General features: G+C 33.8%; 7 protein-coding genes across 12 annotated transcripts; 3 read left to right on the forward strand and 4 right to left on the reverse strand.

The window, feature by feature from the left end:
* Window positions 1-117: 117 nt before the first annotated feature.
* Window positions 118-1697, reverse strand: LOC104889970 (extensin-2). Its single transcript, XM_057394183.1, has 2 exons — window positions 1218-1697; window positions 118-1121 (listed from the first exon to the last, which is right to left on the reverse strand). The coding sequence occupies exons 1-2, from the start codon at window positions 1627-1629 to the stop codon at window positions 118-120; spliced, it is 1416 nt and encodes a 471-aa protein (XP_057250166.1). The 5' UTR covers window positions 1630-1697.
* Window positions 1698-15916: 14219 nt separating this feature from the next.
* Window positions 15917-23757, forward strand: LOC109134757 (mechanosensitive ion channel protein 10). 2 transcript variants are annotated; one of them, XM_019248838.3, is made up of 5 exons: window positions 15917-18562; window positions 19331-19457; window positions 19723-20016; window positions 21535-21737; window positions 23430-23757. In XM_019248838.3, exons 1-5 carry the CDS (start codon window positions 16818-16820, stop codon window positions 23656-23658), a joined length of 2598 nt encoding a protein of 865 aa, XP_019104383.2. In that variant the 5' UTR covers window positions 15917-16817; the 3' UTR covers window positions 23659-23757. The 2 variants fall into 2 exon arrangements, with proteins under 2 accessions (XP_019104383.2, XP_019104382.2); XM_019248837.3 differs by having other exon boundaries at window positions 15918-18562; window positions 19325-19457; window positions 23430-23756.
* Window positions 23758-28103: 4346 nt separating this feature from the next.
* On the forward strand, window positions 28104-35236 carry LOC130591228 (mechanosensitive ion channel protein 4-like). The gene is made up of 5 exons (XM_057394184.1): window positions 28104-29832; window positions 30948-31119; window positions 33305-33598; window positions 33959-34161; window positions 34942-35236. The coding sequence occupies exons 1-5, from the start codon at window positions 28316-28318 to the stop codon at window positions 35234-35236; spliced, it is 2481 nt and encodes an 826-aa protein (XP_057250167.1). The 5' UTR covers window positions 28104-28315.
* Window positions 35237-42213: 6977 nt separating this feature from the next.
* On the forward strand, window positions 42214-48042 carry LOC104889969 (mechanosensitive ion channel protein 4). 2 transcript variants are annotated; one of them, XM_010675319.4, is made up of 5 exons: window positions 42214-43886; window positions 43980-44139; window positions 45417-45710; window positions 46478-46680; window positions 47473-48042. In XM_010675319.4, the coding sequence occupies exons 1-5, from the start codon at window positions 42250-42252 to the stop codon at window positions 47741-47743; spliced, it is 2565 nt and encodes an 854-aa protein (XP_010673621.3). In that variant the 5' UTR covers window positions 42214-42249; the 3' UTR covers window positions 47744-48042. The 2 variants fall into 2 exon arrangements, with proteins under 2 accessions (XP_010673621.3, XP_048499775.1); XM_048643818.2 differs by lacking the exon at window positions 45417-45710.
* A 924-nt stretch (window positions 48043-48966) lies between these two features.
* LOC104889968 (E3 ubiquitin-protein ligase BIG BROTHER) lies at window positions 48967-54893 on the reverse strand. Of its 3 annotated transcripts, none has more exons than XM_010675315.4 (9): window positions 54646-54893; window positions 53914-54018; window positions 53644-53791; window positions 53045-53270; window positions 51989-52023; window positions 51630-51674; window positions 50214-50341; window positions 49673-49781; window positions 48967-49283 (listed from the first exon to the last, which is right to left on the reverse strand). In XM_010675315.4, exons 3-9 carry the CDS (start codon window positions 53779-53781, stop codon window positions 49227-49229), a joined length of 738 nt encoding a protein of 245 aa, XP_010673617.1. In that variant the 5' UTR covers window positions 53782-53791; window positions 53914-54018; window positions 54646-54893; the 3' UTR covers window positions 48967-49226. The 3 variants fall into 3 exon arrangements, with proteins under 3 accessions (XP_010673617.1, XP_010673618.1, XP_010673619.1); XM_010675316.4 differs by having other exon boundaries at window positions 54568-54893; XM_010675317.4 differs by lacking the exon at window positions 54646-54893 and adding an exon at window positions 54453-54521.
* A 3215-nt stretch (window positions 54894-58108) lies between these two features.
* LOC104889967 (pentatricopeptide repeat-containing protein At2g22410, mitochondrial) lies at window positions 58109-65450 on the reverse strand. Of its 2 annotated transcripts, XM_057394562.1 has the most exons (5): window positions 63009-65450; window positions 62708-62886; window positions 62342-62589; window positions 62073-62227; window positions 58109-58433 (listed from the first exon to the last, which is right to left on the reverse strand). In XM_057394562.1, the coding sequence occupies exon 1, from the start codon at window positions 65306-65308 to the stop codon at window positions 63269-63271; it is 2040 nt and encodes a 679-aa protein (XP_057250545.1). In that variant the 5' UTR covers window positions 65309-65450; the 3' UTR covers window positions 58109-58433; window positions 62073-62227; window positions 62342-62589; window positions 62708-62886; window positions 63009-63268. The 2 variants fall into 2 exon arrangements, with proteins under 2 accessions (XP_057250545.1, XP_010673614.2); XM_010675312.4 differs by lacking the exon at window positions 58109-58433 and having other exon boundaries at window positions 61890-62227.
* Window positions 65451-67257: 1807 nt separating this feature from the next.
* Window positions 67258-70467, reverse strand: LOC104889966 (ADP,ATP carrier protein, mitochondrial). The gene is made up of 4 exons (XM_010675311.3): window positions 70308-70467; window positions 68692-69212; window positions 68229-68603; window positions 67258-67891 (listed from the first exon to the last, which is right to left on the reverse strand). Exons 2-4 carry the CDS (start codon window positions 69193-69195, stop codon window positions 67595-67597), a joined length of 1176 nt encoding a protein of 391 aa, XP_010673613.1. The 5' UTR covers window positions 69196-69212; window positions 70308-70467; the 3' UTR covers window positions 67258-67594.
* Window positions 70468-71213: the final 746 nt, after the last annotated feature.

Below are 71213 nucleotides of genomic sequence, written 5' to 3' on the forward strand. Positions count from 1 at the left end.
TACAATCAATCATTAAGAAAAAGAAGGCCAATATCGCATCAATGACTTATTCTTGCGGCAACTTGATTCAATATTGTTCTAATGTATACTAACTTGAACACTTTTGCTCATTCAGTACTAATAGTATGGAGGTGGCGGAGAGCTGTAGTAGTATGGAGTGGGTGGTTTATGCACTGGAGGAGGCGGTGATTTGTAAACGTATGTCGGTGGAGGAGACTTCATTGGAGGTGGGGGGGACTTGTAAACGTATGGAGGAGATGAAGTGCATTGGGGGAGGGGGAGACTTGTAGTGGTACACTGGTGGAGGTGGCGAATGCGCGGGTGGTGGTGGAGATTTATAGTAGTATGGAGGTGGTGGTGAGTGTACCGGTGGTGGGGGAGATTGTAATAGTAAGGCGGCGGTGATGGGGATTTCTTTGGAGGGGGAGGTGACTTGTAGTGGTAAATAGGTGGAGGAGGTGATTTTACTGGTGGAGGAGGAGACTTGTAGTAGTATGGTGGAGGAGACTTCTTTGGAGGTGGTGGAGATGAATAGAGATATGGAGGTGGAGGTGACTTCATTGGAGGTGGTGGAGGTGACTTCACTGGAGGTGGTGGAGATTTGTAGACGTAGGGAGGAGGAGGAGACGGTGATGGTGGTGGTGGTGACTTGTAGTAATATGGAGGTGGTGGATGCTTGGGTGGTGGTGGAGATTTATAGACGTAAGGAGGTGGTGGAGAAGGTGATGGTGGGGGTGGTGACTTGTAGTAGTATGGAGGAGGAGGTGGTGAATGCATTGGTGGTGGTGGAGATTTATAGACGTAAGGAGGTGGTGGTGAAGGCGATGGGGGAGGTGGTGACTTGTAGTAATATGGTGGAGGTGGTGAATGCATAGGTGGTGGTGGAGATTTATAGACATAAGGAGGTGGTGGTGAAGGTGATGGTGGAGGTGGTGACTTGTAGTAATATGGAGGTGGTGGGGAAGGCGATGGTGGAGGTGGTGACTTGTAGTAATATGGAGGAGGTGGTGAATGCACAGGTGGTGGTGGAGATTTATAAACATAGGGAGGAGGTGGTGAATGAACAGGTGGTGGTGGAGATTTATAGACATAAGGAGGTGGTGGTGAAGGCGATGGTGGGGGTGGTGACTTGTAGTAATATGGGGGAGGTGGTGAATGCATGGGCGGTGGTGGTGATTTATAGACGTAAGGAGGTTGTGGTGAAGGCGATGGAGGAGGTGGTGACTTGTAGTAATATGGCGGAGGTGGTGAATGCATGGGTGGTGGTGGTGATTTATAGACGTAGGGAGGTGGGGGTGAAGGCGATGGTGGGGGTGGTGACTTGTAATAATACGGAGGATGTGGTGAATGAACGGGTGGTGGTGGAGATTTATAGACGTAAGGAGGTGGTTGTGGTGAAGGTGATGGTGGGGGTGGAGATTTGTAATAGTAAACCGGAGATGGTGGTGGCGGAGACTTGACATGGCCATGGTGTTTGTAAGGGTGGCCTTGGTGGCCGTGATGAGGCGGCGGAGGGGAAACATACATGTAAGGATCCGTTGCTAGAGCGCTAGTGAAAAATAGGCATAACATTAAGGTGTAACCCTTCCCCAGCCAAGGCAAATGCCTTGGCCCTCCATTGTTTCCCATCTTTTGGGTGGTTGTTTGTGGGAATAATCAAGTTCCTTGGTAGGATAAGTGGCAATGATATTCCTTTATATAGGAAAGCAATAAAAGAGTAGCTAACGAAGTAACAATGATACATAGTAGAAAACAGCCTGGATAAAGGGCATATATCATTAATTCCAATTTTTTTCAATCTTAGAATTGTCAACAACACAACTTTGATTGGTGGAGTTCAATATTCTTAGCTGATGCTGGGTCCTAGAGTAAATTATCAGGATAAGTTAGGACTTGGGAGTTGGTAACAGGACCTTGGGATGCTTGTCTTAATATTAAAAGAAAAAAAAAATTAGAATTATACAATCACTACTACATGATACTCCAACATGATTTATAACTGGAACAATTGACAGAAATAATCCCAATTATGATCGTTCCATTCAAATAATTTCAACTTTGGGTTATTTTGAAAATTATTTGGAGTATCTTTCCAAAATAATCCAAACTTTCAATTTTCTCCCCTTCAATGATCCCTTTTAGTCTATTATATATAGAATAATTAAAAGTTTGGATTATTTTGAGAAAAATACTCCCAATAGTTTGGATTATTCTATAATAACCCATTATTGGAATTATTTTGAGCGAAACGGTGATATTCTGGATTATTCTTGTAAATTATAATAGAACACTGAAAAGTTGACTAACTTTTAACGAGTAATAAGATAATTAAAAAGCATCAGACTTGTGAGATATATCAATAATGCATATTTTCTAATATATATTTTTCACGATTTTAATTAACATTTACTATAAATATTAATGGTCAAAGATTGATGTTAAAAACAATGCAAAGAGAAAGTTCAAGAAAAATATAGTTCAAGTAATATATAATATAATATATATATTTTTTAAAAAAATGTATCGGTATTATAATTTATTACAGTAATTGTTCCGAAATTTCTTTTTCGACATTTTTTATATAGATGAGCATTTATTCGACTACTATGTGATAGTTTTAACTAAACCAATTAATTGAATCTAACTAAAAATAATTACTACTAATAGTTACTCCCTATATGAGGAAGTTTTCCATATTTGGAATGTGATGGCAGTTCATCTACTCTTCAATATGTTATATGATGCTTACGAGTTACAATCAGTCAATATATGCATGGACATAGGACAATAGGATCGGTATTAACTGTATAATTACTTTGACCCTTCACATCTTAATATCTTATTGCACATGCATTAAAGCTAAGTAATTATTTGTTTTAGTTAATAAAGACAAACATATAATTCGAGTTTAAATAATTTTCTAAGAGGAACCGATATATAGCATGTGTCCCACTTCATTAAGTCTATCGCTTAATAATTTACATGGCGGCTTCGTTCATTCATGAAATGAGGCCTTCAACTATTAATAGATTCTTGTTACCTGCCCTAATTCTACATCATTCTACATTTGTATTGCTAATATTTCACCCGTGTTTTTAATATATGCAATATTTAATTTGACAATTTTGTTACTTAATATGATGTCTTTAGTTATAATTATTTAATATTATATAAAAAAGTAACATAATTGAAAAGATATGGTAAGATTGCAATAACAATTAAAAAATAACTTCAATATTTACAAAGTAGTAATTGGATATGGTAAAAGTCGGTATCTAAGTAGTATAGAAAGTCAATATGATGTATTTATCATGACTATTATATGAAACATAGAAATTATATAGAAAGCTTAAATATTTCTTGACTAATCCATGAAATTGCATAAATGTGACCAGTGAATGCATGCTACTCATTGTGTAACACTTGGTATGCGTGAAAATAACGCCATGCACATATGTTTGACATAAGTTTTTTTTACCACAAATATCTCCTAATTATAATATGACAAATAATTTTTTTAAAAACGATTACTAGGTTTGTCTTAAAGATTAATTTTATGATATTATTTTCTTATAATTTCTATCAATTGAGTGCAATTAATGGTTAAAATCCGTCTTCATATACCTTATAAGGCCTTATGAAAAAGTAGAGAGTGTATGAAAAGTAACAAAAGACACAGTGATCATCATCTTCTAATTATAAGATAAAATTGACAATACACAAGAATATGCAAATTATATTAGGAACAAAAGACACAGTGTTTATTTATATTCAGATTGTCAAAGTGCTCTAAAGTGTCTATAGGAACAAGATAGAGCAGTGTGGACTTGTTCTCTAACTCCATCAATGTGCGCAAGGATCTAGACCAATGTTTTCAGGAGTTGAAACTCGTGTTTATCAAGCGATCGAGGAATGAGTGGGCAAACTAGCTAGCCAAGAAGGAGAGGAACGATGGAATGAGTCTTGATGTAAGTCATGTAACCCTTAGCCTTAGTTATATCAAGAACTTACCCTTGATGGTTGTAAGGCAAAGTGCCACTAACAATGATTCTTAGCATCCAAACTGTTTTTATCTTTCTTTCTTAATGCAAAGCCTATTTACCAAAAAAAAAACTTAACTATGATAGGCATTATTTCTTCAAAAGAAAAAGAAAAGAAAACTATGATAGGCATATAATTTAATAAAGTACTTTTACTGTACTAGCTAGGTACTAAAGACTTTCGATTTATATGATTAGCCATAGATAATCAATAAATTAACTACATGCAACAAAGTACTAATCACGTTCTCTGGTCAACCTATGCTTGATATTAATACTATGGAAGTCAAAAGATAGACTGTCGAGTGCCGATACATTCAACAGCACGCAGGTCGCGGTGTAACGAGTCAGCAAGAGTCAACAAATTCACCTTAGCTTCTTAAGATTTAAGGTTATGTTTAATTCACCTGAAATCTTCTGATCTGAATTGATCTGATCTGATCTGAACTTATTTTTTTTGATCTGATCTAGTATGATTTACAAGATCTTATCTTTTATAAAATATATTATTACTATTATATTATTAGTTGGTAATTCATTATTATGCAATACATTATAAAATCTTATTTATAGTATTACTATTATTATCATTTTATTTCTATTACAACTTTTACACAACTTTTATTAATAATAATAATTATTATTATTATCATTATTATAAGAACAACAACAATAATTATAATCATAATAATAATGATTATTACTAAAAATAATTATATAACCCAAGTCATTAATTTATAAGAGCACTTATACAATATTTCACACTTTTCCTTAAAAAAAATGTTTCACACTTGAGAAGTCGGCAGACTCAACTCTTTTTTTTCCATATATAATAAAATAAGATATAAAAATAACTATGACTTGTGCAAGAAATAAATAAATAGCGTGCAACTTCAAATAGCTAGAGAGATTTGGAATTCGGTAGGAAGAGGTATTGTGAAAATAAATTTATAATTTGTATCTCGCACTTAGCTTATTTTGAAATGTAATAAGAACTTAGTAGTTTCGTTGTCATGAATTTGAGCTATCATATTTTATATATTTCTTATTTTTGCGTCAATTTATGTTCTTAACACGTGGCTTTTAATTTTTTATTATTTAATAACAACAAAATAACTTAAAACAATGATAACAATGACATTTATAATGATAACAACAAGATTAATAATTATGAATTTAAGCATGATATGATTTGATTTGATTTGATCTGAACTTATTTTTTCTGATCTGATCTGATTTGATCTGAAATAATTAAAAATAAGGTGAACTGAACATAGCCTAAGCCAAATAAATACTCTGTACTTCACAACAATTTTAACAAGAAGAAGAAGGTGATAAATCTATAGAAATATAGTAACACTACTACAAAAATGGCCAAAGAGACTACCTATAGGAGACCGGTTGAGGTTACTAACCCATTTCTTAAAAATAGGAAACCATTTATTATCTAAAACCAGTCTCTTAAGTTTAACTATTTGACTAATTAAAAAGTTGTTGTGAAATAAGAGACTGCTTCCAAGTAAAACCGGTTTCCTTGAAATATTTTAATTTTTTAATTCTATTTTTTTTAACATAATACACTATGATACGTATATATTCTTCTTGTTGTGATATAGGAGACTACTTCTAACTAGAACTGGTTTCCTTAAAATATTTTAATTTTTAAATTTAATATATTTCAACCTAATACTAGTATTGTTGTGTAATATATGTTCTATATATAATACTATTTACTTTTAAATATATTTTTCCTTTTTGAAACAACAAATACAAAAAAAAAAACCACCACTCCTAGTATTATGTATATAGTGCATCGTGGTTTACAGCAAGGGATGGAAGTTTAGAATACACCTCTCTCAGTCCCTCTATACTTCAAGCCACGCACCATCACTAAAACCACCCACTCCCATCACTAAAACCACCACTCCTCGTAATCCCGCCATACGTGGTTCCGCTCTCCTTGCCGCCAGTATTTCCTGAAGGTTCGTGTTCCTTTTGTTACTCATCAAACCCTAAAAATTGGGGTTTTGGGATATAGGTGGCCAACATCACTGTACGCTGGTTAGCCACCGCCCGCCGGTAATACCTTAAGTCGGCAATTCACCACTGGTAATCTTCAAATTTGACTCCTTAATTGAATTTTCAGTTTTGAGTTTTTATAAATTTGAGTTTTAGCATTAGGATTTCCTAAAATCTCTTGAATATCTAGGATGATGTTAATTTTCGAAATGTTGTTATAATCATGAAATCTTGAGCATACTAGTTATGCATGTGAAAGGGTTTATGAGTTTAGGAGAAAATTTTAAATCATTGGACAGAATTTATAATTATAATTTTCAAACTGCAATTCAGGAATGGACGGATGAACAGGTGTACTTAACATGGATGAGGATTGAATTCATTGTACATGCTTTAACTTATGTACTTTTCATATGTTACGTTCATGAAGCTTTTGTTTTGGTTTTGAACTTGAATGAGTGTTTTGATTTGTGAAACTGTAAACAATTTTGATGTGAATACACTAGTATTGTACATGCTAGTAACTTTTCATCTTTTTTTTTTTCATGAAGCTTCTGTTTTTGTTTAGAACTTGAATGAGATTTTTCAATGGTGAACTGAATTGTACTTGGTGTGATTGCACAGTAGTACATAGTGACAAATGAAGGCACACATAATCAATATTGTTGTTTCAGGGGGCAACAGGAACTATGACTCTATGAGTATTGATTTGGTGATCCAGCACAACTGCACACATATTACCCAGCACAACGTTGCAAGCGGTATGTTACTCGACAATTGTGTTTGTATTTAGAACAAGATTACTCCTCAATAAATAACATGTGATTCAAATTTAAAATCATTATCTACATATTGGAATTTGTCTACACATATGACAAATTTAAAGCCGGATGTCTGACTGGTGGTGCAATTTCAACAAAAGGTTGGACATCTGAATATTTTCATGTCTTCCATGCTTGTTGCCAAAGAGTCAAGTTCCACAACAACAAAACCAAGCAAAACTAGTTTTACTATTTGCTAAACCAAGTAAAACCCACCCCATTGTAGATGCTCTTAGTTACTGCATAACTGATGAACTCATAATAAAGATCAAAGGTTACCTTACAAGTTGGACACCTTTAAAATTTCTACAGGAGTATTAACTCTTCAGAAATCCAAAGAATAACTCGGTTGTGCTAGATTCCAATTACTTTACATTTTTTCTAGTTTAATCCTTGAGAAATTGGACTGCTATGATTTGTGATGACGTAATAGCTAGGTGATAAAATTGAAGCAATCTAAGTCACTCATAAGTGATAAGCTTGAATGAATCATGGTTATCACCATCCTATTTCTCAATGTTTTTATTCCTTTGACGACGCATTTGAAATGCATGTTATGTGACATTATAGTGTATGCTATAATCTTGTTTTGCTACTTACTTAGGCAAAATATTATTATTATTTATATTGGATTGAGCAGATAGAAAGTAGAAACATGCTGTAATAGGTCATTTTATGAATAAAGGTTGCTTTAAGACATGATTAGTTTCATAGTAATATACTAATACAAGGAGAATAATCTCAAACATGTTAAATGCTACTACTAGGAAATCAAATTAGCCATGAGCATTCTGTATTTGAGTTCGAGTTATCGAGTAGCTAATTCTAAAAAGGGTAATTAATTTTAGATTGAGTTATGATTAGTTGAGTAAAAGTGTTGATTTAAAGTTATGATTATTCCGCTTACTGGATTAACTTTGTGTCTAATCTTGACTACTATACACTGATTATTAGTAACTCAGTCATTAGTTATTAAAAAATAATTTATGCCTACTTCCTTAGACATATGAGATGAATTATGCTTTATATTGTTTAGAATATGTTAAAATGTACGTGTATAATAAGGTGAACTAGTTTAGAATATCTTTAGTGAACTTTGTAGTGGACTAGTTCTAAATATCTTTAGTGAACTTTTATCTTTATTGAATTGGTGATCACTGATCCATAATGTGTTTGAAGCACATCAGACGTGAGGTAGAATTGTTAGACTACATTCCATAATGAATTAGGAGCTAGCCTTACATGATATGAGTTAGGAGCTAGCCTATTGATATGAAATATGTGAGTCAAATCATTATCTAATTTGCTCTTGAAACTTATAAAATACATATTTATAATAATTCTAATTATAATTATCTGAAATTATTTTGCAGTGATTTCTAAGGATTCCTAACACTTATTCCCAAGAGATGATTGACGAGCTAAGAGATATGTGGGGAATTATTTAAACAATCAAACACAAGACGATGGAGATTGAAGACGACGATCAAGTTTGAATTGTACATGTTATTTGATGATTTTAGAATTTTAGTTTTAGTAGCTAGCATTAGATTATAGAAACTTTATTTTAAGACATTATTAGAAGTAATTGATGCTTTTTTGAATGAAATTGGTTTTGTATATGAATTAAATGTAGTAAATATTTTTTTGACATGATGAATAAAACAAGCAAGAATTTATGTTTAATAATATTATTGTGGCTATTTATAAATTGCTATACAAATCTGTCAAAAGAAAATTTTAAAAATAATGTTTTTATTTTAATAAAATCGTATATACAAGGAGCCGCAAATACAGGATAATGTATGTATATTGTAGCATTTTATTTTTCAAAAACGTATAATAAACCTAAGAAACCGGTTGTGGTCAATAAATGGTTTCAAAGGGCAAGGTAAGGAGACTGGTTTTTAACGTTGAATGGTCTCCTAACCTCTTTACATATTATATATATACTTATCTAAGAGACTGGTTTTACTTGTCAACTGGTCTCCTAAATAAACAAAGAAACCAGGCATTATAACCGGTCTCTTAACCTAGGACACATGTGAGATGGAGATGTGTTATAATCCGGTTTCATAGGCCATTTTCAACCGGTTTCCTAGGCCTTTTTTGTAGTAGTGTAAAAGGCGTGTGAAAGAAAGCTTATGTGCCATATGATATTCTCCTCAAATTTCTAATGCAATTGTTTAATGTCTATGTGTATTCCCCATTTATAAAATAATGTGTAAGTGCAAGGTATCGAACACGTGACCTTATAAATGAAAATTAAGAGTTTAACCATCAATACATTATGACTTTGTTGTCTAATGTTTCAAATAAAATATGATAAAATCTTGTAATAATTATAATTAACTAAAAAGACTTAAACAAGTATATACATCTCTATCACTTTTATTATGTAGGTTAATTAGCTAATTATAATAAGTTTAGTAAAATGGTATAAGTACTTAATAATGAATATACAAGCTTCCATAAGATCGTGATAGAACTAGTATAATGTTCAATGGCTTTAGGACAATGTTTAATTCGCTATATATAATTATCTTTTTCAATTCGTAATTTGTCCAAAATGGATCAAAAATTAAGCGAAAATTGACTATAATTCGCTTTTTTCGGATTGCAATTTGCAGGGAGATTAGGAAATTATGTTATGTTGCTTTGGGAAGCACTAGTATCAAGTAAGATATGATGCTAAAATACAATAGTCCTTCATAACACATTTTTTTCAGATAGGTCAAGTACACCATAAAATTTAAATTCATCTAAAATGTCCGTCATAAATTTTCAAATCAAGAAACTAACAACTCAACTTGAACTTAAATCACAATCTTTAATATTACATAAATACAGTACATAACACAAATATACCTATTAACCTAACAATTTCTTTAATATCTACACATATTAACAATTTTTAATTATTCATAAGAGCGGTAAAAAGTCTAAATCCTTGACACATACTAACCTCCATTTAAAAAAAAAAATAAGTGACATGTTTCTTCCTTTTATGTAAGAACTTTTTGGAAGAAATGTGTCACTTATTGAAAAACAGAAAAAATATATAATAGTGACATAACTTACCTTCAAATATCCTCAAATAGTCTCCCCGAACTCTTATCTTCACATCTATTCAAATTAAAACTACTCTCTCTAACAAGCTACAATTATCATGCAAAATATTAAGATATGATGCTAATATAAATTTGAAAATATAATAGATTACTATCACCTTTCATCATATAATAACTATATATAGCTAGGGGTGTTCATCAAAAAACCGAAACCGAAACATCGTACCGAAATATGAAAAAAACCGGTTAAAATGGGTGGTAATCGTAACGATAAAAAAAAAATTTAACGCTATAATACTGAACCAATAAAATTAGCGGTTAAACGGTACAGTTACAATTATGATTTTTGAGTGAATGGTTAACCGAAATATATCTTTTTCTCTATATAATTATTGTGCAACATTATTTTCAAACAATTATATAAATTCTAATATTTGTTACTAAGTTACAATAATAATTAGAGAAAGTATGTGATTATTTGGAAACTCTAGTACTAATATAAACACTATATTCATATATTCGTTGCTAGCCACATGGCTTCTTTCCAATGACCTTCCAATGCCCTAGGAGGCATCTTGTGGCGTTCGGATGTCGGACCCTGAGGAAGTCCGAAAGCGTGTATTATAACCTTCAATTTTGGTTGTTTTTGGGACATTTTTGGACTTCTCCGGACCTAGTCATATTCTCTCCCGAAACGTTCCTACGAAGGTCGACATGACTTGTAACGTTGCGCGGGTGATTGACACCATTTGTATTGCCTCGGAAAGCCTCTAAACATCCCATTTGTTCATTTCTTGTGAAACCTAAAATTGTCTCGAAATTAACTTAAAGGCATCCATATGTTCGTTCCAAGCCACATGACTCTTTTCTAATGACCTCCCATGGCCCTAGGAGGCAACACGTGGCGTTTGGAGCTCAGGCCCCGGAAAAGTCCGAAAGCGTGTATTATAACCTTCAATTTCGGCTGTTTTTGGGACATTTTTGGACTTTTCTGGGCCTGGTCATATTTTATCCCAAAACGTTTCTAGGATGGGCAACGTGACTTGTAACGTTACGCGGGTGCTTGGCACCATTTATGTTGCCTCGAAAAGCCTTTAAACATCCCATTTGTTGATTTCTCGTGAAACCTAAAATTGCCTCAAAATGAACGTAATGCATCTATATATTCGTTTTAAGTCACATGACTCTTTTCCAATGACCTTCCATGGCCCTAAGAGACATCCCGTGGCGTTTGGAGCTCTGGCCCCGGGAAAGTCTGAAAGCGTGTATTATAATCTTCAATTTTAGCTATTTTTTCGACATTTTTTGACTTTTACGGGCCTGGTCATATTTTCTCTCGAAATGTTCCTAGGATGGCCGACATGACTTGTAACGTTGCACGGGTGCTTGGCACCATTTGTATTGCCTCGAAAAGCCTCTAAACACCCCATTTGTTCATTTCTCGTGAAACCTAAAATTGCCTCGAAATGAACGTAAAGACATCCATATATGTGTTCCAAGCCATATGACTCTTTTCTAATGACCTCCCACGGCCATAGGAGGCAACCCGTGGCATTCGGAGCTCGGGCCCCGGGAAAGTCCGAAATCGTGTATTATAACCTTCAATTTTGACTGTTTTTCGACATTTTTGGACTTCTCCGGGCCTGGTTATATTTTCTCTCGAAACATTCATATGAGTAACGATTTGACTTGTAACGTTGCGGCGGGTGCTTGGCACCATTGATATTGTCTCAAAAAGCCTCTAAACACCCCATTTCTTTATTTCTCGTGAAACCTAAAATTGATTCGAAATGAACGTAAAGACATCCATTATATATTCGTTCCAAGACACATGACTCCTTTTCAATTACCTCCCATTCCCCTAGGATGCATCCCGTGGCGTTCGGAGCTCGGCCCCTGAGAATGTCCAAAAGCGTGTATTATAACCTTCAATTTTGGTTGTTTTTGCGACAATTTTTGACTTCTTTTATTTACACATTTTTATATATAATAATCATTATAGAACTATACTAAAGATAATAACCAATTTTTTTTACTTTTTCAGTGACGGTAGTGAACAGTTAAAAATCGATCAGCTTCACTTTAAAAAGATAATAACATCTACAAAAGAATCTTAATAATTTACATCACAACCAAAATAATTTTAGATAAAAAAATTGATCATTCATATATATCTCTATTATATAAGCCAAGGGGGGAGCTATGGTGTCCACTCTTGAAAATACTTATATACCCTTAATCTCACAAAAAAATAATAAAGAAAATATTTTTTAAATTCTTTCCTCATTACACATATGGATAATCAAGAAACTTTTACATTACCGCCAAAAAGAATACATAAAAATATGTAAAAGAAATTTCACCTATCATAATTAAGCTTTTCTTTAGAGTGGTCTACAACAGCCATAAATGACTAAATCAATTTTCAAACAATTATATAAAAAAAATTCACAGAGATTCTTACTACCTAAACTTTCAGTTGCAATAAGGATTTCAAATAACATGCATTAACAATCCATAAAAAAATTAAGAATCTTAATTAGAGAATATTCATTTTTTTAAAATTTTTTGGGGATTACAATTAGTTGGGATAATAAATAAATAAAGATAAACATTATCAGATAATATAAATTTATAACTTATTATTTTTATTGAAGCACTACTCACCATAGGGTGTCTAAAAACCTTTATTATCCAGTGAAATTAAATTGCACTACTACTCATAAAATATGCCTATAAAATATATGTATTTTTAAATAAATAAATAACATAATCTAGATTATTGTTTAAAAGGATAGTTGTTAAATATTCTACCAAATACAATTAAGATAACGTATCCTACATCGACTTATTCCTTTCTGGAAAATATTACTCTTTACACTAGAAATGCAAATTTAAAAAATCATAATGCTCATCAATATTCACCATAGATATTACACTATTAAGTTAGTTTTTAACACTTTCTGACGTTACTATTAATATTAATATATTATCGTACGTATCACGTGCATATATTGCTAGTTTTTACAATGAGAAGACCTTTCAAACTTGAAAGTTAAGACGATTCCCATACAATAGTAGTTTTGTTTCTTGCTGAATAAACTAAGCTACTTGTCTTCATATGAATCATATCCTACAAATATTTGTTTTGTATTATTTGTTTTACTCTAGGTTCGACCGAGTGTTCCTTCTTAGCTTATGCGTGGGGCAAGAAATCTGGATTACAATTTACAACATGGTTCCTGACAGGCTGACACCAGGAAATCGGAGGCACCTTCGAACATAGTACAAAAGAAAATTGAGGTAAGCCAATAGATCAAGATACGTTGAAGGACAAGTAAGTCAACATAATTTTTTTGTCATTGAACATCTTGCCTGTTAAGAGACTTTTATTTTTTAACGTAACTAACTAATATTAATGGTGCCATGTCCGAGTATAAACGATTAGCATTCAATGTTCTCAACTTTGAACTCATGTGCCTCTTTTAATATCAAACAAGGCTTAGTCAATTAGATAATTAACTAAATGTCAATTAGAAAAACTGACGGGCCTCACTTCCATTGAAATGACAAAAATGTCACACATACTCGTATTTCAAAATTTAGATATTTAGCCTTTCTCATATGATAATGACGAGTCCAAATCTCTTGCCTCACTTTGTTGAACCATTATTTAATTTGAATCACACATTGTTATTGGTTTACCTCATCAGATTCAAACTGACTTTCGTATTAGAAAAACAGAAATAATGCGAGTTATAATATTGTCATCAACCAATAAATTTGAGCGGCAATTTCTAAAGTAAATAATATTCTTGTGAATTTATTTCATCACCAAATACTTTATCTCTATTCTTCTTACCTTAAATCCACCTATATATTTAAGAAATTTTAGGTTGTAGATAATTTAATTTTAATACTAATAATCGTGTTAGATAAGCTAAATTTGGGACAATATGAATTATTCAAGTTCAATTCATAATTATATAATTTAAATAACTTCAGAACAACAAATTCAAGATCAAGGTCAATTATTATATTAAATACATATAACTTAAGTCATGCTAATAAGTTCAAATAAGTTGAACAAACTTGAAATTTTAAAATTTGATTCCTAAAGGGGATATGTAACTACTCACTATAAAACTATGTAGCTAGCCACAACATAGATCCATCCATGAATGCATTATCGAAGTCAATAATAGGGGCTTTAATCATGTCATAAACTTTCCATGCTACGCTTAGGTGTGTGATCGACTATTGTTTTGTCTTTGCATAAAATCCCCGCATATAATTTTCTAGTTTTCTGTTTCATATACTACTTTTGTCGTTTTTAGTTGCTATATTTTAACTGTGTGCATTATTCACATGATAACTTTAACTGTTTTTTAGTTTATATTCTTGCTGGAGCCTGGAGGAGAGTTTGACCACATACAAGATTGGTACGTAGGGTTTCACCCTAAAACTAAGTCATTCTATCTACTATCTAGTTATTCAATGTGAGACAAAATATTACTGACATGTGAACTATACTTTTAACAGAAAAGTAACCATATGTTTCTTCTAGGAAAATGAAAAGGATTCTTATTCGCTTCTCCCCAAACAAAAGTAAAGAAAATTAAAAGCTTAAATTATGTGAATATATGCTTGAAAATTACTTTTAGTATGAAGGGAACTTATGGAAGTATGGAACTATACAGGAAAAAGCATATCTTTATTGAACAAGTTGCATTGTCTATATGCGGTCCTACAATGTTACAAAGATTCCTTCTTAAATTCAATTACTTGGTTGAAATTTACAACTCATGGGAGATGAGCCATGAGAATAGCATTCGATAGAAATTTAGGCACGAACAAAACTACATTTACATTTATTACAATAATTGATTACATTAATTCGCAAGATTATACATATATGTGGGAGCTCATGTTTCTTACTTTTACTTGCTTTTGTGAGAATTCGTGTTTCTCACTTTTACTTGCTTTTTTAAGAATTCATTTTTCTTATAACATATGTGTATACCCTTAGTTATACATAACTTTGGTAGAATACTTATGTTTCTACGCCCTTAAACACAAGAACTTGGTACAGATTTATATTCATCTAATCTATATTTCTAATATTATGGTTACATACTCAATCCTAGAGTTTTTTATATTCATTTAATATTTATTTTTGATATATATAATATGTCTAGATTTTTCTAAAGCATACTTCCTCAGTTTCTTTTTACTTGTAATGGTTTGACTTTTACACTGTTTACCAACACTACCTAGTTTATATTTGGTGATTTATAGTTAAGGAAAAACATATTTATGCGTGATCTTGTTAGATTCGTCAAAAATATTAATGGTTGAAGTTATGCATTGACAAACATAAAAGTTAAACGGTTACAAGTAATAAGAAACAACGAGAGTATATTCTAGATATTTTACAAGATATCTATAGACTACCTCTAAGATACATTAGAAATCTAGATTTTTCTATGTTAATATTCAATCACATTTAACTCCAAATGTACCTACTTCTAGTTAGCCCCAAGGCCCAATCTAAATAAAATAGGAGACTTGAGTTTACTAACAAATGCGTAGAATATAGACATCTACCCATAAATATAAATGAATGTGAATATACTTCAGGACTATTATTAACACATACAAACGATTATTCCACTTTATGAAGATAAAGGTCCTGTTTGGCAAATAGAGTTTAGCTGTTAGAGTTTAGAGTTTGTGTTCAGCAGATTTGACTGCAAAGGTTATTGCCATTTGTTTGTGTAAAATAACATTTATAGAAATTTTAATACATATGTGTATATTATTAGAGGCATAAAAGTCATTAAACATATTTCTACCTAATCCTCTAAAGAAAAACCTCCTAATATGAGCTTTTTCATTTTGAGAGTTTTCATTCCAAAACTCTCTTTTACCAAACATCTTTTTTAGAGCTTTTGACTAGTCAAAACTCTAAAAGTGGTCCAAACCTCTCTTTTTGCTCCAAAATTCTAATTGCCAAACACCCCAAAGACTTTGACGAAAGTTATTTGTTGCATAGATTTGTATTTGGAACTCGGAAGGGCACGAATAAATGAACGGGAATCACAATTAGGACTTTTCTTTAATCTCTGAAGAAAACCAAGGATCTATAATTGCACGTAGAAATCTAATTCTGAAAAACATCAATTATTAGGCTGAACTTAACTTATCTATATTAAGACGATAAATAGTTGAGAGCATAAGAAAAAAATAGCTCAAAAGAACATGTATTAGAGTTGTGATCGAGTGCGAGTGGAAACATATATCTAGTGATTCAAAAATAATAAAAATAAATATATGCGACAAGAAAAATAAAATAAAAGAACACATGATTTAACGCACGCTTTTTATAATTCTAGGTGACTATTATATAAATGTCCACCCACGACGTATATCTGTGTGTTATTTGCAAAATTGGCCCTTACTGTAATTTGGGCCACCAAACACAACAATATCCAACCAACAAACTAAAAGAAAGCAAATATATGTCTCCCTTGCAAACCACAACATACCATGGCATAGAAGATCTAGTCACAAGATGACCGTGAAATCTTCTGACTTCACTTCTAAAAGAAACTTTTATTAAACCAAAAGTTCCATTAGCAAAAAAAAAAAAGATGTAGCTATACTGTGAATCATTTATATAAAGCTGGAAAAAACGGGTGTTAGCTAGATATATATGTGTGTGGATAGTATCATTATGAGATTACATTTGCTACATCATAACATCAAGTCATTGTTTAAAACTCAACAAAATCATAATCAACTTATTACTCTTAAGGAAAAAAAATACTTGAGGTAGTTGTATTTAGTCGAAAAAAACACAGGAGATGGAAGATGATTCAAGTTTACTAGATGAATCTACTCCTAATTCTTCCTACTTGCACGAGATTACGCCCGTTGTTAGTCCAACAATTGTGGTTCAAGCACAGCAACAACTTGATATCTCTGTCGAAATGTCAACAGTAAGTAACGAAGATGATTCAGAAATACCTCTATCATCCTGTATGAAATGGTATCTTTTAAAAGTTCTTGTGATTTGTGGTCTATCTTATGCTATAGGATCATCAAATCGTTTAATTCCGAATGTTTATAACTTAGTAGCAATACCATGGACTATGACAGTTCTTATATTGACTGGAGTTATAAACAAGCACTATGAAGATGTAACTCGCAATCTACTTGTGTTACTGCTTCCAATTTGTGTTACATTTGTTGTTATTGTGGTAGGAACGCTTGTTTTTCCAATAGCAGTTATATTGTTACCTTGGCTTGTGGTGTCTTTTTCAATTGCGCGATTACTCCAATTCATTAGGTATGGTGATGAGTATGACAATGTCACTGCACTTAAGCTGTGTATCCGCGCTTGGATATACCAGCTTTACCTCTTCTCCATCGCCCCTGCTCTAGCACTTTTGCTTACAGTCGCTTGGTATGCTCCAAACTTAAGGTTACAATTTTATAAAGTGGAAGGAATGCTGCTAACAGATTGGCAGCATATATGCAGTGCAATGAGTGGCATGTTTATATGCAGCATTCTTTTCTTAATTGTAGCCTTATACTTTATACCACGACTACAATTGGATCATTCAGAGAGTGGCATCAATATTCCAGAAGCAGTACTTGAAATAGCCGACTGTCTAAATGTGTTCTTCTGGCTGAAACTTGTTACAGTTAACACAATCGCGCCTCATGTCTTAAAACACCACAGGTCCTTGGAACTCGAAACATGGAAATGGTTCCAAGTCTCGATTTTCATGGTCATTATATACAATGTCATTACATTATCTACACATATCATCGTCTGGTTGTTACAGAAGTTAGTCTGTCGTTATAAACTTGTTCCAAAGACTACAACAGAGAAAAATTCACAGCAAAATAATACAGTACTCAAAATTCTGTTGCGCAGGAGATATATAGTGTATTGGGGAAATGGCATGAAACATAACATCACCTTTGTATTAACCTCATTGTTCTTTCTACTAGCTTGGGTGTTGGTTTTTAGGCCCCAACTCGATGAAACACCTAAGGCTAGAAAAATCTATGAATTCGGAACCTGGACTTCTCTCAGTTTTTTAGTTTGCGCGTTTCTCTGGTTGATAAAAACTTGTGTTATATTGTTTCAAGAGGCTAGTTCAATCTACATTCGATTACAATCAAACATCTTACAAGGAGGAAAACAGTTGTACTTCCTTGGCATGATTAGTCGCCATAGTTTCGATATCTTCAATCTTATGTATCATGATGATATGCCAAATATAGTTGATGAGAATGGGATGACAAAACATTTTGTTTCAGTACTTCGACATTTGCTTAATTTGAGTTTGGCAGTAAATCTGAACACACATTACCATACTAAATCTGATGTTGAAGATGAATGGGAAAATGAGAAGAGATTGTCTAAAGTAAAGAAGGAAAGAGCCAAGGAATACTTGTTAATGGTGCAAGATGATCCAAATCCAACAATTTATGCTATACAACAAGTAGCTCTTTACTTTGTGATAGCTAAAGATAAATTGTCGGAGGAGAAATACTCGTCTATCATCCTCCAAAAGCTCCAGAGCTACAATAATAGGTACGACCACGAGATCACCAACTTTTATAAGTCTCTCTAAGGGCTCATTCTTTATCGTAATATTGTGACCTTTCACATTTTTTAATTTGAAAAAGAAACTAATATCCGAAATATGTAAAGAACATAAAATATGGTCCGTTAGATATCATTCTCAGTCTCTAATTTTTAGCTTTAACACTTTATAAGTCATATGACCTATATATATGTTGTAAAATAAATTAAACCGTAAAATTATTACACTTATATTAGTAATGTTTATTTTGAAAATTAACACCCAAAAATTCGAAACTACTGAAAAGGAAATTGAAAATAGATAATGAATGTATTGTTAGTATAATCATACTATCTTCCAGACTAGATGATGGTTTAACAGTTACTTATAATATTGAAGTTCTATATTTTTGCCACGTAGACAAGTGATTTTTCATTTTTCTCAATACAAAATAACGAATAGCCCGAATCTTAAATCTTGTGTCCCATTATATATGTATACTTGTGCATGTGTCACTCTTTTTATTTGTTATTATTATTATAATCCACCACTATATAATTGTATTTTAAAAACACTTTGTAGTAAATTCTAATCAACCAATAGAATAGCATGACACACAAATGGTACACAACGTGTGTAGAACGGAAGATTTATACACCAAGTAGCCAAAATACTTAATTAGCTTTGAACTTAACATTATCTTTTATTGAATGGATGGATTATTATCTTGTCCATTTGATTACAAATTTACAACAATCAATTATGTTTAGAAGCAGGGGCTTTGAAGAGATGGTGAAGAAACTAATAGGACAGGAAAACTGGAATGATTTTCAGCATCAACTTGATGAAAATATGCCTCCTTCAGAAGCAATATCATTTGAAGCACGACTTAAAGCATGGATGGTACATACTACATACTTGCATTGATCAATCTCATTGCCTTTATTTTTGTGCTTTACTTGATAAGGGGTTTAATAATAATCGTCGTTAGGAGAGTTTGATCCATATACAAGCTCAAATGAGGTTCCATACTAAAACTAATTGACAATAGTAATAACTCTTTTAGCTTATAATATGGTACTTTTTCTCCTCTTTCTCCAATGTCGGACAACTCACATGTTCGCAACAAATAAGGGGTTTTTTAACAGATACATTGTTCAATGACCAGGAAATGGCACACAACAATTGTTTGTTCGTCGCAAATACATTAAGTAGTGCCAAAGAAGTTGTGGATTGTTTGGACAAAATTATCAGCTCATTTCTAATCTTTGCAACCTTCATAATGTGGTTGCTTCTCACCGGGTTGGCTACTACACAAGTACTTGTCCTCATTACGACACCATTGTTTGCTGTAACTTTTATATTTCAGAACACTTGCAAGACCTTCTTCGACGGGCTCATGTTTGCTTATGTGGTGCATCCTTTTAGTGTTGGAGATTTATGCATCATTGATGAGAAAATGGTTAGTTATTAGTTAACCCTTTGAATTTTTGTATAATTTTCAATTTCTTTTTAAAAACTACTCATTTAACCTAAAAAAACAGTTAAAATTCTTTTCAAGTAGCAAAAACTAGTTTTAGGCTATGTTTCGCAACACTGGAGCTGAAACTGATAAGGTGGTTGAAACTGATTAAGTAGCAGCTGAAACTGTTAAGGTGCTGAAACTGATAAGCTAGCTGATTGAATAACCTAATTGATAAAATTATTTATGCCGTAGCTAAAATATCTTTTTAGGTTTAAAAAGATAAAAAGAAAATATCTTTTTGGGCATAAAAAGATTTTTTTTTAAAAATAAATTCAACACCTAACCTCAGACGCTATATTTTACTCCAACTCAATTTCAGTCAAAATCTGGACTTAAATTTTATTTAAGTTCCTCCATCAAACACCACTAATCATATAAAATGACTTAAAATTATAACACCTTATCATTTTAGTTACTTGAAATGCTTCCCCAAACAGAGCCTTAGGCCTTGTTTGGTTGTATATAGGAAGTCATATTTCCTAGGAACTTATTTTTCCCATGTATTTAAAATTTCTAGGAAGTGTAAAATTGTGTTTGGTTGATAATGGGAAGTAGTACCTAGGGGGACCTAGGTAAGTAACTTCCTCCATTTTGGAGGAAGTAGAACTTCCTAGGAAGTGCAAATTCCCATGGTTTTACCAACCAAACAACTTCATATACTTCTACTTCCTAGGAATTTGCACTTCCCATGATTTATTTTGTCAACCAAACAAGGCCTTAGTAAGCACATATATCAGTTTGAATTGGTAAATGTCGGTAAACTGCATAAGTGATTTACACTAAATACTAGCAAAAATCTATTATAATTAGTAGTAATCAGTTTTAATAAATAAAAAGAAGTTTTAACAGCTAAAATAATTTTTGTCCAGTAAAAATAAGGGGAAGTGTACAAGGCCTAAACACAGTATTTGTTTGGGTAAAAAACATCCTAGAAAAATCATGAGTTGCAGATATGATTTTAAGCCGCTTGCAATGGTGGTATTTCTTTCAAAATCTTTCCTCATTTAATATTTAAAGGTGGAAAACTTATGAATATATAGTAGAATATAGAGCTCTCACTAGGAAGGAATAGTCCACATTTGATTTGTTGTTTTTCATTTTCCTTTTTTCTTTAAATATTTTGACAAAAGCAAAAAAACTATAGATATTACTTTATAATTTAAAGAGTTTTTTGCGGGGATATATCAGGGTAATAGGGAATTTTGTCAAAGGCCGGAAAATTGACTTTCTCGCCGGAAATTATGATTTTGGTAGTACCTTTTAACAAAACTTAAATTTCGGTTGGTATATCCCCACAAAAAAAATTTAGTGAGTTATATCCCACAAAATGTCCTATTATCCTAGTATATCCTCGCAAAAAACTCTAATTTAAAATATGTTACATCCAATCAAACTGCATATAAAATATTTTGTGCGTTTAATTGAAGGTGTGAATTTTCTTCTTTATTTTAATAGATGGAGGTTAGAACGGTTGGTGTTTGGAGAACAACCTTTACCAAAGTTAGTACACAAGAGAAGGTGATATATTCAAATTCGGAGTTATCTCACAAAAGCATTATCAACCATAAGACTCAATTTGACTGGAATGATGCAGTGGAGCTTAATGTAGGTTCTTTGGACGCGGAAAAAATTAAGAATCTGAAACAAGTAATTGAAAGGTAAGGTACGGTTCAATTCAACTTATCTAGATTGAGACTATTTGAAATTTTTAGATCTGAACTTATATGATTTGATTTGATTTGATCTGATCTGATTACAAGATCTTATCTTTTATAAAATATATTATTACTATTATATTATTACTTTGTAATTCAATATTATGCAATACATTATAAGATCTTATTTGTATTATTATTATTATTATTATTATTATTATTATTATTATTATTATTATTATTATTATTATCATTTTATTTCTATCACAACTTTTACACAACTTTTATTATTAATAATAATTATTTTTATTATCATTATTATAATAAAAACAATAATTATAATCATAATAATAATTATTATTCCTAGAAATAATTATATAAACCAAATCATTGATTTATAAGAGCACTCATAAAATGTTTCACACTTTCTCTTAAAAAAATATTTTACACTTGAGAAGTCGGCAGACTCAACTCTTTTTCTTCATATAAAATAAAATAAGATATACAAACAACTATGACTTGCGCAAGAAAGAAATGGATAGCGTGCAACTTCAGATAGCTAGCGAGATTTGGAATTAGGTAGAAAGAGGTATACCAGATCTAAATTTATAATTTGTATCTCGCACTTAGCTTATTTTGAAATGGTATTCGAACTTAATAGTTTCGTTGTCATGAATTTGAGCTATCATATTTATTTTATATATTTTTTATTTTTGCGCCAATCTTATGTTCTTAACATGTGGCTTTTAATTTTCTATTATTTAATAACAAAATAACTTAAAATAATGATAACAATGACATTTATAATGATAACAACGAGATTAATAACAATTATCTATATTAATAATTAATAAGTACAACAACAACAATAATAATCCTTTTGAACAAATGTATTAGTAAATAATAGTAATAATGAGTTTTTAAATATAAGCATGATCTGAACTTATTTTTTCTGATCTGATTTGATCTGAAATAAGCAAAAATAAGGTGAACTGAACATAGCCTGAATTGATTTTTTTTTTTTACCAATTGACAATGAATTTACTTATGTAAACTAATTTTCACTGTTTTGCATTTCTCTCATGCAAAAATTTGATTTAAACTGATTATATAATTAACTTTTTATTGACTAAAACTAATTATCGTTCAAGTTTAGTTCAGCCTTTTTATTAAGATAAAATCAAAAATCTAAAATATGAAGTCCATGAAATTTTTTCCTAATGGTTGCTTTTAAAAATAAGTTATATAACATACTTACTTCGTTATGAAAAAAAGTGAAACTATTAAGATTATTACGGTATAGTATGGTAAAGATATGATTAATAAGGATATATTGTTATCTTAGAAAATATTATCGTATGATTTTTTTCTTAATAATAGGTGTTAGGACAACATTTCAAAAGTATTGTATTTAGAGGAATGTTTCTTATCTTCTAATCCTACTTTCCAAATATGTATACTCATCGTTTGTCATGATTTATACAATATCACTAAGACACTAATTATTGAGTTTGTCTTGTAAGAGACCGCCTATTTTTAAATTAAAATTAGGCAATGGTAAGCCCAATATTTAAAACAAAATTAGCCCCAATAGTGATTAAGTCAATTCCTTTCGATAACTAGTTTAATCCATTTAGTGACTGTCTCTAATTTTTGTTAACTATTAATGAGTTATTGTTTTTTTTGTTACATCAGATATCTTGATGGTGATAAAGATAAATTCAAACAAGGTTATAATTCTGTGGACGTCTTGACAACCGAATTAGATAGCATCAAATTAACAGTTTATCTTAAACATAGAGTGAAGCTTCAAAATCACTCCTTCTTTGAATGCCTCAAAGAAAAGCGCAAGCTACGATCTGAGTTCATTCTCTACGCAGAGAACCTTGTCGATCAATACAAAAATGGGATATCAAGTTTTTAAGGCTTGTATACATAAAACTTAGAAGTATTCTACACTAATATTAGTGTAAATTAAAGCTATATATGATCTATAGTGATCCTTTGTCTTTACATATAATCATTTTCTCATTCAACTTATAGTTACTCTTATATACTATTTTTAAACATAGTGACGCTTATATTTACCCTTTCTTATATTAATTTGCCATGCATGATAAAATTAACCTTATAACATAGTACTTTTGTTCTCATATATATATATAGTCATCCCTTACATACTTATAGTTGCTCATTTTTCATATCTACCTTTTTGACCATAGTGACTTTTTTTCCTCCATAAACCACGTGTGATATCATTAGGTCTACACGAAATTTAATGTCGACCAAGTTCATATAAGTATTTTCAACTTCTACATATTACTCTCTCCGTTCCAAAATATAGTTCCCATTTCTATTTTGGGAGTCAAATGTTATAAACTTTGACCAAATATTCTTACTAATGTATACAAAAAAACATATTCATGATGGGTCTTGTTAGATACGTCTCAATGTATAAATTCGTAATATCAACTTTTTATATTTTTTACTAATAAGAAATAAAAGATATTGTAGGTCAAAGGTACGTTTTGAAGACTATGCAAAATGAAATGAGAACTATATTTTGGGACGGAGGGGATAGTTTTAAGGTGCACTATATTATACTACCTTTACAAACTTTGCTTATCATCATAACCAATGAAAAAGTGAAAAATGTTAGAGGCGAGAGAAAAATATAAAAAGAGAGGGAGGAAATGTATAAGAGAGAACAAAAAAGAAAAATTAGATGCATGAGGGTTTCATTTGAAAAAAAAAATGGGGGGGGGGGTTTCACTTTCAAAAAAGTATTAAAAATTGTGTGCGTGTAAATTGGGCATAACGGAGCGAAAAAGAAAAGTGTGTAGATTAAAAAGAACTATTACAAATTTTACGCTCTTTACCTTTCAGCTTTGAATGACATCATGGCATTGACGTGTTATATACACATATATAAATGAAAAAGAAGAGAACAATTGATAACATGTTTATGATATCATTTAAAAATGTTAACAATGTGTAATAACTAAATTATACTATCTTTACAAACTTTGCTTGTCATCATAACTAATGAAAAAGTGCAAAATGTTAGAGGCAAAGAGAAAAATATGAAAAAGAGAGGGAGGAAATGTATAAAATTAGATGCATGAGGATTTCATTTGAAAAGAAAAGTGGGGGTGGGGGTTACACTTTCAAAAATAGTAACGAAAACTGTGTGTAGATTGAGAATAGCGAAACTAAAAAGAAAAGTATGTAAATTAAAAAGAACTATTACGAATTTTACGCTCTTTACTTTTCAGCTCTAAATGATATAATGGTATTGATGTGTTATATACACATATATAAATGAAAAAGAAGAGAACAATTGATAGCATGTTTTTTATATCACTTAAAAATGTTAACAATGTATAACTAATAGGAATTAAACACATGACCTTTGACATGAATTGTGAGAGTTTAACCACCAAATCACTACAATTTCAAGGGCATGGTACACCCAAGGCTATTTTCTCCAAATGAGCAAAATGAGCAAATGAGCAAATGAGCAAAATGAACAAATGAGCAAAATAAACAAAATGAGCAACTGAGCAAAATGAGCAAATGAGCAAGCATTTCTACTCATCTAAGAAAATGAGCAAACTTTGAATAAGCACAAATTACTCATTTAAGAAAATGAGCAAACTTGAATAAGCACAAATTAGGTAAATAAGCACTGCTCCACACCACCACCATGATGAACAAACTACTTTCTCTCTCCTCCTCCACATCTCAACCACTCCGACGCGGTATAACAAAAAAACAATCATTAGCTTGCATAAACTGTAAAAATATGAAACAAAAGATTTGAAGGTAAGGTAAACAAACCATAATCCTGGACTAATCTCTCTCCTTAACCCAGAAAAATCAAAATGGTGTGTTGAACTACAATGTTGAAGTAAGGAATCGGAAGAAATGAAGTTGAAATTTACAGAACAAACACTTGAATTGAGAATCTTCTTCATCGTTTTCCTCGTTTTCATCTGCTTTCCAATCATCCCAACCTTCATCAGCTTCGAATTTTTGGTCATCTTCATCAATGGCTAAATCTGAATCTTCGAGATCTGGAAATGAAGACCAAAACCCCAAAACGTTACGCCGAAGAAGACGACAGTGACGATGAAAACGACGGTATCGTCGGAAATGAGCAGCAGCAAAAGCAGCGGCAGCATCGTCGGAAAAAATGGCAGTGAAAGCACGCGTAAGAGGAGAACACGCGGAAGAGGAAGAGGAGAGAGATTGCGCGAAATGACGAACGTGCCCCTGAAGTTCCAATTAATCACGAAAATGCCCCTGGGTGTACCATGCTCATGGTACACCCGGGTGTACCATGAGTGGACTCCAATTTCAATGTTTAATGTTTCAAAGTAATGTATATAAAGACATAGATAAGCTTTTTAATCTCTAACACTTTTATTATGATAATAATATTATTCTCTTACCCCAATTCTGTCGAAATTGCATTTTTATTCCTAATTCCTTTGAATATTTTTCTTAAGCAACTTATCATGCCATAACATGCAGTTTCCAATTTCACACTAGACAGAAAATTTTCGAAAAAGTTAATAAAATTTATGAATAATAATAAATTTGATAATTGTAACAGACCCGAGATATTATCCAGGTCAAAATACTAGTTAATATATTAATACAAGAGTGGTATAAACTACCATATATTAGATTTGTTGGGCTTACACCCTAACAACTGACATGGACCCTGCTAAATCGCCGGTTAGCTATCATCGTTTAAGTCAACTAATCTTTTTTTTAAAGTCTACTACGTTTAATACTTTAAGTCAAAGAGTATACATTATAATTAATGAACATTGTTGTAAACTCTGAACCACCAAGGTGCCTTGATCGTGATCTTTCTAGCTTGGCTGGCTATTTGCATAATTATAGTATATACAAGTCGTGCAAGATCAGGCAACTTCCACAGTTCTCCACTGCTAATAGTATTAGTTAATTTCCAACTAGGTAATCAGGACCGTTTCATAAAATTAGGGGCTGTGTGTTAAAATAAATTTTAAAGATTAATTTTTTTTGGTGTAAAAGAGATGGAAGAGTTATAAGTGGGGCTTTTGGAGAATACGAGAAAAAGAAGAAAAACACCAAATAGAAATTGATCTCTTTCTATTTGTAATTAAATTTAGGTTTTCTTTTTTTTTTTTGCTTTAGGCGGACCACTAATAGAATTGGACCTTTATATTTCGGGGACTTGTGTGCAGTTGCTCACCCTGCACATGGCCTTAGCCGCTTATGTAGGTAACTATCTGTAATCCAAAATCTAGATTGGAAGACTATCCATTAGCCAACAAATTAAAAATATGCTCACAATTATTATATGTGATGTGTAATAAGGGAATAGATGATTTACGGAAAAAAGCGAAAAACTATAACTCAATAGTAAAATACGCACTAGTGATAGACATTAGATATATCTATAATGCATGGATTAAATTACCTATTGAATGTGTATAACACAACAAATTTACAAGTAGGGCTAGTTATCAAGTTATGGCATAGTAGAACCATTTCAATATAGTCGGAAAAAAATATAGCGGAAAAAAAGAACATATATAGAAACAATGTATTATATAACAAAGGTAATATTAATCTCAACACCACAAATTATGGCACAAGGTGCATTTAACACCAAACTATTAGCCTAGGTGCAATAAGTGAAGCCGAAAGGTTTCTAATTAACGAAAAAATAGGATAAATGAAAGAAAAAGGGAAAATGAAAAAAAAATAAAGTTAACACGGATTCCCCGCCTCGGCAAGAAAAGTTAGCTTATGCATCAATTATGACATCACTTGATGCACCCACACGGCCACACCATATAGTTTGGGAGTGTTTTGGCTAATAGTTAAAGTTAGTGATGTTGAGACATTGGGTGCATCCACGCTATAGTTTGTGGTGTTGAGGCATTTGCCTTATAACGAAAAGGTAAATCTTTAAATTTTATGGGAGTTGCTTCTTGGTAACAGCTTATAACAAGCTCTCTTCTCCCCCCGAATGTGCTGATGAATGTGCTTGTTATGACAAGTTTAATGGTAATGTAATTATTTATCAACCTAAAGCATAGTTTATAAATCGTCAAGTCTTTGTTTAACCTAAGAGACCAATTGTTTTTTTAACCAATTGTTTTTTTAACCAATTGTTTAGTCTTACTGTTACCTAGGTGAATTTAAGTCCTACACAAGCTAAGACCTAAGTCATGTGCAATTGATCTGGTGATATTAAGTAGTAGTAGTAGTATTAGTTGATTTTTCTACTCTTAAGTCTTAACAACACAAACAAAATCTTCATCAAGTACTTAAGAGATTTGTAGCTCCTCCAAAAACCCAACTGATCATGGATAGCCTAGAGCCTCTTGACAGAAAGGCGATGCAAGATGATTGTGCTGCCAACACGGGCTGTGAGATTCGAGCTGCGGCCGCGAGCCCTGGCTCGGTCGACCACCAAAGTTGTGATACTTCGGTAAACATTTCAGCTGTTGATCCAGCAGCTACTTCACCATCTGTCCAAGAAACTAAAAGGTTCTCGATTTGTACGCTTATAAAATATGCTATATATAATTCGTTTGTACGTTGATATGTTTGCTTCCATGGCAATGTTGCCACTGCTAGTGGTGTCTTATCTGTTTATACGATTACTTCAAATCGTTAGGCACGGTCATGACTATTACAATGTCACTCGACTTAAGCTTTTCATCCGAATTTGGATGTGCATAATAATGGCAATTCTAACCTTATACTTTGGGGTTGCAGGACATATTTGTAAATATTATTATGCACATTCGTTACACAAAGATGCTGGACGAAGCATTCGTATGCTTACCTTAATACCAGTTTCAGTTTATTTCATCATATTTGACATATTTTTCTTGAGCTCCTTCCTTCCAAATATTGTTTCTTGCGTTACACCTAAATTGCCATTAGATCATACTGAAAGTGGCCTTCATGTTCGAGAAGCAGTGGTCGAAATAATCGATTGTGTTCTTTTTTGGTGGATCGAGTCTGAGGTTATGAATAATGTCCCCGCTTTCAAGCACCACAAAATCCTCGGATTGCATACTCAACAGTGGATTAAGGTATCTCTTTTTGTTCTCATTGGCTACAATGTGATTATACTGTCCACACGTATGATCGTTTACAGGTTACGGATTTTAGCTGAAAATCTAACTCCAACTATGGATGCAAATTCGATAGCATATATATTAGTAGACAGGTTCATGAGTAGAAAGTATCTAATGTATTGTGCTAATGGAATGAAACATAGCATCAACTTCATGTTCAGCTCACTCATGCTTCTACTTACATGGGTGTTGTATTTTAGGTCCCACCTAAATGAAACACACATTTCCAAAAAAGTTTTGGAGTTTGGAACATGGACTTGTGTTAGTGTTCTGTTTTGTTCTGTTTTTTGGCTCATCAAAACTTGTGTATTATTGTCTTGGGAGGCTACTATAGTCTATGATAGATTAAACAATAAACTCATAGTTGGGGGGAAACAACTCTTTTATTTGGGCATCATTGGTCGACACAACCACGACATATTCAAGCTTTTGTATGACGATGATACTAGTGTAGATCAAATCGACAATAAGCGAAGCAAAAATAAGTTAAGTTCAACAATCGAGCTTATTCATTTGGGAAGTAAATCCCACAATGTGGAGGGCGTAAGCGAATCGATAGATAAGGATAATGATCAGCAGAAAAAACAACCAATACGAGGTTTAGGTACTCGAATTTATGCCTTGGTTTATGGTAAGCTAATGAGAGAAGGTGATCGTGATAAGAGTGAATCAGACAAAGTGGATGAGTGTGCTACACAAAGAGTAATTGGTTTGAAAGATCATGAGGATGAAGAGTTGAGAAATAAAATGGCAAAAGTGAAGAAATTGTCAAGCAAAGTGAAGAAAAGAGTTAAGTATGACTTGTTAATAGAAGATGGCCACAATTCTACCATATATGGTATACAACAAGTGGCTCAATATCTTTTGAGTGCCAGAGAAACATTGTTGAATGAGAATTATATTTCCGACATCCTCCTCTACTTGGAGAGAGGTAGCGAAGACGGGTAAGATACATTTTCTTCTTTTATTTTGTTCTCTCTATTCTCTTCTTGAGTACAAAGAAGCTATTTGATTGAACAACAACGGTTTAATGGTATTGATATCACCTTCGATTTGAAAAAAGTGTATAATGTAATTAGGGATGACAATCCAGTCCGGATCCGACCTTAGTCCGCTCCTATCCGAAGGAAAAAATCCGAGTCAACTCCGACAAAAAAGTAATCTGACTCCGTTTAAAAAGCCCGACTCCGTTTAAAAAGTCTGACTCCGAGTCGGAGGAGGGTCAGAGTCGGATCTCATAAAATAATCCGACATCTGAATCCGAATTCGACTTTGAGTCAATCAATCCTTTTTTCTTATTTATGTTAATGTATAATTCATGTATAACCGACTTCGACTTTCAGCCAATTGTATTACTTCCTCCGTTTCGTTTTAAATGCAACAAATGAATATTTTATCTCACAAATAATACCATTTGTTGCATTTAAAACGAAACGGAGGAAGTATATAGGATTTTCCCATTGAAGAAATGGTTGTTGAAATTAATAGTAATATTTAGATTATATGTACTACTTCATATAAGATTTCCATATGATTATTAGAATAAATTATAATGATTAGATTATTGTATTATAGAAGACTACTCTATTATTAAATGGGCAGAAAAATAAGTCTGATCGGGTTCATAGTCGGATGTTCAGATTTTGAGTCGGGCGTTCGGATTTCGAGTCGGGTCGGAATCAGAGTCGGATGTTCGGATTTTAAGTCGGGAAAAATTCGGATTTTCAGAGTCGGATGTCGTACTAGGATTTAAAATCCGACTTCTTGTAGGGTCAGAGTCGGATTATGCATAATTCAAGTCCAAGTCCGACCCGTTGCCATTCCTAAATGTACCGTTTATGTTTATCAATAACACACATATTCTCTTCTTAAGTACAAAGAAGCTATTTGATTGAACAACATGTGACAGTTTAGTGATATTGACATCACCTTCGATTTTATAAACGGTGTATATCATGTACCATTTATGTTTATCAGTAACGCACATTGCACTCTCAATTATAGTTTTCCGATAGTATAATAACATTTCTTTCCCTTTTTCATGGATATATATTAGCAGGATTCTCAAGCAAGAATTCCTCAAGCAACTTATTGAATTAGGTGGACATAGCTGCGATGCATGTAGGTTCCGTGGATTGCGAAGGGTAGTGAAGCCCGAGTGGGACTATTTTCAGGATCAATTACAAGAATTATCAGAAGAAATATCGCTTGAAAAAATTGGAGCGTGGATGGTACATAACTGAATCTCCCTCTGTATTTCTTTTTTTGACAATAATGAAGCTTTTAATTAAGTTAAAGTTCTACCCCCATAAGAGGAGATTGTCTACAAAGCGACCCATAACCGTTTCTAGTTTCCGGTTCCACCGCAATGTCTTGCTCAATTAGTTTAATACAACACGGGGAGGGGTTCAAAATACATTCAAAACAAAATAAATCTATCTTCTCCAGTCTAGCTCGTTTTGCAATTTCATCCGCTGGAGCATTTGCTTCTCTTCGTTCAAACTTGACGGTTCCTTGTAGTTGCCCAAGGAATATCCTGCAAAGATTTACCATTCGAGTTAGATCTCCCTCTGTATTTCCGCTCTTTATATTTCTGTGCATTTTTTAATCTACTGTTTTATCTCATAGTCTCCAGTCACGAGTCACCCACTCACCCCTTACTCTTTTACTCTTCCTAATTTGACTTTTTTTTTCTTGTAAAAATATTCAAAAAGAAGAAAAAAAAAAAGGAGAAATGAGGGTTTACTATTGCCGCTCTCTATTTTTTTTATTAGGAAAGATAACTAGTCTGAAAACCAATCATTGCTAGTCTACTAGCATGCAGGGCTACCAACTTAGAGATTGAGTACAAGGCTAAACCGCCCATAAGTAAGGGTGAAAGTTATTCGAATAAGATTCAAAATCCAATCCAAATTAGTAATTTGGATCGTATTCAAACTATGTTCGGATTGAGATTTTTTGAAAATTTGGATTTTCAGATCGAATTGGATTGAGGGTAACTGGATCCAAAAATTTAATATAACCGAATAGTAATATGCCTTGTTGGGCTTAAGTGCTAGACTGATTTTTTTTTGCCATCTCAATTCCGATGTTGACCTTTCCTTTTTCTTTTTTCCTCCATAACCACCGCCTAGCCACCAGCCCACAACCTCCCGCCTGTCCCCCACCCCTACAGGCTGCAAACCCCACTTCACCCCTACTAGCTGCCCCCAACATCTCTTCAAAAGTTGCCTCTATTGGGGGGGGAGGGTTTGGGGGAAAGGTGTTGCAGAGGGGGGATTTGGGCAGTGCAACGGGGGGAAGGGGTTGGGACGAAGGGAGAGGTGATGGGAAGAGAAGAGGGGGGCAAGCATGGAGGGAAGGGTGGGGGATACTAGTGGGGTGAGGTGGGCTGCAGGTGGGGGGTGTCTGGTGAGGTGAGGTAGTGGCTTGCGGGAGGTGGTGGTAGTGGTGGCTAGGTGGTAGTTATGGAGGAAGAAGAAAAATGGAAGTGTCAACGCAAGAATTGAGATGGTCAACAACGGAAAATGAAAATAGGTTTTATCTTGCAAAAAAATTAATTGTTATTTTTTTTCCGCAAAAAATACTTTTAAAAGGTTTTTGGGCATATTTTCCTAAAAAAATAAGAAGATTATGTGGCATAATATGGGATAACGTAGAGAGAATTATGGCATATAAATCATTAAATTGGGATGGGTCATGGAGTATATCTTTTAGTCTAGTAGGCCAAGATTTATATTATACCTTAACTCATATGAGTATTTTTTTCATTTGTGAGATAGTTTCACTTTTTTCGTGACATAATATTTTTTTTAGTGTTTTTATTTTAACAAATTCTGCGAAAGAATCTCGTATCAATATTCATGTCATGATAATGTTTATTAACATTCAAAAACTTTTTTTCTTTTTGATGCAAAGCTAGGAAATTAAATGAGATTAAAGCATCCATTACCATTTTAAAAATGATACTACTGAGTGACAATAAATATTTATAAAGAATAATACAGTACGTACATGTTTAGGGATGACTTTATTAACATAAACATGGACATATAATAAGATTTTATATACAAAAATTGGACATAATTCATTACCAATAAATTACAAGGTATTTTTTAGTCACTAAATACCAAATGACTGTTATAGTGTAATAAGACACTACAATCGTAGACCTGAATGTTCATCATAAACCAATGCTATTTACACCCTCTTTTATTAGCATGCCTATGTGCGTGACAACATGAGCACGTAGAGTGCAAAAATGTGAAATGGTGTAAAATTACATACACATAGGACACCAGGTGTTGTACGAAACTCATAAGTCATAATATAGCTTATTATTAGATAACATTATATAGTGTTTTATACAGGCCTATAACTATTCCTAACACGTATAATGGATTCTATATTGATCAGGATAGGGCAGCCGACAATTGTTTGTTCCTTGCAAATACATTGAGCAGTGCAAAGGAGGTTGTGGGATGTTTGAACCAAATTATCAGCTGGCTTTTAACTGCTGTTACTTTTATAATGTGGTTGCTTCTTACTGGATTGGCTACTACGAAAGTACTTGTTCTCATTGCATCCCCAGTGTTAGCCGCAACATTTATATTTGGAGACACTTGCAAGACCTTATTTCAAGGGTTTATGTTCACATATGTGGTGCATCCTTTTGATGTTGGTGATTTATGTGTCATTGACGATAAAATGGTAAGTAAATTAATCTTATTACCACTTCTTCTTTTTTTGACATTGAGAAAGTGTGCATTAATTAAAAACGAAAGTACAGTTTGAGGCTAGTACAATTAAACGAACATTAAAAAACTAAAATGAGCTATAATCGTTCTTACACAACAACTACAAAAACATAAAGAACTTAAACTAGCTAGGATAAAGCTGCTCGATTTAAAGGTCTGAATTGATAGATAACTGTAATGAAACTCATTCTTCCGATGAATGACAATCTTCTTACCACTTTATGTACACTTTTCCTCTTTTTTGAAAATAAAACTTGCAATGGTTTCATAATTCATTGATACCAATTAATTACCAACTGTTTTTTTTTTTTAGATGGAGGTTAGGACAATTGGTGTTTGGAAATCAACCTTCTCAAAAGTTGGTACGCATGAGGATGTTATATATACAAATTTAGAATTATCCAACAAAAGTATCGTCAACCACAAGACCGAATTTGATTGGAACGACTATGTAGAACTCGATGGAGCTTCTTTCAACAAGCATATAATCATGCAATTGCAGCAAGAAATTAAGAAGTAAGACCCTATTGTTATTGCTCTTTAATTTTCTTTAATTTATAGAAAAAGAAAATATATAATCGTATAAATTTCTTGTTAGACTCATCTCGACAAATATATATTTCAAATATCAACTATTTACTTCCTTCATTCTGTTTTAAAGGAAACATTGGGTAAAATGACACTTTTCATTGATCAATTTTGACTCTAATTCATCGACATTATATAAAGAAAAACATAAATCAAGTGGGATCTTGTTAGATTCCTCTTGATGCATATTATCAAATTATAACTTTTTTATATTTTTTTACGTGTGCACAACTAAAAATATTGATGATTAAAAAAACGTGTTGGGTTGCGTGAAAAAGCAAACGTTTCATTTTAAACAGAACGAATAAAGTATAACTTTTACATTGATAATAAAAATATGGGTTATGCTATATGCAACCCTTAGGGTTGCATTAAGGGCTGCATATAAGACATAAATAGGCTACTTAAAATCGAAATAAGTTGTGAATTTATGAAAAAAATTTGCATCAACCGATGTAATAAATGATCAATTAATGCAACTTATTCCCATTTTTAACTTGTTATATACAACCCTTACGACTGCATATAACTTTTCCCTAAAAATATTGATATGCAAAGTTTTATATTGACAAATGTGAAAGTCAAACTCTATAAATGAAAAAAAAAAAAAATTACTTTCGTTGAATTTGGTGAGAATCATACTTTGTTTTTGAATCATCATCAACTAATTATTCTTTCCATGAACTTATCTTATTTCTGTTTGATCAGGCACCTTGATGATAATACAATGAAATTCAAACCTGGTCATAATTGTGTGGCATTGTTAATAAGTGGAGACAACATCAAGATATCCATTAGTTTTAGACATAATAATGTGGATCCTAAAGATAGAACTTACTCTGAATGTCTTAAGGCCAAGCACGAGCAGCGATCTGAGTTGGTTCTTTTTGCATATGACCTTGTGGAGCAAAGGAAGAAGAATGAGATACCAAAAACTTCAGGTTCTTACTCTGTTGCAGAGAATTCTACAGAGCAAGCTCAAGTGACGACTGATGAGCCATGAGCGCACAAACAAATAGAGTTAGGGCTTTCAATGACTATTAAAGTACTCTCTCCGTCCCAAAATATAGTTTTCATTTTCATTTTGGGTGTTCCAAAATATAGTTTTCATTTCTATATATAGAGTTCCACAGTTTTCCGTATTTTGTGTGGAAAAACCGTGTAGCATCATCTATTTGCTTCGTTTTTTCCTTTGTGTTTTTTTTTTTTTTTGATAAGGAGAGAAACCTAGGTTAGCCCCTAACATAGGACCAACCTAACACATCCTTGCCGATGATAGAGAGGAAAAAGGATCATGTAATTCAGACCATCGATGAGGAAACCGCACCGAGTGACCCTTGTTAGACAAAAAAATCCGCAGCTTGGTTAGCTTCACGAAAGCAGCGAGAATTTTTCCTTTGTTTATTCAACCAAAATGTTACAATCAATTCTCTTCTACCAATTATTATTCATTCTCTCTCCTAATATCATTTTTTTCCATACAATATTTATTAAAATAAACAAAAAATCTTTACTATCTATCCTACATTCTACTACTTGCATAAATTATCGTGAAAAAAGGAAAATGAAAACTATATTTTGAAACGGAAAGAGTACTATTCATGTTAGCGTTTTTTTTTTTTATTGTTTTAGGGAACAACTAATTTTTTTTTGATCAGTAATTTTTCACGTAAAGTAGGAAGGTACCTTTAATATTTTATCCTTTCTTTTTCACGACTAAATCTCATTCATATGATTAGAGGTACACACGAAAGAAAAGAATGGCTAATGGCTGAGTCATTAACCAAAGGCTATAGCTAACGCCTAACTTTATTTGCGAGGGCAAAAATATAACTGAGAACAACCAAATAATACAACAAAGACTAGAAATTAAGAAAGGGGAAAAAATTGAGTACTGTAAACCAAATCTACATGCACAAAACTAACTGAAAATTTTTAGGACAAAAACTTGCTAGATGGAGTATACATAGTTAGTGCAATTAATATATAACCAATTAACATCATTAAATCGTCATCACAAAAAAGATATTATTCAAATAACTGATATTAGGAAATTAATTTTATGTCTTGAATTGCCCCCAATCATAATCAAGTGGCCTACGTAAACGGCTGGATGTAACGTGCAAGATCAGTTTTTATCCTTTATTCAATTGCAAAGTCAAGTCTTTATTTATAAACTTTTTGAAGTGAAATCAAGTCTCTGTTAAATAAGGAGCCTTAATTAATGAATCACTTATCTTCTCTCATTGTTTGGGCTTGCAATAATAAGAAAGAAAAATTGTTAAAATTTCTTGACAACAATCCAAGTCTTGTAGATAAACGGGTTAGCAAACACTTAATACTAAATCCAACCTAATCTGTTCGCATGTTCAAGAAGAGATACTTCCTCCGTTTAGAAATAGTTGTACCATTTCTATTTTGTGCACTATTCACATTTTACACTTAGATTGTCTTTGGTGATTTATATTGAGAAAATAGTCATGTGGGATTTTGTTTAGATTGTCTCAGATGTAAATTTTTTAATATCAACTTGTTATAATTTTTACTTATTGATAATTAAAGATATTAATGGTTGAAATCATACATCGGCATGCGTGAAAAGTAGAAACGGTGCAACTATTTCTAAACGGAGGAAGTATATATGAAGGAAAATTTTACAGTAAGTCACCTTTTGTTGTCCGATGTTGTTGTGAGGTTTAGGCGTTTAGCTAACCCGGGCCATAAGCTATCATGATAATCTCTCTTTTTATGGGTAAGGAAAAGAGTCAAACCTTATCAGTTACCGATAGACCAAGTTCTATTGGTGTTAATTAACATGATAAATTGGAACTTCAAAAAATTGATTGAATTGTACAAATCCTTAACTTTTTTCATCCACTTATGGCAATATTAATGTGTCATTATTAAAACACCCACCCCCCACCCACCCACCCTCTTATGGCCTGATATTTTGCTTCAAATGTCTAACGAAACTCGGTACCTGATGTTCTGATATGGAATAACTAGTTAGGTTTAAATCCGATATCGATACCAGAACACCAGCTTTCAAAGGTTTAAACCCTGCAAAAGAAACACATGTAGGCTAACCTCAGGGATTGATCCGAGTAACGCCCCTTCGATGCCTAAGTCATTAAAGGAAAAATCGATAGTTTTCAAGTGTTGCTTAATTATGATGGAGGACCTACTTGAATGACTCATATCATGGGGTATTTATAGTGGTCGAGAGTGTCTTGATAGTGATAGGATACTTCTCCTATTGGCTCAATCAATATCTATCCCTCATTTAGTATTTATTTCTAGGCTCATAGTCCACGTGTAGTGTGTGTGAATAGATCAAGACTAAGCCTAGACCCATGCCTAAATGATGCGGGTTGTGTGGAAATCACCGACCATATACATAGAAGGGACCGGTATATAACAAAATATCAGTATATTGAAGGTCCACTTCTTGGATCTACGTCTGATATCTTGGCAAATCATCCATGGTAGTTTAGTTGATCCAATGAACTAGTATGGTACTCGGACAGTCACCACATAGCTTGTTTCTGCTGGATATGGTGTTGAAGATCGATGTTGAAGCGAGTAGTGGAGTGTAGTGTACGAAGAGCAAAGTCGATGATTATTGGCGACAAGGCAAGAAAGCAACTTGACTCCTTTCGAATGACCTACCATGTCTCTAGGAGGAATCCCGTGGCGTTCAGAGTTCGGACCCCGGAAAAGTCCAAAAGCGTGTATTATAACCTTCAATTTAGGCTGTTTTTGGGACTTTTTGGACTTTTCGGGGTCTGGTCATATTTTCTCCCGAAACATTCCTAAGAAGGCCGACGTGACTTGAAACGTTGCGCGGGTGCTTGGCACCATTTGTGTTGCCTCAAAAAGCCTCTAAACACCCCATTTGTTCATTTCTCGTGAAATCCAAATATCCTCGAAATGAACGTAAAGGCATCCACATATTCGTTTCAAGCCATGTGACTCCTTTTCAATGACCTACCATGTCCCTAGGTGGAATCCCTTGGCGATCGGAGCTCGGACCCCGGGAAAGTCCGAAAGCGTGTATTATAACCTTCAATTTTGGCTATTTTTGGGACATTTTTGGACTTTTTCCGGGCCTCGTCATATTTTCTCCCGAAACGTTCCTAGGAAGGCCGATGTGACTTTTAACGTTGCACGAGTCCTTGGCACAATTTGCATTGTCTCGAAAAGCCTCTAACACCCCATTTGTTCATTTCTCGTGAAACCTATATATCTTCGAAATGAACGTAAAGGCATCCACATATCCGTTCCAAGCCACATGACTCCTTTCCAATGACCTACCATGTCTAGGAGAAATCCCTTGGCGTTCGGAGCTTGGACCCCGGGAAAGTCCGAAAGCGTGTATTAACCTTCAATTTTTGCTGTTTTTGAGACATTTTTGAACTTTTCCAGGACTGGTCATATTTTCTCCCGAAAAGTTTCTAGGAAAGCCGATGTGACTTGTAGCCTTGCGGGGGTGCTTGGCACCATTTGTGTTGCCTAGAAAAGCCTCCAAAACACCCAATATGTTCATTTCTCGTGAAACCCAAAACTGTCATGAAATGAACATAAAGGGTTCCAAGCCACATGACTCTTTTGAAATGACCTCTCATGTCCCTAAGAGGCATCCTGTGGCGTTCGGAGTTCGAGCCCCGGGAAACTCCGAAAGCGTGTAGTATACCTTCGATTTTGGTTGTTTTTGGGGTATTTTTGGAGTTCTCCAGGCCCGATCATATTTTTCTCCCGAAAGGTTCCTAGGAGTGCCAACATCACTTGTAACATTGCTCGGGTGGTTGGCGACATTTGTGTTGCCTAGAAAAGCCTATAACCCCCCTTTTGATCATTTCTCGTGAAATTCAAAATTGCCTCGAAATGAATGTAAAGGCATCCACATATTCATTCCAAGCAACACGAGTCCTTTCCTGACCTCCCATGTCCCTATGAGGCATCTCGTGGCGTCCGGAGCTCGGCCCTTGAAAAGTCCAAAAGCGTGTATTATAACCTTCAATTTTGGCTTTTTTGGGACATTTTTGGACATATCCGGGTCTGGTCATATTTTCTCCCGGAAAGTTCCTAGGAAGGCCGACGTGACTTTAACGTTGCGTGAGTACTTGGCACCATTTGTGTTGCCTCAAAAAGCCTCTAACAACCCATTTGTTCATTTCTCGTGAAACCCAAATATCCTCGAAAAGAACGTAAAGGCATCCACATATTCGTTCCAAGTCACATCACTTTATTCCAATGACCTACCATGTCCCTAGTAGGAATCCCGTGGCGTTCGGAGCTCAGACCCTGTGAAAGTCCAAAAGCGTGTATTATAACCTTCAATTTTGGCTGTTTATGGGACATGTTTGGACTTTTTCGGACCTGGTCATATTTTCTCCCGAAACGTTCCTAGGAAGGCCGACGTGACTTGTAACGTTGTACGTTGTGCGGGTGCTTGGCACCATTTTGGTTGCCTTGAAAAGCCTCCAAACACTTCATTTGTTCATTTCTCGTGAAACCTAAAATTGCCTCGAAATGAATGTAAAGGCATCCATATATTCTTTCCAACCCACATGACTCCTTTCCAATGACCTCTCATGGCCCTAGGAGGCATCTCGTGGCGTTCGGAGCTCGGGACCCGGAAATGTCTGAAAGCGTGTATTATAACCTTCAATTTTGGCTGTTTTTGGAACATTTTTTTGACTTCTCCAGGCCTTGTCTTATTTTCTCCCGAAATATTACTAGGAGTGCCGACGTGACATGAAACGTCGCACGGGTGCTTGGCACAATTTGCATTGCCTCAAAAAGCCTCTGAACACCCCATTTGTTCATTTCTCGTGAAACCCAAAATTGCCTCCAAATGAACATAAAGGCATCCACATATTCATTCCAAGCCATATGACTCATTTCCAATGACCTCCCATGTCCGTAGGAAGCATACCATGGTGTCCGTAGCTCGGACTCCGGAAAAATCTGAAAACGTGTATTATAACCTTCAATTTTGGCTATTTTTGGGACATATTTTGACTTCTCCTGGCTTGGTCATATTTTCTCCCAAAACGTTCTTAGGAAGGATGACGTGACTTATAACGTTGTGCGAGTACTTGGCATCATTTGTGTTGCCTCAAAAAGCCTCTAAACACCCCCATTTGTTTATTTATCGTGAAACCTAAAATTGCCTCGAAATAAACGTAAAGGCATCCATATATTCTTTCTAAGCCACATGACTCATTTCCAATGACCTCCCATGCCCCTAGGAGGCATTCCGTGGCGTTCGAAGTTCGGGCCCCGGAAAGTCCGAAAGCGTGTATTATAACCTTCAATTTGACTATTTTTGGGACATTTTTTTACTTCTCCGGGCCTGGTCTTATCTTCTCCCGAAATATTTCCAGGAGTGCCGACGTGACTTGTAACGTTGCGCGGGTCCTTGTCACAATTTGCATTGCCTCGAAAAGCCTCTAACACCCAATTTGCTCATTTCTCGTGAAACCCAAATTGCCTCGAAAATAAGCAAGGAAACGAGCATTGAGCAACTATCTCGCAGGTGGGGAACCCCGCGCGCAGGGTCGTGGCCTGAATTCGTAGGGAGTGCCGCAGCATGTCTTTGCTGCTATTGTTGTCTAACCACGGGTTTGGCCGCCCAAGGGGGACCTCTTACTTCACCTGGGTTTTCTGTTTGCCCGATGATAGATATATTAGAGCATTTATTATTTTTCATCTTTTTGACAAGTATCCAAGTATGTCAAAATTATAGTTTCCTAATTCTAGTAGAGTTGTATTTAGGAAAGTAGATATAATTTGACATGTATACTATTCTATCTAGGATTAGTATTATATTCCTAGTAGGATTAGGTTATTCCTAGTTAGCTACAAATATAGCTCATGGGTTAGGAATAATTGTGCGGTGGAGAGAGAAAAGATCAAGATGTAAGGTATTTGGGTAAACACGGGTTAGGGATCGGATCTTGAAAATCCAAATTCCAGGGCGCTTAAGTTAGATCGAGGAGATCTTAGAAGCCTTGTAAGTCATTGTATTATACAAATCATTGAAAGTCCTGGTGCATTAGCTTGTGGTTTTTCTCCCGATTCTCGAATTTTCATTTTTAAATCTGCTTCTTGTGTGATCCTTATTGTTGTTTATTGTATTATTTACTTATTTTCGTGTTATTATTGCTTGCCAATACATATGCAAATGATCCTAACAGCTTAACATACAAACTCACAAAAACATATCCTTCCAATATCTATTATGCACATCTTGTGAAACTTTATAGGACTTTACATCTTAACCACTTGCAAAAACTATGTTAGCTAGGGCGGAGGGTCCCCCCTAGTTTGGTATAAATTACACATTGCAACTATTTTTTTTTTATAATGGTTGCATGGAGATTACTAATCATTAGCCCTTCTATAAAAATTTTCTGTTTTACTTGTAATCTTTATGTCTTATATACTACCTCTGTTTTTATTTAGTTGCAACGTTTTGACTTTCACGCTTGCCAATGTACAATTTCAAATCGTTTTATCTCTAATTGTATGTAAGTAAAAATTATAAAAATTTGATATTATGAAAGTTTACATCGAAACGAATCAAACAAGACCCACATGACTATATTTTGTTTAACATATAAATCAATAAATGTGGTCAAATAAGAGAACATGAATAGTGCAATTTGTCAAACGTTGCAACTAAAAAAGAACGGAGGTAGTATCCGCTAAAGCACGCCAAATAATTTAAAACAAACGTGAGTATTAGTAGTACAACTAGTACGTCCTCCTAAACAATCATACATATATGTGCATTATATATACTAATAGTCGTAATTATTGCGGTGTAAGATGAAGTTTAATTTGCCATTTCCAGCTCTTATCTTAGTTGACTTAGCTTAATCTTATTAATTGGTGCATTCGCCTACCTTGCTAGCTCTGGCTATATATATACATGTATGAGTTGTGTGCAAAATCAGCACAAATTATCCAACTTCTAGTAAATAAATCCCATCTTAGGAACAACATACAATGAGTAAACAACATCCTGTAAAAAGAAAGAAAGAAGATGATTCTGAGTTTTCGCACATACCTCCACAACACCAAACTGTAAACATTTCATCAGATGATACTACAACTTCACAATATCTCCCAAAAAAAAACCGTGCACTTTCATGTTTTAAGATAATTTTTGCACCATTTAAGTGTTTGTTCACTTGTTGTGCTACATGTGTGTTTGGGCTAGTTACCGCGATTTTTGCTATATGTGCTGGTGCAACTATAGGAGCCATAATATGGTCCATTGTAACGCTTTTGAGCATTATTATTGCCATTGCATCGTTACCTCTTTTACTTGTGTCTTTTTTAGTCACACGACTACTTCAGTTCATTAGACATGGTGATGACTATGATAGTGCAGTCCATTTTAAGCTCTTCATTCGCGCTTGGATATACACAGGTATGTCATCTTTAGTGGTTATCCTAGCCATCTTATATGGAATCGCCAAGAATAATTCAACCTTAAAACGAGCTGTGTTTATGGGATCTCCGCTCTCAAATTGGATAGTTATCTACTTTGTGATATTTGGTATCTATGTTTTTAATTGGGCTCTTTCGGTGTTCATTTACAAGTTTATACCAATAGTACCTTTAGATCACTCAGAAAGTGGTCTAAATGTACCTGAAAATGTGCTTGAAATCATTGATTGTTTTATCTTTTGGTTAGCTCTTTCTGAGGTTTATAAACGTGTACCTGCTTTCAAAGATGATAAAATCTTTGGATTATACACTCGAAAATGGATTGAGGTATCAATTTTCCTTCTTATAGCATATAACGTCATTATATTATCTACTCGATTGATCGTAAGATTGTTCAAGTTTGCTGATAAAAGACTTCATTCAGGGAGTAATAAAAAATCAAGACGTTATTTATTCACGGAAAAAATGATGCACTTAAGATATCTTATGTATTGTGCTAATGGATTGAAGCACAACATTGACTTTGTATTAACCTCACTCATGCTTCTACTTATTTGGGTGTTGTATTTTGGGTCACACTTAAATGAGTATGGTACAACTAGGGCGAAAAAGCTTGTGGAAATTGGAACTTGGACGTGTGTTAGTCTTTTAGTTTGCGCATTTCTTTGGCTCATTAAAACTTGTTTATTATTGTCATGGGAGGCTAGTGCAGTATATAACAGATTAGAAACAAAAATTATAGATGGGGGTAAGCAATTATATTTCCTTGGTATAATTGGTCGACATGTTCATGATTTTTTCAACCTTCAATATGAGAGCACAACAGATCCGGAAAGGGAAATGCTTATGTGCTTATTTTTCAACATTTTTCCGATTGGTGTCATAAATATCGATTCTCATTACCAAAGTAGATCCGATGTTATAGATAGGTGGGTAAGAGAAGAAGAAGAAGAAGAAGATGAGTCGAATAATAATACTAAGAAATTATCGACAAAAAGGAAAAAAATTGTCAACGCGGATTTTTTAATGAAGAAGGGTAGGCCTCCTACAATGTTTGGTTTACAACAAGGAGCTCACTATTTTTTAAAAGCTAGAGAAACGTTGAAAAATGAGAAGTATACTTCTGACATCATGGACAAGTTGAAGAGTTGGATAGATTCTTTAGAGCAACAGGCTGTTTCCAATAATGGGTAAGATAACTTTTTTTTGCTGCTTCGATAATAGTATACTTCCTTCGTTATGAAATAAATAAAACGGCGAAGTATTTTGGATGTTATTAACAGGAAAATCAAAAAGAATTTAATGCAACTTATAGGAGGTGGTGAACACAATACGGATGATGAAACGAAAGAAAATGATGATTGGGGATATTTTGAAGATCAAATGCGCGAATATGTTGCTATACCAGAAGAAATATCGCTCGAAGAAATTGAGAAGTGGATGGTACATACACTTTTTACTTTTTAGCAGCTTCTCTCTAATTTAATTACTTAGTTTATTTACAAAATCGTATTAAATAATGTTGTTTCAGACAAAAAAAAATTTAATATAATGACTTTGTTTAAAAGAGTTAAACAGAACTAGGGGTGGAAATTAATGATGCGAGTCGAGTCGAGTTTGAGCTAGCTCGACTCGACTCGTTAGCATTTCGAGTCGAGTTTGAGTTGAGTTGAGTCGAGATCACTTGAGTCGAGTTTTGACCGAGTAGATTTCGAGTAGCTTGCAAGTGTCTCATGTTACAAGCAACAATAAAGTAGAAAAGTGTTGAATTTAGGTATTTTGCTATTAATAATTAAGTATTCGAGCTTCTCACGAGTTTTCGAGCCGAGTATCGAGTTGCTCAACTCGACTCACCAACATCTCGAGTCGAGCTCGAGTTCGATTCGAGCTCACTCGGGTCGGGCTTTGACCGAGTTTTGACCAAGTCAATCTCGAATAGCTCGTGAGTTGTCTCATCTCATTGCCACCCCTAACCAGAACTACCAAAACATGCGACATGGATGACTTCCTTACAACACAAGTACCAATCAGAATACAATGACAAGATTGAGAAAAAAAAAAATCTCAAAGCATACATCAATTGGAAAAGAAATCCACCCACCTGAGATTTTTTTAATACTAGCTTATTAGGAAGAGACATATGTTAAACCAAGTTAGTTTGTGTTTCATAGTAAAAAAAAATTAAAAAAAAAATTATTTTAAATAAGTCAACATTTGTGCGGTCTTCTCATTTTATATCTATCTTTTGATTATCCCGGATTGAGTTGGGCTTGTATGTCTGTTTTCTTTTATTGAGTTTTAACCTGTTTGTGACTTGTTTAGTAGGTTACTTATGATACGTGTTACAATGTCCCACCCACACCCTCGCGGCCTCGCTTGTTTTAGAAGAAGAAACATTATTGTAACACGTATCATAAGTAACCTTCTAAACAAGTCACAAACAGGTTAAAACTCAATAGAAGAAAACAAATATACAAACCTAACTCAATCAGTAATATTCAAAAGGTGGACTTAAAATGAAAAAATCGCATAAAAGTTGACTTATTTAAAACATTTTTTTTCTCTTTTGACAAAAGCTAAATCATAGTACAATATTAATACTATATATTAAGATTTGAGTTATTGCACTAATTTATTGTGACTTGAGTCTATGTACTAACAAGTTGTGTATATATTAGAGCAACTATATATATGATTAATATTTGTATATTATTGATCAGGAAAGGGCACGCAACCATTGTTTATTCCTCGCAAATACATTAGCAAGTGCCAAAGAAGTTGTGGATTGTTTAAACAAAATTATGAGCTGGCTTCTAATTGTTATAACTTTTATATTGTGGTTGCTTCTCACTGGATTTGCTACCACACAAGTACTTGTTCTCATTGCATCACCATTGCTAGCTGCAACCTTTATATTTGGAGATTCTTGCAAGACCCTATTTCAAGGCATTATCTTTGCATATGTGGTGCATCCTTTTGATGTTGGTGATCTCTGTATCATTGATGAAAACATGGTTAGTTAAGTTTTTTCTTTCAATAAAGGTGGAAAAAATCGATACTGACAGTTTCAACTATGTCCGCTCTTCTTTAAACAATCTCAATTATTTACTAGCTTAAGATACTTCTTTTTTTTTAGAATAATTGACATGAATAATCTCAACTTTCACCAGTCTTCTCAAAATAATCTCAACTTTGGATTATTTCAGAATAATCCTTAACTTTTGAGAGGATCTTCTCACAATAAACCAAACTATCACTTTTACTGTCTATACTAGTCCGTTTTAGGTCTAATATATATAGAAAATTAATAGTTCGGAGTATTTTGAGAAGGTGTCCCCTAAAGTTGGGATTATTCTAAAATAATCTAAAGTTGAGATTATTTTGAGAAGACTAGTGAAAATTGAGATTTTTCATGTTAATTTTTCCTTTTTTTTTATTATACAACTTATAACCTATTAAAAAATATAAAAATAAAACTTTATATTTTGATACTTTCTTCTTTTTTCTCATATTTCCCTCCTCGTATTCCATCACCACTTCTCGCTTTTATTATATCTATCTATAATGTTATAACTTATAAGTCATGCGAGACTATTATTAGAATCTAGGAAGATAGAAATGAAGGTAGGATTATATAGAGTTAATCAATATTAAGGTTTGTTTAACAAAGATGTAACATATATAGTTGAAACTGTTGGTGTCATCTGATCTAAACTTTTTATTTATTGAGATATTCTCAAACTAAATTAATATGTGATTTTCTTTCGTTCTTTTCTCATAGATGGAGGTTAGAACAATTGGTGTTTGGATAACTACCTTCTCAAAAGTTGGTACACGAGAGGAAGTGATATATCCAAATTCAGATTTATCCACCAAACAGATTATCAACCACAAGACAGATTTTGATTGGATTGACCATGTACAACTCGACGTCTCGTCATTGGAAAAAGAAAAAATTAGGGATCTCAAACAAGAAATTGAATTGTAAGATTTTACTTCCCTTTTTCTTACTATAATACTTCCTTAGTTCATTTGTGATTACAGTATTTTGACTTTTATACTAATAATAACCCAATGGAAAAATTGTTTTAAATAAGTCAACCTTTACGCGATATTTTCATTGTAAGTCTACTTTTTTATTATCCCGGATCGAGTTAGGCTTGTATTTATGTTTTCTTCTATTGAGCTTTAACCTGTTTGTGATCCTTGTTTAGTAGGTTACTTATAATACGTGTTACAATGTCCTTTCTTCTCATACAGGCGAGGGACGCGAGGGTGGGGGTGGGACATTGTAACACATAGCATAAGTAACCTACTAAATAAGTCACAAATAGGTTAAAACTCAATAGAAGAAAATAGACATACAAGTCTAACTCAATCAGGGATAATCAAAAGGTAAACTTAAAATGGGAAGATCGCGCAAAGGTTGACTTATTTAAAACAATTTTTCCTAAAAACTAAGCTTGCAAATATTTTACTAATATATACTTTAGTATGTTATTCGATCAACTTTATTCTATATTTTCAAAAAAATCAACTTTTTATTTTTACAAATTAAATATTGTTGTAGGGAAATTATTATGAAAATTTATTATAAACTACTTGATTTCACAATAAATATTACTACAAGTTCAACTCATATAAGCTTATGTCCATCTATATTATAATCCGTTCTACGTCCCATATTAACGCATTAATTTTACGTTTTCACGATGTCAAAAAAAAAGTAACGCGTCAATTTGATTCATTAACGGGTATATCTTCTTGTTTGACCAGATATCTTGGTGATCCGAACAAATTCACACCTGGTTACAACTGTGTAGTGATGCTGAGAACTGGAAGCAACATCAATGTAACTGTTAGTTTTAAACACAATGTGAAACTTAAAAATGGCACCTACTTTCAGTGTTACAAAGAGAAGCACAGGCTACGATCTGAGTACAATGATCACTTACAAAATCTTGTGGATTCAAAGAAAGAAACTCAGAAAAACAGATCAATTGATACTTCCAATTTAGATGATCATGATATATCTGCAGCAAGTTGAGCAAAACACAAGAAACTTATGGTCGTCCTGATCACAAGGTATATGTTTTACACGAGGGTAAATGATGTAGACGGAATTCGATCCCAAGTCTTGAGCACCATCTCCCGAGACTTTAACCAACTAAACTAGTCGACATCCACACAGGAGATATGTTTCTATAAGTTGTAAAATTCCAGGTGTTTGAGTTGTCTAGTTAGCGTGGAATTGCTTGCACAAATTCTATTTTGTTCAGTTTCTATTGTAGAAAAATCAACTGATTGTTGTAAATTTTTGAGTGGCAAAATATATTTTCATATGGATCTGTACTGGTATCGTACGCTTCATTTAGGCCCATTTATCATATGAGATTGGTCATTAGAGCATCACAAGAAGTGGGTGTCAACTTGATTAGAAGTTACCATTTATATAAAAAAATTGAAAATTTTACATGAATAATCCTAAGTATGATTGATCATCTTATATAATCTTAACACAAATTATTAGAATAGACGGTCTAATTTTAACTTAAAATTAGACGAACCTAATACTGAATTTTTCTAACAAGCCCATTACATTTTGCTCTAACCCAACACTATCTTATTCATCTCTTCTCCTTTCGTGTTTTCTTGATCCTCGAATTATAACAGACAATTTCAAAAAAAATAACTCGGTAGTCTTACCGAATGGATTAAACTAGTCACTAAATGGATTAAACTAGTCACTGAATAAGTTAGAAAATGTCATTACTGAATAGATTAAATCGGTCCCTAAATAGATTAAACTAGTCACTATATTTAAAAAGGTGGCATGTTCTCTTCTTAATATTGGACTTGAACCGTGCCTAATTTTTTAAACTAAAAATATGCAATTTCTTACAAGACCAACTGTTTAAAATAAATGACAGCGACTTCGTGTGCATTTTCCCTAAAAATAACTAGAATTAGGTTTTCTTTTAAGAATAATATTATGTTGACTTCCAAAAAAAAACTTAGAATCTACCATAAACATAAATTTTGGAGCAAATAAAGAACACTCCTAAAAATACTACCATAGAAAGAGGGCATGCAGGAGATTTAGATCCCCTCTTATTTCTTAGGTTGGCAACTCTTCACTTTTGCTTGTTCCATGTTATCTAAAAAGCCAATGGAGAACCAAATAAACATACGCTCTTCCATGCAAGGATATGATGCAATACATTTCACAACGGGGCTAATAATTTTTTGGTTGAATCGCGAACTCGACGATTGAGGAATTGAAGAATTAATGTCATAGAAAAGAACTGTACAAGTATGCTACTTGAATTTATGGAAATCATAAAATTGTCACAAAGACAAACCTCATTTTGGAAATCCATAAGCCATGGATCCAAAGTCTATTGCTCTATTATAACTTGTTACTAACATGAACTAACAACTCTATTATAGAAGGTGAAGAGAAGAGAGTAAACCACCAAGTCGAAAAAGAATAACAAATGGACCTCTCTTTCTTTTATGGTATCCAGCAGCTATTTAAACTTCTTGCTCGCATCAACGAACACTTCTGTATAACAAATCGGGCAAGCCTGAAAGTATCACATGATTGTTAGTAGTAGTTAGAGCACAGAATGAGCGATTTCTGCCTATGTTACAAGGACTCTATATTTTATCTCGAGTACCCATGTTTGATGCTCTACACTCCAACATGGGTATGGAGTATGGACACTTCATGGATATTCTTGTAATTAGCCTAGTCGAGCAGTGAATATGCTCATGTCCGATATGACAGCAAGTATATTACGTTCCCAAATCATTTTGGGTGTTTCTTTGCTCATTTTGGGCTATATGTTGCTTATTTGGATGGCAATTAAGTTAAAGAAAAAAAGGCTTCAATGTAACAAGCAAAACCTCAGAATACCTCAGAATTTGTACAGACCATAGCACATGAGTCCAAATAACATAAATTGTGCTATACCTTATTGATGCTAAGCCATTTGGTTCCACAGCCTATGTGATACTTGTGTTTGCAAGGAAGAGTGATCAGACGATCTTTGCGTTTATATTCCATCTGACAAATTACACATCTGCTTGAAAAGGTTACATAAGCTATTAGATAAAGAAGTGATGGACAAAGATCGCATAAGAATCAGACAGGGTAGCTTCCTAAACGAATGAGCAGCAGACGTTCTAAACCACAGAGTGTTATTCATAAAAAAGATAATATTCTAGTAAAAGGTACTCCCTTCGTCCCTAAATAATTGACCACATTTTTAGCATAGTCTGCTGCCCATCCCAAACTAATAGGCCACTTTTTATATATAGTAGTTTTAACTATATCATATTACCCTGAAGAATACCCTACAAGTACATCAAAGGAGGACTACCTTGTGGTAAAATAGAGAAGACAGGTAAAAGGAAGATGTCAACAGCAGATCATCAATTAAAATTGTCAATTAACAGCATATTAAGTTACTAAGAAAAACAGTGAAACTGATATTCAAGAGACTACATACTACCTTTCAGATCGGCACTTTTTTCTTAAGAGAAAACAGCATTTAAACCTCGAGATTGGAAGCAGGGAAATCTGTTCTTGTGAAAGACCTCGAGTTTGAGTTCCAACTGCCTCACCCAACTCGAGTAATTCCTGCATGATCAAAAGGAAAGCGACAAGTTCGTAAGTGTTTTGATGTCAGAAGAGGAGAAGGAAATGACACCACCATCATAAAAAAAAATTGTATAATACTAACAGAAAAGCTAAGAGTCCTAACTCCTAATTCTCAATTGCTTTCTATTCATTTCCAATCATATATGCCTACCGAAGAGAAGTATAGCCATCTAAGCTTACTGGTACAACTTTTCTATAAAAAAATTGTTGAATTTTGTTTTTGATTCGAGACAAGTATAAAATTTATTTTGATAGTTTCACGAAAAGAAACTCCATTCAATATCATGAAAAATTGACCGTCGTGTTCCCCATTTGCCATTTCTGTCAAGTCTATAAATTGCTAAAACTGTTTTGGAACTGGTGAAAATGTCACGAAGTCTGGAACTGTTTTTTGCAATTACTGCCCCAGATAGAATCTTTTTACAGAGTATGTTTGAGCATTATCATTAGTAAACCAATGAGTAGCTGATTAAATGTTATCATCTATAACGAAACTATCTTTTTCTATATAAGATAATACTACATAACTATTAACTACATGGTATCTGTTTTTCATATGCTACGTCTTCTCTCGATAAGAGTATACGACCAATCCTAACACAGATTCTTACAAGTGAACTCATAAACCCAGACTATCAAGCAAAAAACACACAACAGTTTGAACTTTGAAAAGCATAACTGTTGTATAATCTCATCAATTCTACACTCATATATCCACCCTGTTTTTGCTGAGGTAATGCTGCAACCTACATACTTCTTACATTCCAGAGATCCTTTTTGCTAGCTTATATTGATTTCTCATCAAGGTATTGTGCATTCCAGTTTGGTATTCTCTTTTTTATTTTCCGTTTTTTTATTGGGAGGGATTAGTTTTATCTTCCGCATATCCATGAAAGGTTCGAAAACTCCGATGGTACCTCACAAGGGTTTTTGTAACTCTATATCCCTAAGATTCTAAATTTCACTTCCATATTTCACCTGTGAAGCTTGGGGATAAAATTTTGAGATTCTTACCATCTAAGCAAATCTTATTGGGGATCAAAATCATCAAATACTCACTCAAACATGACAAAGTTGTACATGTACATGTTCTTATATAGTTATAACTGTCTTTTAAAGCAAGGCAACCATTCTACGTTATCCATTTCACAGCAGCAAAAGATTTACCTATGAATGATTCATTCGAGTCAAGAAAGTATGGATCAAATGTACAAAGCTACCACATTAGAAGTTAATGGGGATGAAAAAGAAGAGAGAGAAGCTAAACCTCATAAGTCATGTTGTCTGGATCTATATTGTCTTGCCAAATATCCTGCATTGAGCAAAAGCAGCCAAATGAACATTCATAAGCTTCATAATTTTAACATACATGCTGTTGTATTAGCGTGGATGGTGATCAGCACAAAAAAACTCAAAAGGGATATACTGCCAACATTTTAAGACAGATATTGACTCAGGAACCTTAATAGAGAAATTAAAGGGAGCCAGATTTCACTAATACACTATTACGATCAGGAGACGAGCACAAATCAAGTCTAATATACAAACTGTTACATTATTAATACAAGCTAAAGGGGAAAGATACCTAATCCTCATTTAGTTCTGAAGACAGCAACTAGATTTTACCTGATAATCTTGAGAATCATGATGACTCCTAGGACCTGAAAGTTCAAGAGTTATGAATTAAGAGAATGCTTCAAGCAAAATAAGTTATAGTAGGGCTACTTTCAAAAACACCAAAATCAGTTATACTCCAATGACATGTGACATTAGGGCTATTGTAAAACAAGATTACGAAAAAGCATGTCCTAGATTGATTATAGTTAAAAGCAAAATGGACATTAAGTTATAGCAGATGGATAAAATAAAATGATGATTATAAATAACAGCATTCTTGATTTTCCACAAAAACAAGCCACAAAATCCTCAATTGTAGCAGCCTAGTGAACGATTTTCAGCAGAGGATCACTTCAAACAAAAGTGGACGTAATGGTGATAAATTTCTAGGTAATTTTGTAAAGAATTTCCCATGCCAATATCCATGATAAGTCTTGTGTATTCCAAAATACATATGTGATGATTGAGATCCATTACCATGAGAATTGGCATGAGACTTTCTTTACAAAATTATGTGTAAATCCATTATCAATACCACCATTAATTACCGGCTACCTGACGAGCCGCCAAAGTATAAATTCATTTATAGATACTGCAGCAAGTGGAGAGAAATGATACTTGTTCAATCTCTGCTCAAAATCCGTGGCTGTGAAGAAAAAAATATAATAAAACCAATGTGGACTACACTATGAGAACACATATTCTAACACAGCCAAACGTTCAATCAAAATCATTGTATGTGAGCTAATTAAAGAACTTTCTTCCACAGCAGAGCAAAGCAAAGCAGATCCCTCTAAAATGAAACCATCTTGTCCAGGACAGTTAGTAGAAAACAACCATGCTGCTTCACTAGAAATCAACAAATTTATTAACAAGTTTTTGTGGGAGCAAGTGGAAAGATATCACTTCTACAAACTACGACCTTCTTCCCCCCAGCAACCAATTTCAACTCAAAGATGGACCACGACAACCCAACCTATCAGTCAGCAGGACAGAAACCATACATTTTGTAACACATGGCAAGTATCAGATACTATCTTCACAACAATGAATTCAGAAACTTACAATCTTGATTGCGGGTATTTACATTCATATTCGACATTCTTTCTGGTTGATTTGTCGTTGTCTGCTCCCTTGAAGGGAAATCAGAAGGCCTTCTGGTGTATTCATTAATACCCGGTATGTGATCAAAATCACCATAAGACGAACTGTTACTGTAATACTGGGTAGCTCCAGGATCAGAATAACCAAATTTATAATATCCTGCACTAACCGGTGAATACACACTATCCTGCACCAGTTAGAAACCCACCTCAATAAGTTGTAATAATGTATCATTACAAGCAAGAACTATTATCTCGACAAATGAAAACCCATTTCACAAAACTTGGGGCCTTGTTCTATTCACCTGATTACTGATTATTACTCTTTACAACTTTTTTTAGTGATTCAAATCAATGTTTGCTAATCAAATGGATTTTTACTGATCTCTTGTGCTAGTCTCTATTTTTATGGACTAAAAGTTAAAACTGATTTTTCCTAATTGAAGCTAACATTTAACTGATTAATTCAGTTTCTTTACTGAATCTTTTTAAATTAAAGTTGAAGTGAACATAGCCATAGATAGATAAGAACATACAAAGACAAGCTCTTCATATTAGCACCTGAATTTGTGAGCCAGAAAAGATGAAATTCACATGATCATACGTCAAACCCGCGAAAAAATCCATGAAACTTCCAGCACTATTGTAAGGAGCATTGCTCCCAACATATTGCGAATCCGCTTGCATATTCCAACTCATTTGAGGAAGCCTATAATGATAATTGATATCCAACCCCAATAATACAAAATAGATCAGCTAAAGAATGAACTAAACTCCAAAAGGCCACCAAGAAAAACACTTAAATATGTGAAAATCAATTACAAAATTCACCTGTATAACCCAGTTATATCGACAAATTCAGAAGCATAGATCTATTCAATAATTACAGATTTCTCAATAATGCATCACCTTCTTTTTACCATTACTCAGAAACACCTGCATTACATTAAACAAAGATCAATTAACCTAAAGTTTTGCTCCAAAGTATTTGCATTTAGTACAAATCTAAAACATATAATGAAAAATCTTCCATAATATTATTTAACTAAACCAATTAATCTCTTCAATTCTAAAACTACCCAACATGTCAATTTGTAAAAAAACACATAGATACATCATAAGCTCATACTACAAAGACATTTACATTTAATTCAGAGCTAGAAACTTCAAAAAGAATCATCTAAAACAAACATATACTTATATCAACAAATTAATCTCTTTGATACTAAAACTACCCAATATTGCACTAATTTACAAATACCCAATAACCAGATCAAAGCTTAAGATACAGTTAATTTTTCTTTGAACTCTAAAAAAAAGTTGGAAACTTCATGCAAAATAAGTAATCAAAAATGGGTAAGAATGATTACTTTCAATCAAATTCAATCAAAAAGACCAAAGATTGATGAAACAGAGAAAAACAAATTAATCAAAGAAGAAATAAATGTGGGTATAAGAAAAAAAAAACAACAAAAAAGAACCAACATTGATGGAAGATAACTTCTTTTTTAGTTGTTTTTATTGTTAAGCTTAGCTTTCTCGTGAAAGAATTTGTTGAGTCACCTGAATCTTCTTCTTTTAGTTTTTCTCTCTCTTCTCTATCTTTCTTCAACAATGTGTATGCTCTGAAGTTCACGCATGATAAAGAAGATGAGAGAGAAAGATCAAATGTTGGGTTTTTGTTAATTTTTTTTGGGTTTTGAAGTTTGGTTAATTTTTTCTCTGATTTCTCTCTGAGAGTGTGTGAGAGAGAGAATCAGAAAATTCAGAAACACACGCCAAAGTCCGTTACTCTTGCTTTGCTATGGCAAATAATAATATAAGTAAACAAATTTATTGTATTTTTTATGGGTTGCTTATGGTATAAGTGATGCATGTTTTCGAAAATCGAGATGTATAAAATAGTCACTACTCATTAATGTATAGTCGGAAACGCTAAATACTTTCCTTTGCCGGGAAATAACTGAAATACTTCTCTTAAACAAATGTCACATAAAAGAGAAATCTTTCGCTCATTACAGAATTTAGACGGAGGAAGTACATGATCTTAATGGAATATATTGTTTATATCATTTATTAATAAATAAAATGAGTTCAATGGCTCGATCTTTCTTTTTAAGAAAAAAATATAATGTGGTTTTCTGTTTTTTGGTTTTTTTATTTTCAAAGTCATATGATATATGTCCTATAATGAATAAAAAATTGGTCAAATTTATTAGGAACATCTTGATTCCGAAAACTGACAACTCAAAAGTGAAATTTGAAAACCACTTTTTCTGGTCTTCTGTTTTTGGTTTTTAGTTTCAAAAAAACTGAAAACTAAAAACAAAAAACGATAACGAACGGACCCTTGATTTTTTATTTTGATTTGGATACATTTATTAGAGTTTTATATTTTTCAGCTTAACTTAGAAGATATTTGTGTATGAAAACATGTAAAGTTTGATCAAATGATTGAATATTGGAGATTGATGAAGAGTGTGTGATGAGATTTTAGTTTAAGTAATCTATAAACATATGCATGTCAATTGTCATAAACAAGGAGTAAGAAGTTAGCACCTAATATATGCAACATGAAATACTAAATAATAATCAAATAAAAAGAAAATCAGAATTAGGAATCCTATGAAGTACTGTTACTGGAATTTGTTTTTCATGAATTAGAACTGTCATTTAGTGAGTTGTTTAGATTGGGTAAGATAAAGTGTACTACTCTTATCCTCATTTTTATTTGTTCAATTTTAACTTTGTGCATCATCTATATACTAGCTCACTTTGACTTTATATTCTTAGGAATATTGATTTTCAAAAAAAAAAAAAAACTAAATTCATCTTTTTCTCTCTTCTCTTTTTAGATTTTCAAAGTATTATAACAAAATATAATTATGTGAATATTATACAATCTATTTTCATGCATATTTTTAAAATATAAATTTTTTCATAATTTTATTACTTAAAAATAATTCAAGATATTAATTCTCAAACACGTGTGGAGGTAAAACTTGCCAGGTCAAAGTGAAACAAATAAAAAGCGGAGGGAATTTAGTATTGTTCTTATTGCTTTATATTAATAATGAAATAAAAAATATTTATATGAAAATGTATTTACCAAATATAAGAAATGCAAGTTTACAATCCGATAACTATGTTTTTTTTGTTCTTTGTAGCACCAATGTTGGAGGGTTGGAGCATAATCTCTAACTTAATTTTTTTTTTTTAGAATATTAATTTCTTTTTAGAAAAAAAGCTAAATGGAGAACTTGTTCTCTACTAAACAAATAGGAGAAATCGAGTCCACACTAAATGCATTTACTAAAACACACTCTTCTCACCTTACGTATACATTAAGGATCATACACACTATAAAACGATGACTATATTTTGTTATATTTTCCAAATGAAAACTCACATAACACTAAAACAAAAACTATCATTACACATGGATTCATACTCTAAACTACTACTCTCCTCCAAATATCTCACTTTTTTTTATGTTCCCTAATCCTATAATCCTATGTTATCAAAAAAAGAAAGAAAATAAAGACCAAGAAGTGGGTCCTACAAAACCTATAACAGGTACATAAAAAATAAATCAACGCAAGAAAACCATTGGATGTTTTTGCTCCTTCATTTATAACCGTTGGATTAAATTTGGAACATCAAAATAAGAGGTTATAATCATAGGATCACCAAATCTACCAGAATTTCAACCCCCAAACACCTTCTTTATCTCATCTACATGTAAAGTTGTTGTCGGTTGACGTTAGAAATGTCATAATTTCCCGCCAAACGTACAATTTAACAAAACTAACAGTTAGTTTTAATACTAGTAGAATTAGGGGTGAAAGTTATTCGGATAAAATCCAAAATCCAATCCAATCCAATCCAAATTAGTAATTCGGATCGGATTCGAACTGTGTTCGGATTGGATTCGGATTGAGAATTTTTGAAAAATTGGATTTTCGGATCGGATTGGATTGAGGGTAATTGGATCCAAAAATCCAATATAACCAAATAATAATATGCCTTGTATTATGTATCGAGATTGGGCTTAAGTGCTTAACTGATTTTTTATATAAAAAAACCTACTCCATTGTCCAATACACATAGAGCTTCAATCCTTCCCCTAAAGCACTAACTGCACTTAATTCCTCATTTCCTAAATCTACTAGGCTGTTGTTGTGCTTAATCTATTTCATCGAAAAATTAAAGTTTTAAAAAAATCGGATTTTCGGATCGGATCCAATCTAGAGTATGAAATTTCGGATTGGATTGGATCGGATTCAAACCCTAATTGGTTTGGATTCGGATTGAAAATTTGAAATCCAAATTTTATTCGGATCGGATTGGATTAGGCCCTAATCCAAACCGCATACCGAACTTTCACCCCTAAGTAGAATAGTGGTAGTAAGTAAAATAGTACTTAGTACTTAGTTTGGTTAGCTGTTTTTTCATGAACATCATGTGGAAAGTCAGAACTTCTGGGTTGGATAACAACCGCCACCTTTATACTAGTAATCTAATATGCAATCTCCATGTTGTTCTTTTATACAAGTGAATAGTGATGTTTTGAGGTTGGTTTGTATTACTAACCTTTACTAACCTTCATCTATTAGGATAGTAGTTAAACTAAGATGATCAATCGCCTTTATGTTTGGACATGTCCACCCTGCAGAGTAGAGATGGCCGATGGTGCGGGCTAGGCAGGCTAGTCTGTTGGCCCTAGTGGGTCGGGCTGAGATTTCACGGCTCAGGATCGGATCGTGAAATTCACGGTTTAGGTGGGATGGTCCACAGGCTGAAAAATCTTGGCCCACACCAATCTGTTACCCGTTTCAATGATTCAGGAAGCGGTTCTGGCAATTCATGGGGCTAGCGGGCCGACATAACAATATTTTTTTGAAGTTGTAATCATTTTTGATTGTTACATAAAACCTTTAAAATTAGTTAAAATATATAAAATTATTAATATTAATGAATAATTTCATTATTTTTGAATTTAATTGAATTATAATATATGCAATTTGATTAAAACATATACAATTTGATTAATATGTACATAATTTGGTTGAATAATTACTTGAGCTGGACGTTACCGGTTTCGTGGACCGAACTGGGCAGTTTTAGTAGCGGACTTTCGTGGATTGGGCTCAACAAATCTAGCCCACGGCCCACCCACCAATTTTACGGTTCGAGTTGGCCTGGACCGAGCTTTCCGCAAGCTCAACCCACACGACCCAAGAGGCCGGCTGGGCTAGATGGGTTGGATTGACCCGTATTGTTGGCCATCTCTACCACATAGTTATGCTAAAATAATTTAGCATGATAAATTCAGTCACCCGTGGCAAAACCTGCACCAATAAAACACGACATTTTAACTTTTTATGTTGGGCGGACATGAAATATCTTCGTTATTTTACCCCATATACCCAGTATGAATAAAACGTGTAACTTAATACATATAAATCTATGAAATATAAATAGATTAAAAAAAAAAATATTGTGTTGACCTGAAATTGTTGCCAAATTAACTCAATAAAGAAAATGTGGAGCTTATAGTAAATTTTATAGCTATGAAACAAAAAGAGGTGTAAAGGAATCCAATTATCCTGACCATAATTTGGGTACTTTGTGCCGTATAGAGTTAAAAACTACAATTAGGACATCAATTAAAGAGTAAAGGTATCAAATTAAGAGTAAATGACTAAGATGATTGATACTGCTGTTTTCTCCTTTGATTACTGCCTTAATTATTTGTACTTGCACATTAAATTGATAAAGGTTTTTGTCTAGTATTACAAAGGCAGGTACTAATAATCTATTAATCTGATCAATTTAATTTGACAAATAGTTGTGCATGATCAATCATTCAAGACATCACATTATTTAAGTACTATGATTTCATCTAACAAAAGGGGAAAAGTACAACAAACTAAAATTGAAGAAGGCAGCAAAATCATAGCAAAAGAGTCACGTAAGTATCTGCATGCTTTCAACCCTTCAATTGGTCTCTCCATGCGATAATTATGAAGACTATGAACAATCAATTGGCATTTTTGCACCAAACCATGTCATGCTCTGTATATTGCACCAAACCACATATTTCTTCCTGCAACAATTTCATTTTTTCACAATTCACGTTTTTTATTTTGAATGAGGTTTGTGACTTGTACATAATGAAAAACATAGTGAAGTGGGATCTTATTAAATTCGTTTCGTGACGTACTTTTATAAAATGTAATTTTATAATTTTTACTTTTATGTAATTATAGATATTTGTGGTCAAAATAATGTCTCGACATGCGTAAAAGTGAATTTGTTGCATTTAATTCAAAACCAAGGAAGTATTAGAAATGAATTACTCAAAGATTGTATGAAGAATATAAAGCTCAATTTCAACAGCCAATAAACTTCTCATAAAGAAAATGCATAATTCAAAATTTTCAATTTGTTTTCATGTATTTTATTGGCAAAAAATTAGCAAATACACATTACGTTTATAGTCATGTCTTTATATTTCATCTCGTGTCTCTATCTCTTTAAAATTTTGACATTGTAGTAAGTATTGAGATATTATAAAAAGTGTTCATACATATAATATAGGATATAGAACGGAGTGCAGGATCTAAATGTGCAATGTGTGTTAAACAGTTAAAGTAAGAGCTATAGAAAGACAAGGGTCTTACTAAATTGAAGTACTATAATTAGTTGAAATTTTGAAATTTCATACCAAAAAGAGGTAAGAATCTTGGAAAGTATTTTACACAAACATCTAACTCAAAATTTAACCTATCATACCCTCTAATTCTAAATTCGAGCACTAGAATTCAAAACTTTTTAATGGTTGTGAAAGATCATAGACCTCTTAATTTATATAATCAACTATAAGATCAAAGTCTTAAAAACAGTTAAAAACTATGTTACTCAGACACGGATTGAGTGTCTACTCGGATACGGGTGTCCAAATGTTCGACTCGGCTATTTTGTAGAAAATAGTCAAGTTTTTAGTTTAAATTGAAGTATCCAAGTAGTGTCTTATCGGACACGACATGACACCCCATTTTTAAGGTAAATGAAGGTGTTGGAGTAACACTAGTTAAAAATACTAATCTATTCTAAGTAGTTAACAATTTAATCATGTAGTTTCAAATATAATGCAGAATACTATTTAAAAGCTAAAATTTCATGTCAAGTCTCAAATCCAAATATACTTAACCTATCTTTGCCCATCTAAGAAGCTAGTCTATCAAATAAAAATCACCCTAATATAAGCATAAAAAGATGAAAAAAACCTAATCCATTGGAGACAAAGATAATAGTGGGCCACAAATGGTGTACAAAAGAGAGAACCTCATATTCCAAAAATGGGCCACACAATAGTAATGTATATCAAGTAAATGACCTAGAAATGGGCCCCCACAAGAATCATACAAAAGCATTGCTTATACTAACCAATGTGGAAAGGTTCTAAAGCATGTGAAGTTGAAGGCATTATATAGAATAAGAATAGTGAAAATACCAGAAACTAAAAAAAAAAACACATGATTTCGTTTGGAATGACAAAAAACCTAGCGTGCAAGTAAGGACAAAGCATTATATATTCTTTGGTTCCTTTTACTTTTTGTCTGTGATTGTTCCTAAGAAAAAAGGCACTCAAAGGGTGGATGAAGCTGTAAATTGTTCCTTCAAAGCTCAATCAAATGTAGAACATGCAAGCTAAATTGGTTGTCAACTTGTCACATGTCATGGATACTAATTGAGATTAGCCTAGCCAAGCCAAACGGGTCGTTCATATCGACTCGATTACATATAATACAATCCGGATTATATTTCAATTATAAGTCAGTCATTCATCTAAGATTTGGTTCGGTTTGGGTCTATTGATTCATGAATATTGGGATAGAGTCACTTTTGATTCATGTCTAGTTTAGGGTATGGTTCACGTCTAGGTTCGAGTGATCAAGTATTGGTCAATTTTGCCAAGTCTCGTATTAGTATAAATTACAAGTAAGAATATATGTATAGTATAAAATAACAATAGTCTCAAACTTCAAGAGACTTTTGCTTTGAAGACAATAAGATAGATATGCACAAAATCTTAAGTGAAAATCTAGATTCATCAGCCACTTATATGGTAGACCAGCTTAATGCATTCACCATCCACAAAAAGCAAAATAAAGGTAAACAGAGAAGGGATCATATGTTATATTGTTATACTTCTTCCGTTTCATAATACTCGCTACACTTTTCATTGTGAGAAGTTTCACATTACTTGCTACACCTCCTTTTTGGGAAATAAACTCTCTCTATCTCTCTCCTCTCACATGGGTCCCTTTTCTTTTTACTCCCTACTTCTTTCTTCTCCAAAAATTGTCTAGGAATCCGTGAATTGAGAAGTGTAGCGAGTAATACGAAACGGAGGAAGTATAAGATGACAAAATTAACTAATTGAAAAGGGTATTTCCATGTTCCTTAAGGTTCATGGCTAAGATTAGTTCTGTCTTTCAAGAATTAGTTATTTTGTAACCAACTAGTTGTATGTTTCTGTAAGAGAACCACCCTTTGAGCAGTTGGATCTGTAAAAGTGAAAAATATGCATTTAAATTCAAACGAAGCATCTAATCATACATATTTATAGTTATATCCTATGATTGAGGACATTTCCTATTAAGATCTCGTAATATAATATGGTGCAAAAGAAATTCAAAGGATAAAGAGAGAGGAAGAAAGAGGTAAAAACTGGGAATCAGATACCATTTTGACTATGATGGGAAGAGTTTAAAGTATCAACAATCACAAGGAGGGAGTAAAGAAGTGGGACAAACGAGGCGGAAAGTTACCGGTCTCTTCCCATGTCTTAGATCATGTAATAAAAGAAGCTTGATGAATACAGATTTAGTTGGCTTCTATATGTTCTGTGACAAAACACAAATGCAGAAAAAGAGTGATGATCAAATTTGAAGCTGCTTTCTATAAAGACAGACATTCACCTGAACTTGCAGGTTTATCCAAGATAGAAAATTCTGCGCGATTCCTCAACTTTTCTTTTTCCAGATCAAGGGCACAAGAGAGCTTCAGTTGTCCAAATTATTATAAGGAATATGAATCTTTGTCCACAAGCTGCAACCCATTGTCAGAACATTCACTGCATAGTAGTCAGAAAGTCACATGAATTAACAAGGAGTACTCATAACACATTTTCGTAGCAGAATAAAAAGAAACAAGTTAAAAAATTTCATGCATGCTAGAGGTAGTATACCTTTAAATCTGCACCATATACTAGGCCCTCGAGAATAACCTGAGATCGGACTGCTATCTCTTGGCAAAGAAAGTATAACAATTGCTCACAAAATCCAATATTTAGATAGATATTGGCCATAGCCCATAGTATGCATACCATACTCGACTAGAAAAGCACCGAGCAACTTTAAATGAATGCTGAAGTTTGTGACTGATACTGGAAAGAAAGTAGCCACCAGATATCATCATCAAATCAGGGAGCTGCTCCTGAAACCACGGAGAAGAAAGCTGTGAGTTGAGTAGGACTAGACAAATGCTGACTTGACATCGACAATAGAAGTCACTAGTTAGTGCATGATGTAGCTAGACTAAGTAAGAAGCTCACTTTGCATAAACTTGAAAGGGGTTGCAAGTAGACATCAGAAGTTTGTCAATAATCTGATTGTTCCTCAGCAAACACTGAATTTCATGTAACTTGTATGTGTGTTGTTAGCTAATGTTCAAGCTGGTGGACTTTTTGTATTAAGATCATCTACAAGCTAATGTTCATGAGTTTTATAAACCCTGCAACACAAGCATAGAACTTACATTTGAGCACCAAAATCGGAAAAAAAGAACATCAATACTGGAGGGAGGGGGAGGAAAAAATTAAGAGAATGGCTGAGAATGTTTTTTTGTAGAATTACCAGAAGGCTCTATGACCTTCCTGCCACTCTATCTACATGGATAATGAGATCAACCATGTTCCTCCCTCCAAACCATTCAGGTTATCATATCAAGTCAAAACTTTCCTGGTAAATATGTGGAAAGATGGGCTTAATTCCTTCGTAAGCAACTAAGCACTAACGCACTATGGACTTCATAAAATAGATGAGTTTGAAGAAATAAACGAGAATAAAGGAGATTTCTTTTCACAATCTCCTAAAGAATCTGGGCTAGCGGATTGCTAAACATAAACTGCTTTCCATGACGTGCTGATACTCGTAACAATTTCAAGCAACTCAAGTTGTTTTGTTAGTTGAACTAGACATTCAAATATCTCTTCAGATTGAGGGTGTGACTTGTCTCTTATGGTGAACTCATGGACTACTCCATTAACCTCAATTGAGCTACAACCAGGAGTCTTATCAACTCCTCTCGCCTTCATCATGTTCCTTACTTTCCTAGCCTTGTCCCACATTTCTGCATCCCCGTACATATTTGCCAGCAGAACATATATACCACCATCACCAGGATCCAATTCGAGCAATTTCCATGCAGCTTGTTCACCCATTATCACATTCCCATGCATACGACAAGCAAAAAATAAAGCACCCCATACAACAGCATCTGGCTCAATAGGCATACTCTTTATGAGCGCTTCTGCTTCATCTAGTTTGCCTGCCCTACCTAGCAGGTCCACCATACAAGAGTAGTGTTTAAGCTTTGGGTTAAGATTATATTTGGAGGTCATTTCAGAAAAATACCTACGACCCTTGTCAACCAATCCCCCATGACAACAAGCAGCCAAGACTCCGAGGTATGTGATCTCGTCTGGCACCAATCCAACATCAACCATTCTTGAAAAGTATGATAAAGCATCATTTGCATTTCCATGAAGGGCTAACCCTCCAATAATAACAGTCCAAGTCAGTGAATTCTTCAAAGGCATATCATGGAAAACATCAAGCGCCTTTCCAATATTACCACATTTGGCATACATATCAACAAGTGCAGTACCCAATGAAACATTCAAAGATAGCTTCTTCTTGTTGATGTACCAGTGGATCCATATCCCAACATCAAGTGCTCCAAGCTGAGAGCAAGCAGATAAACAGTTAACCATAGTGACCTCATCAGGGGTAACATTTGCACCCTGCATCTCGTTAAATAGAATCAAAGCCTCTTTACTACACTTGGCTTGAACATAAGCTCCAATCATGGCATTCCACGGAACAACATCTTTCTCGGGCATCTCATCAAAAAGTTTCCTTGCCTCATCCAAAAATCCAAATTTTGCATACCCCACAACCATCGTGGTCCACGAGACCATAGTTTTCTTTCTCATATGATCAAATATCTCCTCTGCCGCCTTAAGATCCCCACACTTAACATACATATCCATCAACGCATTACAAAGTGGGACAGTCAAATTCAATCCATAATCCCCAATAAAGCGATGAAACTCCAACCCTTTACTCAAATCCTCTAGCTGTGCACATGATGCAACCATCCCAATCATCGTCACTTCATCCGGTCTAACATCCTCCGCCCTCATTTCCTCATAAAGACTCAACGCTTCCCGCGCCTCCCCACAATGTACATACCCATTAATCAAAGAATTCCATGTAACCAAATCTCTCACACAACTTTCATCAAACACCTGGCGTGCACCTTCCAAATCACCACAACTCCCCAACATATGAACAATTCCATTATGTACAAACACATCCGAGGTCAAACCCAACTTCCAAACATGCCCGAAAATCCCATAACCTGTATAATTCAACAACAAACGAGCACAAACCCTAAAAATCAAAGGATAAGTATAATTATCAGGACGACACCCACCAAATTCTAACATTTCTTTATACAAAACAATTGCTTTATTAGGAATTATACTATCTGAATATCCCTTAATTGCAATATTCCAAGAAAAAACTTTTGGGTTATCAAGAAATCTCAAAATTCTCTCACAATAACTAAGATTACCAGCTTCTGAGATTGCACAAAACGCGACTAATCGACTTGAAGCAAGCCCATCTAAGATTAGCCCAGTTGTGATCATTTGTGCTTGAATTTGCATCAATTGTGCCATTGAAGAACATTTTTCGAGGAGAGAGAGAAGTGGGTTTGATTTAACAAAAGAATGATTTGTGTTCCAGTTGTTGGGTTTTGGTTTGTATGGAGTGAGAGAACGAGTGTGGAGAGATGAAAGGAAGATAATGGAGAGAGAATTTGAAAGGAGAGAGAGAGATCTTAGGTTAAAATTAATGTGATTGATCATCAGAAATTTTTGCAGATGAATTTCTGGGTTTTGATTTTGTGGGTGAAAAAAAGGCGGGAATTTATGGTGAAGTGTTGAATTTGTTAACTGATTCAGTTATTTCTTTTTATGAATAGTGCAAAATAATTGCAGCCCATAACCCAATACATATTAGGGTTATAAGAGGTCGTCCGTGTGGCGGTGTTGATGTAAAAGGGATTCGATTTTATATTTGAGGTAATTATGCTTATTGGACGTAATTATGCTTATTGGGTTTAGTTTTACCCTTTGGAGTATTGTTGTCATATTCATAACGATTATCAATAAGATTAAACTTCGTTAATTTTAAATCCTGGTGTCTATCGATAAAAGTATTGTTTTAAGATGAATTTAACTTTAATAAATTAGTATAATTACTAATGGGATAACTTCATACATATATATGTAGGATAACTTAAAGACATATTTGCCAATAAAGCAAATTAAGAATTGACACTGACAAAAACAAAAATATGCACAAGTGTAGCAAAACTACATTGACAATAGTTGAGTTAATCGACCTCACTTGAATTTGGAATTTAGAAATATTTCGTACAATTATATTTTAATTCCTGTCAAAATGTGAAAACTTAATGATTTTTTCTTACCTACTCATATTGTTTGAATTCGCAGCTACAGGCATCCCTAAAACCTACACATAATTCCTGTTTTTTTTTCAAATTTTTGATTTATAATTAAAATTGCTTTCTTAATTATGGACTTATGATGGAGTTGAGTGAAATATTTTCCTACAACTTCAACAGCGAAAATTGGGGAAAAGGTATAAGGTTTACATGTGTATTCAATCATACTAAGCTAAATAAGAGCAACTCCAATGGTAGAGCAAAATGAAAATTGGCTTAGAGTGCCACATAGATTTTTCTAGCAAATTCCACTATAAGCCAAAACTCCCCCAATGGTAAGCCAATATGACTAGGTCCCACTTGAAGTAAGATAAATTTTTTTTATATAGAAAAAAGTATAGAAATTATTCACAAAATTTCCACATGGGCCCACAATTTTAGCTCAAGCCAATTGGCTTAGTTAAGCTACATTGGCTAGCAAATGAATTCCTAGCTACTCACTCCAATGGTTGGGCTAATTGCTTAACTTTTTATTTATTTGCTAGCAAGTCCCTAATGTGCACCATTGGAGTTGCTCTAAGATAGGCATGGCGTATAGCTTATGACTTATTAGCTTCTAACTACAGTAATAAAGTTCAAATGCGGTATCATTTATGCCTTATCGTCCCCAACTCCCCATTCAACCAGTGGTTCTCATGAGTCATGACCATAATATATAGCGACGAGCCGACGACAGTGCACCACTGGAACTCGTTGAAGCTATTTGGTGAATTATGCCTTATCATCCCCAACTCCCCATTCAACCAGTGGTTCTCATGAGTCATGACCATAATATATAGCGATGAGCCGACAACAGTGCACCACTGGAACTCGTTGAAGCTATTTGGTGAAAAGGGTGTTATACTGTCATACATGGTCATGTACTCATGTACAGAACTATAGACAATCCTCGAATATGTTGGTTTTATTTTTCCTACAGATTATGACGACAGGAACTCAACCATTGAAGCAGACTGGGCAGAATTAGAACGACGATGAACAGTATTGAAGATGGAACGATATGGAAATCCCTATTCGCCAAGAAAAATCCACTCTGCATGCATCACTTGCGCACTTCAGTTATTCACACCCTCAAAAAGTAGCCACAGGAGCAAAACAGGGCCATGCGGCCACCAGAAAAGCAGCACGGCCACCAACCCATTCACAACTAGATACAGGGCTAAGGTCGCCGTAGAGCTAGTAGTGTAGCAAGTCTGGCAACCAATAATATGAAGAAAATACATAGATCAGCCTACTTTGAACAAACGCAAGGAGAGCAAAATGAGGTATGAAAAAGCAACACGATAATGAAAAAAAATGAGCTTTTTCCTTTCCATTCAATGGAAGGCCACAATAGTTCTGAATTCAGACATAAACAAAATTTGACCTCATATACCTAATTCAGAAAAACTCCATGGAGCAATAAATTCCAAACATGCTCCACAAGGACAAATATTTTAATCCGAGCAAGAATTCTCAGGGAAAACTGTGGGGTTAGTCCCTCTAAAAAGTCTTAAAACCCTACATTATTATTCAAACTTTTTCGAGTATATAAAAACTGCCCACCTCTTAATCCCATACCACTTCCCCCAAAAAAATAAATTTTCATCAACATCTACCACCGAAGTTGTCGGGGGCTTTAGACTTAAGCACCACCAGAACCGTACTTCTTTCCGAAGACAATGACCTGAAGCTTGTCATAACCGGCCAACACACCAGCACCAGCAACGGCACGAAGGATGTTGGCACCAGCACCCTTGAAGAGAGACTTGGCACCCTCGTTCTTGAGGATCTGAGCAAAGCAGTCGAATGAGCCCTTGTACTTCACAGCCTCACCGGAGGTCATCATCATTCTTCTTCGGACGGTATCAATTGGGTAAGAAGCAAGACCAGCACCGTTGGTGATGAGCCAACCAAGAGCAAAACTAGCAAAGAAACTATCCTGCAATCAACAAAACATACAGTATGTTTTAGTCAATTCCAAGATTTAAAGATGTTTATCAAATAACTTTATCAAACTATTTTCATCATAATCACAAATTCTCAATTACTCATAGTGAGATCAACTAAAGGGTAGTAGACCAGACAGAAAATGTCCAGTACATTCCCCACCAACAACCCTAATCATAGAAGAGATATGAAACTCGAAACAATAACAACCTGCAGCCAGAGGTACCAAAATAATACTGATTGTTAAAAGCACTAAACCAGGTCAAACAAGCAAAAATCCAACCAACAAAACATAAAAACAAAAGCAAATGCTCAAGTCTGTAACTAACCGCCAAATTTCCGGTCAAAACAACAGGCTTCACTGAATCGTACAGCCCAAAGTACAAACCACGGTAGACAATGATACCCACACATGAGATGTTAAATCCACGGTACAACCCAGCAATACCATCTGTTGCCATGGTCTTGCGGTAAACATCAACAAGACCATTAAATTGCCTGTCTCCTCCTCCCTTCTTGGCAGCCTTGGCATCATTTGCAAGACGAGTACGGGCATAATCCAAAGAGTAGACAAAGCACAAGGAAGAGGCACCAGCAGCACCACCAGAAGCCAAGTTACCAGCAAACCACTTCCAGTAACCATCTCTGTCCTTCTTGAAATTGAACAATCTCTTGAAGTAATCCTTGAAGGCAAAGTTCAAGGCCTGGCAAAAAAAGTTAACATTTAATAATTGAAAACAGAAAAAATATCAGATATTTAAGCAGACAGAAGCAATCTAGAACAAAAGGCACCTGAGTGGGGAAATAACGGATGACATTAGCAGTGTTTCCTCTCCACAAGGCAATCATACCCTCTTCGCCAACTGTTCTCTTAAAACAATCACCAATGCCCTTGTAAGGTTCAGACAGACGACCAGCCTTAAGCATCTCGTCTTGGTTCTGAATCAAAAGCTTCACACGCTCAATTGGGGCAGCAGCAGTTTTTGATACGGCAGCTGAAACTCCTCCCATAAGAAAATCAATGGCAAAAGCAGCAGGTCCTTTCTCAGCAGGAGCGTATGCAACAACAGGTGCACCGATGTTGGAGACGAAAGACAAATCCTGGGTAGCATGGCATGCTGGGTTCTGCAATGCAGCATTAGTGTAGTTTCCATAAGCAAAACGCCTCTGAACCATAGCAGTGTTTTGGAAACCTCCATAACGAGGCTGGGTGATTTGTGATAGGCCACTGGTGAGGTGGAGTTGGCCAGCACCGGCCTTCTGCATAACTGAGGGTTGTCTGTTAATCTCAGCCATCGCTTTTAATTAATTTCCTGGAGTGCACCAAATTGCCGTATTAGCACCAACAGCAGAAAATGAAGGAAATATTCAACTTATAACAAAGACTCACTTTGAACCATTGATATGACATCTTAAGTCATACTTCTGTCATTCAAGTCTACCAATGCTTGTATATGTTTTAAAAAGTTAATTATTCAAATTCACATTCAAAAGGTACATAATTTACGTATCATAAAACAAAACATGATTCATTAAACTAATTGGACGCGAGGATTTTACAAAACTCATTAATTATTTCCTGAACTTCTTTTAACCTAGCAATCCTTAGCAAACTATGAGCTAAATATGAAACTATACCATATCATATCATTATTCATCGTAATGCACGCTGAAGTAGATACAAAATTGTAGACCAAAAAAGTCTAAATAATTCATTTGATGTCAAAGATAAGTTATAAAAAGTTCATTATTCAGATTCGCATTCAAAAGGCAGATATTTATGTATCATAAAACAATACGTGATTAATCAAACTAATTAGATGTAGGATTTTACAAAACTCAATAATTACATCATGAACTTCTTATAACCTAGCAGTTATTAGCAACCTATGAATTAAACATAAATCTACATCATATCATGGTAACATTATTCATCCTAAGAAGTAAATTCAAAATTATACACCAAAAAAAGCTAAAATTTTTGCTTAAAGCTTACTCAGCTGCTTACAGCGCGCAAAAAAACAACCTAATCATTCAGATCTAAAATTCAAATGCGATTATACAATGATCCAGTCAAATCAACACTAAAAAACAACAAAATTCATACAGATCCACAAAAAAACACGATAATCAACTGAAAACAATCCAGATCTACAGATCTAACAAGCAAAAAACAACAAAAACAACAAAAACACAAAAGATCTAAAATTTGAATTAATAAACAGATCGAGATTCAGATTCAAACTCGAAATCACAAGAACAAACCTACAATGAAGAACAAATCAACAAACATAAAAAATCTTACACAAGAGAATGAGAAACGAGAATCAGAAAATAACTTTTTTAACGGCGAATCTTAGAAATACTGAAAATACTATTATAGAGAGAGAAAAAGAAGAGAGAGAAACCTGCAAGGCTCGCCTATGCTTGCGCTGCGGGATGGAGGAGAGAGAATGCAGGAAAAGAGAAAAATGTGGTGCGAGGGTTTGCTGAGAGAGAAAGAGACCGAGGGTTGGAACTGTGTGTCTCCTTTTTAAAGGGAGTTCTCTAGTGGAGATATTTATATGACGGGCCTTATAACGTAATTGTGGCTTTTTTTTATATTTCCTCCCTTTCAATTTAGGGTCTGTTCTCCGTAGTTTATTTTCAGTTCATCACATATCACTATTTATTTCAGTTTAGTTGTTTTATGCCGAAGAGAACAGACCTTTAGTAGTGAGTTGTGATATTTTTTAAATCACGGATTTCTAAGAAATTTTTTGAGAGGAGAGAGATAAGGTATGTTCCTTGTAGCTTATTTTCATTTCAGTTCAACTTTCAATAATACTTTTTACTCTCACATATCATTATTCAGTACGGTTTAATTCAATTCAGTTCAGTTTTTTTGTGCCAAAGAGAACAAGCCCAAAGACAATAGAGGGGTCTCATGTATTAAGAAAGAGATCGAAAAAAATTATTACCCAAATAAAAGTGTCACAATTAAATTAAAACTTATTAAAATAAAAAATGTCACGACTAAATTGAAATAGAGGAAATAGTATTTTTTTTTTTGGAAATGTTGATGTTTTTGGAAAATAGAAATGAAATGTTTTATTTTAGTGGAGCTTTTGAAAGGATGGTTGGTCGAAATTGAGCGGCGGCCAAATATATGGGAAAATGGCTTTGGGCGGTTGGGCCCTAATATGGGAGGAAAGGGCAAAGTTTTTTAGACTTTTTCACACGTTGAAGATTAAAAAGAAGAAGAAATAAGTTGACCTACTAGAATTTGGGAATAGGATACTTGAAATTGTGCTTGAAAAATCATGAATTTTGGT

Source organism: Beta vulgaris, chromosome 4 (genome assembly GCF_026745355.1).
Source record: "Beta vulgaris subsp. vulgaris cultivar EL10 chromosome 4, EL10.2, whole genome shotgun sequence".
Taxonomy (NCBI): domain Eukaryota; kingdom Viridiplantae; phylum Streptophyta; class Magnoliopsida; order Caryophyllales; family Amaranthaceae; genus Beta; species Beta vulgaris.

Bases quoted from the DNA above. Each gene is read 5' to 3' on its own strand.
- LOC104889970 (XM_057394183.1), bottom strand. From the start codon at position 1,629: ATGGGAAACAATGGAGGGCCAAGGCATTTGCCTTGGCTGGGGAAGGGT. The intron at 1,122-1,217 runs CTCCTCCATCGC...ACAAGTCACCAC, and splicing joins ATATTACTACAAGTCACCAC to CCCCACCATCGCCTTCACCA.
- LOC109134757 (XM_019248837.3), top strand. From the start codon at position 16,818: ATGGAAGATGATTCAAGTTTACTAGATGAATCTACTCCTAATTCTTCC. The intron at 18,563-19,324 runs GTACGACCACGA...AATTATGTTTAG, and splicing joins CTCCAGAGCTACAATAATAG to AAGCAGGGGCTTTGAAGAGA. The intron at 19,458-19,722 runs GTACATACTACA...TTCAATGACCAG, and splicing joins CACGACTTAAAGCATGGATG to GAAATGGCACACAACAATTG.
- LOC130591228 (XM_057394184.1), top strand. From the start codon at position 28,316: ATGCTATATATAATTCGTTTGTACGTTGATATGTTTGCTTCCATGGCA. The intron at 31,120-33,304 runs GTACATAACTGA...TATATTGATCAG, and splicing joins AAAAAATTGGAGCGTGGATG to GATAGGGCAGCCGACAATTG. The intron at 34,162-34,941 runs GTAAGACCCTAT...CTGTTTGATCAG, and splicing joins TTGCAGCAAGAAATTAAGAA to GCACCTTGATGATAATACAA.
- LOC104889969 (XM_010675319.4), top strand. From the start codon at position 42,250: ATGAGTAAACAACATCCTGTAAAAAGAAAGAAAGAAGATGATTCTGAG. The intron at 45,711-46,477 runs GTTAGTTAAGTT...CTTTTCTCATAG, and splicing joins GTATCATTGATGAAAACATG to ATGGAGGTTAGAACAATTGG. The intron at 46,681-47,472 runs GTAAGATTTTAC...TTGTTTGACCAG, and splicing joins CTCAAACAAGAAATTGAATT to ATATCTTGGTGATCCGAACA.
- LOC104889968 (XM_010675315.4), bottom strand. From the start codon at position 53,781: ATGAGTTGGAATATGCAAGCGGATTCGCAATATGTTGGGAGCAATGCT. The intron at 52,024-53,044 runs GTAAGTTTCTGA...TTGAACTTTCAG, and splicing joins AAATACCCGCAATCAAGATT to GTCCTAGGAGTCATCATGAT. The intron at 50,342-51,629 runs GTTTAGCTTCTC...TTGATCATGCAG, and splicing joins CAGACAACATGACTTATGAG to GAATTACTCGAGTTGGGTGA.
- LOC104889967 (XM_057394562.1), bottom strand. From the start codon at position 65,308: ATGATCAATCACATTAATTTTAACCTAAGATCTCTCTCTCTCCTTTCA.
- LOC104889966 (XM_010675311.3), bottom strand. From the start codon at position 69,195: ATGGCTGAGATTAACAGACAACCCTCAGTTATGCAGAAGGCCGGTGCT. The intron at 68,604-68,691 runs GTGCCTTTTGTT...TTTTTTTGCCAG, and splicing joins TCCGTTATTTCCCCACTCAG to GCCTTGAACTTTGCCTTCAA. The intron at 67,892-68,228 runs GTTAGTTACAGA...TGTTGATTGCAG, and splicing joins TTTTGACCGGAAATTTGGCG to GATAGTTTCTTTGCTAGTTT.